Consider the following 72,089-nt stretch of genomic DNA (forward strand, 5'->3'; position numbering starts at 1 on the left):
CCATCTTGTAGTAGGATGAAAAAGTTGAATAAAGAAAGATTCCCAAAGATACCTAACCTCAGTGGCCTATGTAACTTCTGAGGTCTTTTCATTTCTATCATCAGAACCAAAATGAATTTTTCTTGTTACTATGATAACTGGAAGCTTCCAGCTAAGATACATAAACTATCTCTGATATCCATTAGAGACTCTATGCTAAAATATTTTACTAAATTAAATCTGACATATTTAGTTTTTTCTCAGTTTGAATCCTCTTAGTTCTGAAATATGCTAGTTTTATGCATTGAAACAAAGTTAAATACAATTTTAACTTAGTACCTCAAGGACAATTTAAACAGTATAATTCTGTTCAAAGATCAAATATACTGTGACATGGAAAAAATATAGTTGATAACTAGATAGAAAATGTAAGATGGTTGACGTTACAGACTTTCTTTAATTAGTTAAAATTAAGCATTATTACTAACCCCTACTTCATTTTTAGAAAAAAAAATGCAATTATCCTCTTCTTATGTGGCAAGGCTAAATATCTGGATTGCTTACATATTGGAAGTGGTTTATAGATCATTCCCAGAGTAAAAACATAATTTTTAGAAACAATCAAGAGAGCTTAGCCAACTTAAAAAGAACAACGGTAGTAATAAACTGTGTAGCTAAAGTATTTAATGGAAAGATTAAGTATATTAAAAACAATAAACAAAAAAATTAACAAAGTGAATAGTTTTTATGTGAATAAACAGTGAAGAAATTGTAAAATATAGCAATAAATGGATCTCAATATTTAGTCTTAATAAGATTAATTTATCTTATTATAATTCAAAGTGGCATTTATGGTTCATATGACATAAACAATTTTAAAGATCCATTGTACCATATGAGAATAACAATTAATAAAATTGTGTTTGTAAAGTTACTAATATTGCAGGTACTCATAATGCACACACAAAAAAAGCCAGCTAAAGGATATATTAAATGTGTTATGGGGGCTGGAGAGATGGCTTAGCAGTTAAGTGCTTGCCTGTGAAGCCTTAGGACCCTGATTCAAGGCTCAATTTCCCCAGGACCCACGTTAGCCAGATGCACAAGGGGGCAGATGTACAAGGGGGCACATGCATCTGGGGTTCGTTTGCAGTGGCTGGAGGCCCTGGCGCCCATCCTCTCTCTCACTCTCTCTCTCTCTCTCTCTCTCTCTCTCTCTCTCTCTCTCTCTGCCTCTTTCTCTCTCTGTCACTCTCAAATAAATAAATAAAAATGAACCAAAAAAATCTTTAAAAAAATTTAAAAATGTGTTATGGTTTGGCAATAACATTTCACTATGTCTAACTATGATGATATCCATGTTATGTGAATACATATAGATAAACATATTTATTATTGGAATCTATGCTTTCTATAATTTTAAGACTGATAGAAATAAACTTATCAGAAACTTCTCTTTCAGTTTCTCAGGTCTTTTTGTTAATGATAATGATATGTTAATTCCATCATGTTTTAATAAAATTTAGAAATGTATATGCATGATAGGGTTTGAATTGCTTTTCAAAAACCATTCAAAAATGAGCATTTTGATTGTAGAGAAAGAATAAGGGGACAAATAAATCATGAAATTGCAGGATCAGATATATGTTTATTGAAGGCTTATTATTTTCCTCAGACATTTTTCTGCATTAAGATTTAATTTAAAAATGCTAATTAAAAATTTTGTGAGTACTGATTTTCTATACACCTTGAATTCTGACCCTCTTATAAGTGTCTAACTCTTTTAGCTATTATTATAGCTCTTCTTACCCCAAGAGTCTATGAGAGATTTGATATATTCACTTCATGACAGTTAAAATTTTGTTGTAAAATGTTACATAAGGAATTTCATGTTGTAAAAGTTACTAAGGTTTTTAAAGATAATTTTCATTCCATAGTCAACAATATTGAATTGTTTATAATAACATACTTTGGTAGTTTTCCTTTTCGAATATTTAAAAGAAAAAATAAGACATTAGAGTAGGAAAAGAAGAAAACAAGTGGTCCCAAGAGAGCATTCTCAATATTTAAATTGAAGTAACATCTATCTGATACATTTTCTTTGAAGAAAAAATAATCTACATAGCCATAAAAGATAAGCTTTTATTTAGGACAGATTTTCAAATGAATGGAAATCTACATATGGACTCAATACTAAAGAGTCAAAAATGTTTACAGAAGCCAGGCATGGTGGCACACTCCTTTAATCCCAGCACTTGGAGGCAGAGTCAGGAGGATAGCCATGAGTTTGAGGCCACCCTGAGACTCCATAGTGAATTCCAGGTCAGCCTGGGCTAGAGTGAGACCCAACCTCAAAAAAACAAAAAAAAAAAAAAAAAAAAAAAAAAGTTTACAGAAGAAATATAGTTTAAAGCATTGTGAGGTCCTGGATTTGAACCTAAAACTGAAAAACAGTTTAGAATTTTATTATAATTGAGTCTACTACATTTTCTTGTTCTATATTTCATCCCGTAGAAGATTTGCACAGTTGCATGATTAATTCATATTTCACTAGGCTTCTTATGAGGTAAAGAGAGATCAGCAATGATGGCTGATGTGTTCAATTTGCACATTCTGCTATGGCTATGGGGAGAAGAGCAAATTATGTTGCATTTCTTTTTTGTTTGGTCATCAATAATTATTGAATGCATATTGTGTGCTGTTGAAATGTGTGAGTCTAAATGCTGTGTCACATTTAGCCATTTAATGATATTTCATTTCACATATTTTTATTTCACTGACAATACCTAGGGACATTCATGCTTTAATATTCCATATTCATATATATATGTATATATATATATACATGTATATGTAGATATAGATATGGACACAAAATTTCACATTAATAGCTGGAAAGATGCCATAGGCAAAAGTTCAGGGAAAGAAATACAAGTAAAAGTTCACTGTATGGTTTCTTTTGTTAGTGTAACTCAATAGCAGAAGCTACCTTAATAGTTTAGAGAGTTATTCATATGAAAGGTAATATCTCTAGCATCTTGCTTTGACAGCTTTCATGTGAAATTATGTGTTCCTATGCTTTTCTTCAAAGTTAATGTGAATGAAAGGAATTAACTCAGCATGGTGTGCCACAGGAAATAATGCCAAATACATGCAAAGTAGAATTAGTAATCAAAATTAGGCATATGCTAATTATCACAGCATGAATAAATATATCCACATCTTGAAGACAACACTCAAAATAAGTGAGAAAAGTTTATTTCAGAATTCAAGACAAGTGTAATCATTCTAGGACTGTGTGTGCTTACCCTAGCTCAATAAGATGGTCACCTGATTATGCTGATTTCTAAAGCAAATAAGGACAAATACTTTATTGAAAACAAAGTTAAAGGTGACTTTCTTAAATTCTGTTATTCTATGTTAACTCACAAGCTAGCAGTGACACACAAACTCTTGGCATTAAGTGACATAGGTTCCTCAGGAAAACTAACGATCTTTGGGGATCCTCACAGCAGGCAGAACAACTGTGCATTACACATATTTTAATTTTATTTATTTATTTTATCTGATAGAGAGAAAGAGGCAGAGAGCAAAAGAGAGAATGGGTACCCCAGGACCTCCAGCCACTGCAAATGAACCCCAGATGCATGGGCCCCCTGTGCATCTGGTTTTCATGGGACCGGGAGAACCAAACTGGGATCTGTGTGAAGAAAGGCTTGTGTAAACACCCCAAAAGCATATAGGAGGGGCTACTGAAAGGAGGTTTCATTGGTTCATATATGGACAGTATTGTGCACACACAGGCAGACACACACAGGTAAAGAGGGAGACAGAGAATGAGAAAGAGAGAGAAAAAAATATATATGTATATAATACATATGTAAAATATATATTATGTAATGTATATAATTTATTGTATCTTTTGAATTATACCCAAAGCTATCGTCCTACCTCCTACTTCACACCCTACTGTCATTCCAGCAACAGTATTCCTCTTTCTGTATTTCAAGGTAAGGGTGAGAAAAAGATTATTTTATGACTAAAAGTATTTCAAAAGTAACCTCAGTTCATTTGTCAGTAAAATTATAATAAATAAATTTTAGGACTTTGAATTTTGAATAGAAAGAAAAAAGTATGGCTTGGTCAATGAGTGTGAGAAAAGGCAAGTTTCACAGTGAATTCACATTAGAACACACATCCAGCTCTGCCTCCAGTCTTGAGGAAGTGAAAACAGTTCTGCTAATCTGTCATTTGCTCTCATTTCCTTGGCTCTTACTGGATGAGATGAGAGAAAAAGAGATGTGATGGCCAAATAGAATAATAACGACAGAATAGCAGCATCTAAAACTCTGTCTTGCCAGTAGCATTAACCAAATGTAATGGTCCATCAGGTGCCAAATAAAGTTATTTCTGATTGGATGTGTGGGTCATATATGAGGGACAGTCAAGTGACAAAAAGATCCCTTAAGCCATAAGATTTATCAGTGGAGATAGCATGATCAAGACCCACTGAAGGACAGGTGAGATATGAATGTAAAACACAAGGGAAAAATCAGCAAAAGGTATTTTCTCATCACTAATGTTAATGAACCTTTAAACTAATTTCACATTTGTAGTATTCTGGTATGTACACACGAAAGTAACCATGCAAAATGTTACATGACTATTTTGCATTGTGGGTTTGCTTATTCAATCATCATTGCAATTTTATGAACCACTGCATTCAGATAAATGATTCAAGAACATTACAAAAATCAAAGGTTCTTCTCTGAGGAGCAGCTACATTATCATACATTACATTATGCCTTCTAAGATAGTCAAACAAGAAGAAATACGTTTGCTTACATATCTAACAAACAACAATATATGAAATATTGACAAATTTAACACAGATTCTTATAAATGAGTATATTCTTTTCCAATATTTTTAGTATACTATTTTTATTTATTTGAGAGAGAAAGAGGTAAATAGAAAGAATGGGTGCACCAGGGCCTTCAGCCACTGCAAGTGAACTCCAGATAAATGCACCACCTTGTGAATTTGGCATATGTCAGTCCCAGGGAATTGAAGAGGGGACCTTAGGTTTCTCAAGCAAGCACCTTAACCACTAAGTCACCTCTCCAAACATCAAATATATTTTTGTTTCCTTTTACTTACAGATAATTATTCATATGGTTATTCAGAGTAAAGGATAATGTCTATTTTAAAAATGTTACTAAATAAAATATTAGATACAGATACAAAGGACAATTAATGAAGAAAATAATGAAAGGTTAATCAATCTTTCCAATTTTCATTATTATAGATAAATCCAACTTGGTAAAAAAAATCCTAATTTAATTGAATTATTTCTAAAGATTTATTCAGAAGACAGAATAACAATGTGTCTCTGTGAATAAAAACAAATGATCTTGGAAACATTACCAGGAGCTCAGTTATAGAATAGCCAAAATGTGATAAATGTGAAAATTAAAAGATTTTTTGTATGCTATATTGTACATATTTTTGCATCTTGGATTAATTTAATGCTTCAATTTTCTAATTATCTGCAGTATTATTAGCTGCAACAATCAATCTGCTGTTATATATCTTCAGGGTAGGAGCTTAAGGTGCTCGGTGTGGCAAAGCTATCCATTCAACAAGAAAAGCAGACTAAAAAAAAAATATATATATATATATATATTGGAAGACAAATCCAGCTCTACAGAAAATACTTGAAAGAATCCTCCCTGCTGAAGAGAAAGAAAAGCACACATATAAGAACCTGGAAAAAAACAAACTATTCTCACATACTAGTCAATACAAAAGAGCAAAGGTAAAACTGGAACAACTACAAAACAAAACAAAAAAAAATGGCAAAAATAAATACATATCTTTTAATAATAACTCTCCTGTTGTTTTTGTTGTTTTTGAGGTAGGGTCTCAGTCTATCCCAGGCTGACTTGGAATTTACTGTGTAGTCGTGGGGTGGCCTCAAACTCACAGTGATCCCCCTACTTCTGCCTCCCAAGTGCTGGAATTAAAAGCATGTACCACCACGCATGGATTTCAATAACAACTCTTAATATCAGTGGCATCAATGCCCCAACAAAAAGACATAGGTTTGCAGACTGGGTTATAAAGAAGGATCCTTCAATTTATTGCCTCTAAGAAACTAAACCTTTCTACAAAAGATAAATACTATCTTAGGGTGAAAGGTTGGAAAATGGTGTTTCAAGCAAATGTGCCTAGAAAACAAGCAGGGGTCGCTATCCTAATGTCAGACAAGGTAGACTTCAGTCCAACATTAGATATCAAAGATAAGGAAGATCACTTTATATTGATTAAAGGCACACTCCAACAGGAGGACATTACAATCCTAAACATATATGCACCTAACACGGGGGCTCCCAAATTAGTTAAACAAGCACTAAGAAGAACTAAGGCAACATATAACACCAAACACAGTTGTAGTGGGTGACATCAACACTCCACTCTCAGAAACTGACAGGAAGAGATCAAGTTATCCTTATCTGCAGATAACATGATTCTAGACATAAAGGACCTTAAAGACTCCACTAGCAAACTGTTAGAGTTGATAAACACCTATAGCCATGTAGCAGGATACAAAATAAACACACAGAAATCAGTAACCTTCCTATATGCTAACAACAAACACATAGAGGATGAAATCAGAGAAACACTCCTATTCATAATTACATAAACAAAATAAAGTACCTTGGAATAAACCTAACCAAGGAAGTGAAGAATCTCTACAATGAAAGCTTTAAAACACTCAAGTGAGAAATTGCAGAAGACACTAGGAAATGCAAAGACATCCCTTGTTCTTGGATCAGAATAATCAATATTGTGAAAATGGCAAACTTACTGAAAGCAACCTATGCATTTAATGCAATCCCCATCAAAATTCCAATGGCATTCTTCACAGAAACAGAAAAAAAAAATCCACAAATCCAAAATTCATTTGAAAGCAAAAAAAAAAAACAAAAAACTTTGCATATCTAAAACAATTTTGAGTAACAAAAATAGGGCTGGTGGTATCACCATGCCTGACTTTAACCTATATTACAGAGCCATAGTAACAAAATCACCATGGTACTGGCACAAAAACAGACATAAAACAGACATGTAGATCAATGGAGCAGAATAGAGTACCCAGATGTAATTCTGGGTAACTATAGCCACCTGGTCTTTGACAAAAATGCCAAAAATATTCATTGGAGAAAAGACAGCCTCTTCAGCAAATGGTGCTGGGAAAACTGGATATGTTTCTGCAGAAGGATGAAAATAGATACTTATATCTCTCCGTGCATAAAAATTAAGCCCAAATAGATCAAAGTCTTTAATACCAGGCCTGAAACTCTCAAACTGCTAGATAAAATATTAGAGGAAACCCTTTAGCATACTGGTTTTGGCAAAGACTTTCTGCATATAACCCCAGTTGCTCAAGCAATTTAAACCACAGATTAACTGCTAGGACCTCATGAAACTACAAAGCTTTTGTACAACAAAAGACATTGTGAATAGAGCAAAGAGATAACCTACAGAAGAGGAGAAAATCATTGCCAGCTATACATCTGATAGAGGATCAATGCCTAGGATATACAAAGAACCCAGAAAAATGAATAATAAGAAATCAAACAACCCAATAAGAAATAGGCTATGGAGCTAGACAGAGAGTTCTCAAAGAAGAAATACAAAGGGCATATAAACATCTAAAAAATTGTTCTACCTCCCTACTCATCAGGGAAATGCAGATTAAAACTATGTTGAGATTCCATCTCACTCCTGTAAGATTGGCTACCATCATGAATATAAATGACCATAAATGCTAACAAGGATCCAGTATAAGAGGAACCCATCTACACTGTTGGTGGGAATGCCATATGGTCCAACCATTATGGAAATAATTGTGGAGGTTCCTGAGACAGCTAAAAATAGATCTACCATATGACCCAGCTATACCACTCCAAGGCATATATCTTAAGGACTTGTCTCACTACCTTAGAGATACTTGATCAACAATGTCTATTGCCAGTCTATTTACAATAGCTAAGAAATGAAACCAGCCTAGATGTCCCTCAACTGATGAGTGGATAATGAAGATGTGGCACATTTACACAATGGAGTTCTACTCAGCAGTAAAGAAGAATGAAGTACTGAAATTTGTAGGAAAATGGATGGATCTGGAAAGGATTATACTAAGTGAGATAACCCAGGCCCAGAAATCCAAATGTCACATATTCTCTCTCAAATGTTGACCCTAGCTACAAATGACTGCAGTTCTATGTGAGCAGGAAGAAAACTCAATAGCAGAAGACAGTATGCTAGAAAGGAGATATAAAGGGAATAGAAACAGAGGGAGGGGACTTAATAGGATGGTATTGTATATATGTAAGTAGAAGAACAGATTAATGGGAGTGAAAAGGTCTAAGTGAGGTCAGGGGAAGAGACTGAGTAAAGGAAAGGTGGAGGGAGGGCTAATCAGAATCTAAGAGGATATAAATAAGTCCTATGGAAACCTACCTTTTTGTACAATGGAATACTCAGGAGCCCTAGATTGTGACTGGAAAATTTTCAGTGCCAGGGATGGGATACCTTCCAGTGAGTTGTTGGCCAGGGAGGGCCCTGATGACCCCAAAACATTACAGGCCATTGCTGAGGCCCTTGGTTTCCCACCAGGAATTAATGGTAAGACCCTATTGCTGAAGACTCCACATACTTGGGCTGCAAGGCCACTGAGAAATCCTGCTGGAGCTGAGCCGAAAACTTCTTCCATGTAGACCAGTTGACAGAAACCTGGAAAAAATCTATGCTGCATGTAGTTCAATGGGAGAGAGAAATCACCAGGGAAGATACCCAATAGTGGACACTGCAAGCCTTAAATTTGGACATCCAGGCTAAATGAGCCAATGGGTGCAATAATGGCATGTCTATTATGGAGTAAACCAACCACCCTCTAATTTGACCAGAGGCCCACTCCATGGGAGGGGATACATTCATGATACTTAAAACCTGCAACATGGGTAGTCATGAGCCCTAGGGGTGTAATGTCTGTTGCTGTCTGGCTAAATGTATATATTATGCTTATCAAACTGCCCAGTAAGCACTTCTCTTAATGTTCATACCCATATATTAATGCAACTCTCACTTTTGCTTAGAGAACCTTCTCTTTTCAGATGGCAGTGACCTTGGGATGACTCAGAAGGCAACATGGTGCTGAGAAGAAGTAACATAGGAGTGCTTAGCCTGAAACATCTCTATCACACCTTCCATGGCTCAGAGTCCATTGCAGAAGAGGTGGTGGAGATAATGTAAGAGCCAAAGGAAGGGTAGGACTCCTTACAACGTGCTCCTCCAGACAGAAAATGGCCTGGATATCTATGACCTCACAGTGCCTGACACTACCTACACAAGACCATCATAGTAGGAGGAAAAGATGATGACATCAAAATAAAAGAGACTGATTGAGGGGGGCGGGATATGATGGAGAGTGGAGTTTCAAACAGGAAAGTGGGGGGAGGGAGGTAATTACGATGGGATATTCTTTGCAAATATGGTAGTTGTCAATAAAAATTAATAAAGATTTTTTCTCTAGGGAATAAAGTGCCATAGAAATAAAATAGTCAACTACATTCAGAATGTGAATGCATAGAGACATAGTGCATTTAATTCCTCCCACTTAACAAACTATATAAAAATGTTACAGGGATTACTCATACTGAGTGCATGGTGTGCAAAATACTCTTATTAACTTTTGTGAAAATTATCATAAGATTTGTTCAGTGTGCCCATGGAGCAATGGCAGAGCTTAAGTCATCTATTTTTGAAATAAACATATCGACTTTGAAAACGCATGCAAACATCTGTTACTTATAAAAACGGAACTCCTTCCTCCATTATTGTTTGTAGACAAACCTGGCCCTGTCACTTTCATGCATGTGTCCCAAGTGGCTGAGCAGTGTGAAGGACCAGCGTGCCCCAGCTCCACCCTCATCCTCCTGTAGTCTACTGGCTTGAAGGGAAATGAGCCAGAGCTCCAGCCATGTAGCTATTGAACCAGCTTGCTAGTCACCTGAGGGTGACCTACTTGGACTTTAGACCCACGGGGAGCAATAATTATTGGGGGAGACGCTCCTCTCTAAGAGGCCACACAGAGATGAGGGGGCTTTGATTTTTCTCCCTATTTTATATTGTGCCAGTAACCTAATGTAAGGGCTTGATAGATATGCCCTTGACATGGTGTTAGCAGGCCTTGGTTCTGTCGTTTCTCTTCACTGGACGCTTATTATTTTATTCACATTCTAAATTTCTTAATCAGTTGAAGATTTTATTATCCAGAACAATGAAGGGGAGGATTGAATAAAATTCAGCAAGCTCAAGAAATATAAACTTGTAAAAAATATTTAGCTACATATTATATATTTGTTCCTTCCCTTGCTAAAATTTCCATAGTTGTATTAAGTTTAGACAACTTTCAATATAATTAACCATCTTTACAGACACATAAATGGCAGATAGAAAGTCTCCTGGGAGGCAGGAGAAAATGGTTGCTAAATATGTCCACTGTAAAAGATGTCTAGATTTTTAAAGCAGAATATCAAGCGTTCTTTGTTCAAAAAACATAACAAATACACAGAGACATTGCCTCTTTGTCACAACTGACAGCTGCCCCCACAATGCTTGATCCACAATCCCCATGGGGATGACTGGCATCCCCAAGAAGGAGAGTCCTTTGGAGTGGGGCAGGAATGAGGAGTACTGTTTACATACTGAGTGTGTTCATATCTAATAAAACAAAAGGAATGTTGATCACATCAGAGATAGTGTATTAGTTGTTTCCTTCTGGCTGTGAGTAAACACATAAACAGAAGGTACTCATGGAAAGAAGAAGCTTCAGTTTACAGTTAGGGAAGGCAGCGTCCATCATGGTCAGGAAGTCATCCTGGGCCAGTTGGAAGTAGAGCTGTCAACAAGCCTCAAAGCCCATCCCCAGAAAACTACTTCCTCCAGCACCACCTTTTAAGATACCAAAACCCTCCCAAAAGCAACAAACAGCTGGGTATCAAGTGTTTAAGCTCATGAGTCTGTCTGGGTCATTTCAAATTCAAATACAAGAAGGCATGTTTAGATTGAAAGTTTAAGAGGTAGAATTCTATTTTGGTGTCTCCAAATTAACAATGTAATTTACCATGATATGTAACTTAATAAATCATACTGAGGGCTGGAGAGATGGCTTAGCGGTTAAGTGCTTGCCTGTGAAGCCTAAGCACCCTGGTTCGAGGCTCGATTCCCCAGGACCCACGTTAGACAGATGCACAAGGGGGCGCACGCGTCTGGAGTTCGTTTGCAGTGGCTGGAGGCCCTGGCGCACCCATTCTCTCTGTTTCTCTGCCTCTTCTTCTCTCTGTCTGTCGCTCTCAAATAAATAAATAAAAATAAAAATTTAAAAAAAAATCATACTGACTATAACAAGCTAGAATGAAAATGTCAAAACTATGAATAAAAGCACAAATTACATATATTTACTAAATAAGTGTTATAATATTCAATATAGATTGAATAATAAAATATGATATTCAAATGTAGCTAAAGGCATAAGAGTATATCTGTAGTATGGATGGGCATGATTGAAAAGTGATTTAATAGGGAAAATAAAACTGAACTTAGAGATATTACTGACATACCACTTTTTCCTTCATTTTTATACTCGTTTGTGAAATTATACTGCAAAAAGTTAAAGCCCACTGGAAGAAATAAATTAATAAAGTTAATCAAGTATTATATACTCTGTCTTTGCTAAATATTATTTCTTTCAGATTCATTTTATGTACACAGAAAATAAATTAATATGCTAAATGCAGTAATATAATGCAATTTTGATCTAAAGAAGTCTAAGATAGTATGTAAAAGACATTTGTTGATGAGATACAACTTTTTGGTTCTTCACATTGTATGGGAGAAGGTAGGAAAGTGTTTCATTAGTTATTAGTTACAGTTATAATGCCAAAGAAAAAATTCACTAAATCATTCAGTCTTTTTAGCACTCACTTTTTATTCAGTTCTCCCTGTAATCCACAGATATTTGTTGAACACACAAGTCCCTGCATTAGAACTATATCCACATCTAGACAAAAATTCATAAGAAGAAAACTCACTGGCTTACAATTTGAGCGTAGTCAATGAAGAACAAAAACCAAATCCTCCCACATCACCACATTGTCATCTGTATGATATTATGTTTGAAATTCTAGGGGAAAGTCTAACTTAAAATGGTATTGAGAGGTATATATTGAAATTAAAATAAAAATTAATATGGAATATTCACTTGTGAAATTTAAAATTACAAGATAATTTTACTCTGACAACATGCTAGGAAAAGGTAATTCTCCCTGAAAAATTATTTCCCTCAGTAGTTCATATCATCTTAATTTCTTTATAGAACAGGGCATGCTTAATATGCCATCGCTTTCATGAGAGTGTCATTTAGCTCAAATCATAGTAACAAGGGGGTCATATTAATTTCTGCAATAATTGGATAGGATCCCACATCCCTGATTTTCCCAGATTCTAGAGCCCCATTTCCTCCTTAAAAACTAAGTGCATGGCTTTCTTTTCCATCATGAAACCCAGTCCCTCTTATTTTTGTCCCATCTCATCTCTCTCACTCTCTCTTTCTCTCTCTATAGTATAGAAAGGGCTTCTGTTTTACATGGTTTATGTGATTAAATCCTACTCACATAAATTATCCAGGATATGTTTCCCTTTTCTGTCAGTAAATAATCACTTCTCTAAAGTAATTTTTCCCAGCTAAGATAACACAGTCAACGTTGAAGGAACTTGGTCACAGACCTCTGAGAAAAGTATCCATACAGGGACCAGTGCAGAAGCACAGGGACAGTGGCTCCACCGCTGAGAATGGTTAAGCTCATCTCCACTTGCAACTGCTCCTAACCTCCCAAGAAGAGGAAAGACCAGAAAAGGAAGACTATTTTGCTCCCAGGAGAATGTAACAAACATCTGGTTCTGTGTAAGCTTCCAGCCATAGTAGCCATCAATCCTTTTTTTTTTTTTTTTTTTCGAAGACTGTTTCACAACTATGAATATGTTTTTTAAAGACCAAGTTTATTTTTCTAAATTACTATCTGTTTTAAAAAAAAATTTCCTTTAAGAATGAAAAGTCAATTTTTTATAAATTACTTGATTCAGCCAGGCGTGGTGGCGCACACCTTTAATCACAGCACTCAGGAGACAGAGGTAGGATGATCACCATTAGTTCAAGGCCACCCTGAGACTACATAGTTAGTTCCAGGTCAGCCTGAGCCAGAGTGAGACCCTACCTCAAAAAACAAAGGAAAACAAACAAAAAAATTTACTTGATTCCTTAATTCTAAAACCTTAATTTTAAAATGCACTAAATTTTCTGTATGGCTTGAAAGAGACATTGAAAATTACACCCTGCTACAAATCTCTTAGCACGGTTGTGTGAACAACATGCTGATTAGTAGTCCCTTTTATCCTGCATGGCAAGTGTCTGTCATACCTGCCATTAAATGTGTACAGATTATGCAAGTTACATCAGCTTTTTGAATTTAACATCTTGAATCCTTACAAAACTCCAATAATAACTATTCTATTTTTTTTTTTTTCTCACAGGGAAAAGAAGTTTTCTAAATTTGAAAGCACAACATGGCCTTGTAGAATTCCTGTCCCAGAACACCATCCTTGTAATAACAATTTTATTTTGAGGAAATAATCATTTCATTTGCTCAGCACTGAGAGGAAAGTAAAGACATTGTCTAATTATTAGGATATTTTAAATATTTCTGGAAGTATGAATAGTACTAGCTAGTAATAGAAAGCAAAATGGCAGCCGGGTGTGGTGGCACATGCCTTAAATTCCAGCACTGGGAGGCAGAGGTAGGAGGATCACTGTGAGTTTGAGTCCACCCTGAGACTCCATAGTGTATTCCAGGTCAGCCTGGGCTAGAGTGAGATCCAACCTTGAAAAGCCAAAAAAAAAAAAAAAAAAAAAAAAAAAAAAAAAAAGAAAAGAAAAGAAAAAAGAAAGAAAGAGAATAAAAAGTAAAAAATATTCAGAAGAGCCATAGGGGAGAGACTATCCTGAGAACTGCTCCCCAAAGAATGACTGATGCTCTCACAACTCTTAATTCCCCACTCCATGGTTAATACCAGAAATCTCACTAAGGAGGGCCCTCAGTGGAGTGGAGACAGGAAGGAGGGAAATGATGATACTAACATATGATGTCCACATAAAGTTTCTACTTAATAACAACAACAAAAAAAAAAAAAGAATGAAGTTTGGGGCTAGAGAGATTGTGAAGTGGTTAAGGTGCTTGCCCATAATCACTAATAACCTGGGTTCAATTCCCCATTACCCATGTCACTGGTTCAGTTTGTACAGCTTTCACCACCTATTCTTCCAGATGCCTCTCTTCTGTTCCTAAGAATTGTAGCCCTGACTGCATGCTCCCATCTCAATCTCTGTCTCTGTGTTCTCAGTGATTTGAAATGTTAGTATTTCCCTCTCTTTTTGTGTATTTTCTGTGAAGATGGGCACGTGATAGGGGGAGAGCTTGAGAAAGGTAGAGAAGAACTTGGCTTTGTTTGTAACAGCCTGTGTAACTGGTGGAATGATAAAGTGGAAGCCTGCTTACACACTGGGGTATCTCTAATCTAGCTGTCGTGTGTATAATCCCAAAGTACTGATCACATTTCCCAACTCATCTCATCTTCAGTGACTATGGTCATCCACTGGCTCTTCATTATATATCTCCCTTTAAGTGATGGCCTGGATTCCACTGCCTTTCTCTACTTACATTGGGTGACATTTACAAGCTCTGGTGTTATCAGGGCACCCATTCATGCATGCCTTATCTACTCAATATCATTGTTCCAGAAACATGCACTGACTTGCTCTACATGATAATTTTTCATACTTTATTAATTCCATCCTTCTAAAAATACTCTAACATTAATTTCCTCTTGAAAGCACTACACTTGAACTAATTTTCTTGTGTCTTTATGCTTTGTTTTTGTGACCGATGACTGGTCCTTTCCTGAGTTCCCATGCATAGAAAATTCCACAAAGAAGTTGTCCAATTTGCATAAGAAAATCTCCCCATTGACTTTTCATAGTTATGCTGACCACTCCACCACCTCTGGTTCTTTTCATGGCTGTGGTATACTCATATGGAAAAGTTCAATCTAAATCCTTCTGTAAAATCTATCAAGAGTCTTAGAACTTTGGTAACTCTTTCGTCGTTATTCTTGGTACATGGATAATCCAAAGTTGTTCATTTAGCATGTGGAAAATAGTTACTGAATGCATGCATTTCACAGTGAGTTAATAAATCTAATTAACATGCATTACCTCACATATTAAATTAATTAATTTATAGAGAGACTAATTGAGAGGGGGAGGGTATATGATGGAGGGTGCATGTGGGAAGGGCAAAGTGGAGAAAGGGAGGAAATTATTGTGGTTTATTATCTATAATTATGGAAGTGGTCAACCAAAATGTTTATAAAAAGAAAACATGGTTTTCTTTAAGCTCACTAGCTGCTAATTCCCAGTACCTATTGTTCCTTCTTCAACACTTCAAATTGTTATGTTGCTCAGATACTTCCTAAGCCTCCATTTTTGGTTGACAACATCTTAAGAGATATGGTTCTCTACTAAGCTCTTAAATGCCAATGCTTGGCAATAATTCCTAAGTTAATATCCAATCAAGAGGTCTCTCCTGAATTGAGATTTTCTACTTTTAGCTGACTATGTAATAAAAAATGAAGTTAAATATGAATAAAAGTGATTATATTATGTTTTATTTCAAACTTCATATCACTGCTACTTTTATTTATATTATTATAAATATATTTTATTTATTTATTTATTTTTTAAAGTTTTTATTTATTTATTTGAGAGTGACAGACAGAGAGAAAGGCAGACAGAGAGAGAGAACGGGAGCACCAGGGCTTCCAGCCACCGCAAACGAACTCCAGATGCGTGAGCCCCCTTGTGCATCTGGCTAATGTGGGTCATTAGGCTTCACAGGCAAGCGCTTAACGTCTAAGCCATCTCTCCAGCCCTTATTTATTTTTAAGACAGAGAAAGAGTAGGAAATGTGCATGCCAGAGCCACAAATGGACATGTGTCACTGTGTGCATTTGCACATCAGGATTTATGTGGGTACTGGGGAATCAAACCACAGCCAACAGGCTTGGCAACCATTTGCCTTTAACTACTGACCCAATTCTCCAGTCCTCTACTATTTTACTGATACTGTAGTTTTCTGGATTCATAAGAACAAGAACTCGGGCCAATCATTTATTCTTCATATCCAAACAACTGCTGCATTTTGTTAACTGTAACATGCAAACCACCACTATTATATGGACATTGGTACACGTAGAAGTTAAAAAGAGCCTCTTTCAAATTGCCACATGAGGTTAGCAATCATAACTACTTGGTTCATTACTGTGTGAGTATTTCCTATTGTAAATAGACGGTCGCAGATGTGGAGCCCAAGAAAGGAGAAAAATGGAAAATGTCTATTCCAGGAAGAAAGAGAAAAGCCAAAAGATAAAGGCAAAAAATGGAGGCTTCATACTATAAGCATGTCAAGCACATACTACTTAAGAACATGAGACCAATTTATGCAATAACCAGAAGTTCCTATTGTTTTTTTTTTTTTATCCAAAAATCATGTATAAAGATGTAGAAATAAATCAATCAATACTTTTAGTGTATTTTGATTCTTCTCCATCTTGTGTAAAAACTTTAAGTTTTAGATCACAACAGCATTGCAATTAATTTTTCTTCTCTTAGTCAATGACATCTAATACCATATCAGAAAATTTTCTATAGGTGCAATGTTCACATTATTTGGATAATTATTAAATAAATAATTGCATGTCCATGGGTGTAGGTGTACATGTGTATGTGTGTGGATGTGTGTATCTGAGGAGGTCAAAGGTCAATCAAAATGAGTGTATTCTTTATTGCTCTATTTTTTTTTTTTTTTTGGAGACAGGTTTTCTGAACCAAAATATCATCGATTCAGCTGGAATATGCACCCATAAAGCCTGAGAGATCTTTCTGCCTTTGCTTCCCCAGTGATAGGATCACAGGTGCACATCAGCACACCTGGGTTTTAAATAGGTGCTGGGGATCCAAATTCGGGCCTTCACGATTGAACAACAATTTCTTTGCCAACTGAACCATCTCCCTCACTTGTAAGTCCTACTCCTAATGGATTCTACCAATGAACTAAACGTCTCCTTGTATCCCCAGCCAAACAAACCAGCCAACCTCTGGAGTGAAGGAACACACTAGGAAACTAGCAAATAGAGCTGATTGAGGAACCTGTTCTTTGTTTTTTGTTTCTGTGTCTTTCCTAACATGGTTCGCTTGCAATGTTCACACAGCAACTTGCAGGTGTATAGTCTGCACACTATAGACATTGCCTCTTTCCTCTCATGTTTATTCAGCTTCTGAGTCCAGTCAGTATTCTGTGTTCTCCCTAGAGACTGGCTAGGTTATTGAGCACACAGTAACTCAGGTACCCATGGTAACTGTACTCATCAATCCACAGCACTCTTACGTGGGCAAGTGACATCCAGGTATTCCTCTAGTAAGATATAGCTTCACTAAGAGAAATATATTCCTGCATAATTAAAGTGAATCAAGAAACGTAAATAAGTTACTATAAATATTGATAAATAAAGTCCCTATTTTCAAGCCTTTGACAAAAGATCACATAAGGAAGGCCAAGATTTTCCCTTTTACTAGAAAACCATATCGATTAACACGGGAAGAAATAATTTCAATTCTATACAATCTCTTTAAAAATAGAAGAGATTATTATTTTTATTTTCCAATTCAAAGGGCTGAGGGATATCCACATAGCTAATAATCAATTATTATTATTATTATTTCGTGCTAATAATGATGTAGTTGAATGTGTAGAAAGTATCACTTCCAAGGTGAGTTTTGCTTATAGCAGTTTACTTAACCCAGAGGGCTACATAGCCCCCAAAGATAATTTTAATGTATTCAAGTAAAATTACATATTCCCCATATATGGGAATAGTAAGGTGCATTGTTTATCATATTATTGTCAACACATATTGAAAAGACAACCATCCTCTCTAATATTAACACTTCCATGCTAAGGAAGAAGAAGATAAAAAAGTATTAAACCTGAATTTTCATGTAATACTTCTGTCCAAATCGTATATTTGACATTTGTGTGCATTATTTTCTAAGAAAATGTCACATAACAATATAAAATGTTGGTAAATCTAACTAGAAAGAGGCCATAGAAAGTATCTTATTAAGTACCATGCTTGCTAAATAGTTTATAAAAGTGTAACATGGATTAATTTATTATTCTATAACATAATATACATAAATGAATGTACTCATTTTAACTTCTGGTTTTTAAGACACTGTAAAGCAGGGACATATAGCCATCTATTAAGCTGCAGAAGGATATTATCCCTTTCTGCATTTCAGTATTAGTACTTGATGATGAGAAGGAAAATTTGATTGCAGTGTACTATGTCAATGACTACTGGTCTGGTGTGGAAACTATTTCAACCTGAAAACAAAATCTCTTTTATTAAATTAAAAAGAGTATTTACATCTTTCTTCCTTCAGCAATAGAGGTAGAATTCTGAGATAATAAAAGTGAAAAAAATGTATTAATTATTAAATAATATTTAATAATGAAGTTTAATAATTACTTTGGTTCTCTCTCTTACTATTTCTCTCTGCTTACAGATAAATGAAACTTAAAAATTTAAAGGCTGGACAAGCAGCTCAGTTATTAAACTTGCTTGTTTGCCAAGTCTGATGGTCCAGGTTCAATTCCTCAGTACCCATATAAGCTAGATACACAAGGTGGCACATGCCTGTGGAGCTTGCAGTGGCAAGAGGCCCTAGTGGGCCCATTCATTCCAATTCTCATTTGCATTCTCTCTCTCTCTTCACAAATAAAGCTAAAAATAATTTTAAAAATTGCTGCTTTTGTTTGCAATTATATATTATATAATTTAAATGAGTTATGAATAGGAATAGTCTTATCTATATACTTTATAATATATAAAAATAGAAATTTATTAGCACAAAAAATTAGATTCTATAAAAGAGGTTGCATTTTGAGGATTCCTTCGATATTTGCCTAAGGAAATTTTCTTTGTGATCCTTAGAGAAATATATTTTCAGTGTAGATCCTAGTAAGTATTCTCATGTATATTCATTACCCATTGTTGGTTACCAAATAGTAATCTTTGGCTTCAGAATAATGTATTTTCATAATCTATGTCTTGGGGGGGTGTGGTAGTTTGAATAGATGGCCCCCAATATATTCAGTTTTTTGTTTGTAGTTTGCATCTACAGCCACCTGGCTGGAGGCAATGTCACTGGGTGGATCTTAAGGTGTGGTGGTGAGTTTCAGATTTCAGCCTAAAGATATGCAAACTGTGCCTAGCTGGAGTTCCTGAAGTGTGCTGTGGCATTTGGCTTTTGGCTTGTGCTTCTCTCTATGCTTGGTCCTGTGAAGGCAGGCCAGTTTCTTCTGCCGTTATGGAATTTCACCTGTATCTGTAAGCTTCAATAAATATCCCTTCCTCCGTAACTGTTCCTGGTCTGGAAGTTTATCTCAGTGAACCTGAATCTGTCTGCTATAGGGGGATGTTGAGTCAGGTGCTGCTCATAACCTCATGTGTTCACTATGCAAGTCCCCCACTGATGGCAATTTGGGAACTGGAGCCTTGCTATAGGAGGCGTATTGTTGGGAGTTGGCTTATGAGTGTTAAAGCCAGCCTCTCCTTGCCAATGGTTGGCATACTCTTTTGCTACTGTTGACCACCTGATGTTGGCCAGGAGGTGATGTCCTGTCTCTACTCATGCCATGGTTTCCTGTACCATCATGGAGCTTCCCCTCCAGTCTGTTAGCCAAAATAAACCTTTTCCTCCCATTGGCTGCTTTTGGCTAGGTGCTTTGGGCCAGCAACTCCAAGCAAAATGCAACAATATCTACATATCTATAACCTCAAAAATCAATATACTTTCCTATTTCTTCTCTTCTAAACCTTGTGCTGTTATAAATATTTTTCTAGTAAATACAGTTGAGAGATTACAGAGAATTTTGTAGGAAATGGACAGATAGAAAGGTTGGTCCTGTAAATGGAACAATTGAAAGAAATTATAAGCATTTATGGAAATGATTATTTATTTTTTTTACAGAACTCAGTTGTCACATAGAATCTCATGTTTAAACAAACAATTTGAACAATAGCTTCATCTTCAGTTTAGAACAAAGGAGGCTTAAAGAACATTTCCATGTTTTCATTGAATATCTCCAGGCTGGAAAACCCTTTGATTTCTCCGGACAAGGTTTGATAATGTTTGCTCATACTCTGTATAAAACTGCTGACTTGAGACACACAGCAGTCAAACTCAGCTTTGCATCAAATCATGTTTCTTTTGTGCCTTTTCCTTTCTCTTCAAGATTGATTTCTGAGGTTATGAAAGTGCTTGCTTTATAAAACAGAATTCACTTGTTTCCAGAATAATGCTTTAAATAAAGATCCTATGGAAAATCAATGTGTTGAACAAGGGGCTTCAACAAAATTTTCCGTAGTGTTGCTTATCTGCTGCTGCCAGGATGCATTAGAACTAAAATAAAAATCTCCCATCAAAAACAAACCATCAGCATTTCTAAAAAATACTATATTGGTCAATAATGACTTATTTTTTATAACAACCATATAGTACACTACAAATAAATTACAAAAAAAAAATTTCAAAAGAACTTTTTTGTGTATAATGTCTTAAATATGTTAGAGTGGGTTTCCACCACCATTGGAACATAAGAACTAATAGTTACATGAACCAAGTGATGGAATATTTTAATTGCTGCTCTTGGCCTTATGCAGCATTAATTACTTGGTTTTATTGTGTATATAATGCTCCCCCGAGTATAACACTAGTGGTAGGTAGCAGCTGGTTCCAAATCTCTATTTGTGCCTGGCATCCTGACCCCTGCAGCTACTGGCTGAGATTTGTGGCTACTTAGGAAAGTTTGATCACCAACCAGCTCACATGAAGTATAAACTCACCTCTCTGACTTATGGAGACTCCTGCTGAGGCTACAGCAGGGAGCCAGGCAAAGCAGAGCTGGGAACATCAAATGTCAAAAATAGTACAAAGTAAAATGTGCAGGAAATTGCTGCAATCAAGACTGGAAGCAATACTCCTTACCTGTGAACTAAATTGTAGCACAGCATGTGGTTCCACTTAAAAATACAGGTGATTGTTAGCATCCCTTACAAACAGACATATCTTTGTTTTCTCTTCATGTACTCAGACATGTCCTACATTTTCTATGTGTTAGGATAAGCTCTTGACAAAGCTCATTATCTTTTAGACCTCATTCTTCATACCTGTGCAATGATAATCTCTTAAATTATCTCCAGTAACATTCCTCAGCTCCAAAGAGTGAGAAAGAAGAACCACCCTAAAATGCAATAATTCACAGAGTAGATGTGAAGTAATGCTAAATAATCCCCTTATCTGTCATCAACTGAGTTTATTTTTACTTTTCAGAGAGGGAGAGCTATATATAGAGAGAAAGAGATGGTGTGCCAGGCCCTCAGCCACTGAATTTGAACTCCAGACACTTGCACCACCTAGAGGGCATGTGTGACTTTGAGCTTGTTCACCTTTGTTCATCTGGCTTATGTGGGACTTTTGCTTGTTTGCTTGCTTGTTTTGGTCTTTCAAAGTAGTCTCCCTCCAGCCCAGGCTGACTTGGAATTCACCATGCAGGCTCAGGGTGGCCTCCAACTCATGGCGATTCTCCTCCCTCTGCCTCCCGAGTGCTGAGATTAAAGGTGTGCACTATGCCTGGATTTGTATGCTTTATACAGCAGTGTTTAGGCAGCATTTAGCATACCAATTAGATAATTACTACAACTATATTTTGGGTGAATGAATTGCATACCACCTATCTCAGTGTTGGTAGTTTTGAAAAAATATTTTTTAAAAATAATTTGGACTTTTATTAATATTCTGATTCCTGTGAGGAAGTAATTCACTTTTTTGTAAGAGGATATACATATTAGCCTTTTCATTTTTCTTTTCTTTCTTTTTTTTTTTTTTTTTTTGGTTTTACTCTGTAGACTCATGGTGGCCTTGAACTCATGGCAATCCTCCTACCTTTGCCTCCTAAGTGCTGGGATTAAAGGTATGTGCCACCATGCCCAGCTAGGCTTTTCAATTTTTAAAAGTATTTTTCATATCTAGTACTAACTAGGTATATTTTTACAGTACATTTTATTACCTTGAATGAAGCATTCAATACTTTTACTCCATATCTTACTGAGAAATAAGATTTCACTAAGGTCCAACAATCATATAAATTAAGGTAAAGTAATGCAGGGACCTCACTATTTATTGAATACCATCTAAAATCAGTGGAAAACCTTCATTTGAGGTGTAAACAAAAGTTCAGAGTGTGAGATGAATTTATCCAACAGATATATGAGGTCTACTCATCATTTTACCACTTTTCACTCAACAGTTAAAGATTATTAAAGTTTCTGTGAAATCTTGGGTTTCTGTTTTTTTATTAAAATATAAAAAGTCTGGTAATAAGTACAAGACCCTCACTTTAATTTTTAAAATTAAAATCATTATCTGACTTAAGATGGCATAATTCCAATCTTTAATGAAGGTAAAATAAAAAGGGAAAAATTGTGTGTGTGTGTGTGTGTGTGTGTGTGTGTGTGTGTGTGTATGTTTGTTAAGGAGAGAGAGAGAGAGAAAGAGAGAGAGACATTTTCCTCCAATATATCAAGTTAACATATGCATTTGGCTTTTGAATCTCCTTCTTAATATTTTAAAAACTTCATTCTTTCCTTTACATTCACATGTTACTTTAAACATAAATCTACTGCTCTGATTCTTTTCATTATTCAATGTTGTTTTTTTATTCTTACCATACCCTTAGATAATATGCAACATATTTGCTTAATTTACCTTCCCTGTTATAATATAATACATAGTATATTTCTTTATTTCTGTTTATCAGCCACCTGTATTATTGCATTCAATTTGTCCACAGAAAAAAATGCTTCAGTTTCATATTTATAGTATGACAAGAAACATACTACAATTTGGAAAGTCAGAAGTCCAAATTATTCCTCCCTGTGCCAAAATGAAGTGATGAGAATATCTTCTTTTTCTGAAATGCAGTAGGAAAAAGCCTAGATCCTGTCATTCTCAGCTTCTACACATGACTTCATTCCTGGTCATGGCCCCCTCAGTCTCCAAAATGACAAGGGCATCATCTTGAAATATTTAACTCTAATATATCTGTCATCATCTTCTAAGAAAACTTTTAAAGAAATCTCGTCTACTCATATATGCATGGATCAGTTTTGTACTTGAAGATCTTGAATCACACCTGCAAATCCATTTCCCAGGCCCAGGCAGAGTGGCTCATGTCTTTAACTCCCAGCATTCGAGAGGCACATGTAGGTGGATCACTGTGAATCCAAGGCCAGACAGGGACTATAGAGTGAATTCCAAGTTAGGCTGGGCTAGAGTGAAGCACTAACTCAAGAAAACAAAATTAAATAAATAAAAGTAAATAAAAAATTCCTTTGCCAAGAGAGATAATAAACATAGAGGTTTTAAGAGACAAGTATATGTACATCTTTAAGGCACCATTATCTCTCCTAATATCACATACTATGTAGGTTTCTTCTTTTCTCTTTTGATTTCCTGGGATGTTGTATTTAACCTGACCTGAGTGCTTGTGAGAGCAACTAACCTATGACAAATGCCACTAAAGAAGTGAATTACTCAGTATTCTGTCAACAAATGTTAAATGATCAATTCTTAAAATATTTAAGGAAACAATGATAAATAAAACAAGTTAAAAGGAAACTAAACTTCTTTTACTTGCATTTTGAATACAAACATACAACTTAAGAAGATGCCAATTTTCAAAACAAACTACAGAAGTGTCAAACAAGTAACCACGTCAGACTGAAATGTCCTGAAAAGCGATGTTTAAGCTGAGGAAAACTAACTGAAAACGTTGGTGGTGTCAGATTTAAGCTTTTTCCAGATTTTTTTTTTTTACAGTTACTTTAAAATCCTTAAAGTAGAAATTATATGGAATTATAAGCTTAAATTTATTTTAGCATCAAGAACTAAAACTATAAAATAAAAATCTAAAAATTTATGTTTAGGTTTTATGTGTTGGCTTTAATATATCCTAAATGAAAAGATGGATATTCTTTACTGGTTAATTCCCTGACAGATTCTGGTTTTTATTTTATTTTATTTTATTTTATTTTTTATTTTAAATTTTTCCCAATCTTATGAACTGAGTTCCATCCTAAGTAATATCCAAGCCATTTGTAGCAGTCGGGTTTAAATTGCTGGTACAAACCACCCAACCAAGAGCAACTTGTGGGAAATAAAGAGGTTTATTTTGGCTTAAAGGCTCGAGTGTGAAGCTCCATGATGGCAGGGAAAATGATGACATGAGCAGAGGGTGGACATCACTCCCTGGCCCACATAAGGCTCACAACAGGAACAGGAGAGTGTGCCAAACATGGGCATGGGGAAACTGGCCGTAACACCCATAAGACTGTCCCCAACAATACACTGCCTCCAGGAAGTGTTAATTCCCAAATGTCCATCAACTGGGAACCTAGCATTCAGAACACCTAAGCTTATGGGGGACACCTGAATCAAACCACCACATTCTATCCCTGGCCCCCATAAACTGATAACCATACATGATATAAAATTCAATACATTCATTCAACTTTTAAATTCCCCATAGTTTTTTATCAATTCCAATGGTGTTCATACATACCCATAATCCAAGGTCTTTTAATTTAGCCATCATATAAAAAGATAACCTCAAAAAACCCATAATGGCACAGAATAAACATTCACACTACAAAAGATGGCATTGTGCACAGCCAAGAAATAGTCAAGCATTTCATGATTTAAATAAGGCAGACACTAAATTCTAGAGCTCCAAGTTCAATAACTCTAGCCAGTGACAAGTTTCCAAGTCCAATAACTCTACCCAAAAAAGTCTCTGGAGTTTCAATTCTGCCCCTTGAGCTAGACTATTTATAGTCCTGGAAAACTTCATCCAGGGCTGGGAACTCTCCTTGGCAGCCATCTGGTAGCACCGGCATCTCCACTGGGTCTCCACTGCAACCCATGGTTCATCCTCATGACCCCATGGGGTCTCCATGCTGGCATCCAGCAAACCTGCTTCATATTGCCCATGGCCATTTCCAAAGCACAAGACTGTGTTGAAAATTCAATGACCCTCTCTTTCCTGCATTTATTATGCTACACAATAACAGGTAGGGTGCCAATTTGTTAATCCAGGGGTGAATAGAGCAGACTTTGAAGAACTGGACACTCCTTGAGCCCTCAGTACCCTTCAAAAGAGTCTACATTCTTCCTGCTCTCTAGTGCAAAACAGCTGGCCCAATCTCAATAGTTGCAATCTCTAACATAATTTTCATGTGAACAGGCAGCTGTCTAGGTTCAAAGATTTCATATTTTCTGTGCTCTATACCTCTGCTCACACCAGCCCATTTCTGCACAATGCAACCCTGCACAACTTCTCAGAAAACAGCCATAACAGCAAGCCTCTCAAACTCCTTCTAGCCCAGTCCAAGCAAAGTTCTTTCTCACCCTCATAAACCAAACCTCATAGTCCACAGTTCTTACTGCATTTAGTTCTTTCAACTCTGACCAAAATAGTCCATCAAGCTGTACTTACAGCACTGCAAGGCGTCTGTTAGGCCAAGCTTTGAAATCCTTCCACATTCCTCTTGAAAATCAGCTCCAAAAGGCCAAAGCCACATAGTCAGGTGCCTAGCAGCAACCCCACTTCTGGTACCACCTTACAGGTTTGGATTGCTGGTAGAAATCACCCAACCAAGTGCAACTTGTAGGAAAAAGAGGTTTATTTTGTCTTTACAGGCTCAAGGGGAAGCTCCACAATGGCAGGGTAAACAATGACATGAACACAGGGTGGACATCATCTCCTGGCCCACATAAGGTGGACAACAGGAATATGCGAGTGTGCCAAACAACTGGCAAGGGGACAGTGGCTGTAACACCCATAATCTCGCCCCCAACAATACGCTGCCTCTAGGAGAGGTTAATTCCCATATCTCCATTAGGTGGGAACCTAGCATTCAGAACACCTAAGTTTATGGGGGACACCTGAATCAAGTCACCACATCATGTGTCTTGAGAAAATTGAAAAACTGACTCAAAGCTTACCAAGAAAGACAAAGAATCTAGATTATCCAACACAGTACTAAACTGAAAATGCATAGTAAAAGGCCTAGGAAAAAATGCCTATCCAAAACCAGCTGATGGGAGGAGAGGATTTAATTTGTATTACAATCTTGAAGGGAAGCTTCATGATGGCAGGGAAAGGTGGAAGATCCAAGGCTAAACATCACCTCCTTGCCAACATTGGATAAACAACAACAGTAGGAGGGTGAACAAAGTTGTAGCAAAGGGGTTATGACACCCCTAAACTAACCCACTAAACAGCCTTCAGCAAGGCTTTATGTCCTAAATGGCCATCCATGGGGAACTAAGTGTTCAAAACATGAGTTCATGGGCACACCTTATTCAAAGCACCAAAAGGCCTCAAATAGTTTGGTTAGAAGACGAAAGTTCAATGAGAAAATACTATTGATAAATAAATGGATATCAAAATCAATGAAGCAAAAGAGAAAAAAAAAAAAAGCAGAAGTAGACCCACAAAGCCAACAAACAAATGCCAAGATATGGAAATGTGAGTCTACTCCACAAATAGTGCCAACAATTTTGGATTACTTTTGAAAAACACAAATGAGAAGATGATCACAAACCTTGAATTCTTCATAGTCTGTCACTCAAAACTGTGCATAAATCCACACAGAAAGTATAAAATCATAAAACTTATAAGATATATATGAAGTCTGAATTGGTGATGAAGTTTTCAGATATAACAGAAACTTAACCCATAAAACAAGACAAATTAATAATTTGGACTTAATTAGCATCTCAAGCACCACTCTACAATAGACACTGTGTGTGTGTGTGTGTGTGTGTGTGTGTGTGTGTGTGTGTATGCATGTGCATGCCCACACATGTATGTGTGTAAAGGACTTCAGGGAATGATTTCAGGGCTTGCATGTGCTGGGCAAGCATTCTACTTCTAGGTTAACCCTGCCCAAGAAATATTTTTTGAGAAAGAAGAGAAAACCTTAGATGATAATAATATTTGCAATATTAATTAAATAAATGTACAATTTATAAATCATATATATGCAACATATTTGAAGATTCTCTAAGGAAAACTCAGATAACGCCATGTGTAAAAGAAGATATTAACATCTTGGTCAAGGAACAATGAGTTTTGTATTTGAAACAAGGTGTGGCCAGCCACGAGCACCTATGCCTTTAATCCCAGCACTTGGGAGGCTGAGATAGGAGGATCGCTGTGAGTTCCAGGCCAACCTGAGACTACATGGTGAATTCCAGGTCATTCTGGGCTAGAGTGAGACAATGCCTCAAAAAACCAAAAATAAATAAATAAATAAATACATAGAAAGAGTTGCCACAATACGCTATTACAATAGGTAAAACTGGAAAATCTATAAGAATGTATAGCAACACGAGTTCTCACTGATTGCTGAAAACAAGATGAGACCACCAGTCAGCCTTTCACCAGCCAGCCTGAAGACCGTTCAACAGTGTACTTGTAATGGAAATTGATATCACCTTGTCCTTTGATGGATCATATATCCCTTGATATTTCAGCAAATGAAATTAAAAGTTAGACATTCAAATGTTGTTGTATAAGTTCCATAGTTGCTTTATTCATGATCACCAAAAACTTGGAGCAGCTATCATGCTTTTCAACGGGTAGGTGGATAAATCAACTGTTTCCATAAATGCATAATTGTTGAGCTGTAGAAAAAGAGGAACTATCAACACTGTGTATAAAAGCTTTTGTGAAAACACTGCATGCACTATGATCACAGCTAATACAGCATTCTAAAAAAAGACAAATCTAAAGTAACTGTAAAAGTGTCAGTGGTTATCAAGGGACTGATGGTGGGGGAGCTGATGTGGTTAACCGCTGAGGACATTTTTAAATAAATGAAGCAGAAGAGCATTCTCTCTGATAGGTAATTGTGAATATAAAACACATATTTTCCAAAGTCCATAGAGCTTTAAGGCACAAAGTGTTCAAGTATGAATGTTATGCAAAGTCATTAAGGAGTCAGATAATTCTAGAATGGATTTAAAAATTAAACAGTCTAATTTTATTATTAATATATAAAACAATCTAATAGAAGACATATGTGAAAAAAACATGCTGAGCTAAGTAAGTTTAGGAATGATGTATTTTGTATGACTAAACAGTTAAAGCATACATGAGCATGGACATTCAATGTTAAAGTCATTTCCAGTGGGAGTAGAGGTTAGCCATCTGGAGAATGCTGTTCACATAAGCAGGAATTGAGCAATTAAAGAAATGGACAAGTAGTAATGGACAAGTTTCTCACTGTTGCTGTGGGAGTTCATATATAAACAAGGGGAAGAGGCTGGATCATTCATGAAGTGATGGATTAGAGTTGAAGATGCTATGCTAGTGTGAAAACACACACACACACACAGGAACAGTGTCTGACCAGGAAAGGATGGGGGAGAGAGCTAAAAGCCAGCTACTGTGAACAAATTCAGATATGGAATTCCAGCTCTGATGTCAGAAGAGTGGGCCCTTCTAGTCCTTTATGATTATCACTCACCTGGTCTCATCAGTTATATATCTGCAACTGACTATATTGTACTTGTGTATTTCCACTTATAAAATACACTTTCTTTGAGGCAAGCCCAACACACTGGGCTTTTTATGCCACAGAGCAAGGGAGAGAGAGAGAGAGAGAAAGAGAGAGAGAGAGAGAGAGAGAGAGCTGGCCAGCCAGGGCCTCCAACCACTGTAATGGAAATCCAGACTTGTGTGCCACCTTGTTTGCATGCACAACCTTGCAGGCTTGCATCACGTATCTCTGGCTTATGTGGGACCTGGAGAGTCAAACATGGGTTCAGCCTCAACTGCTAAGCTAACTCTGCAGTCCAAATTACACCTTTTATTATCATTATTTTATTGAGTGGCTTATTAAGTATTATATCATGATAAGTTTGAGAAGTGAATCTTTAGAAACAAATATAGAATTTTTTGAAAATATTTTAAATTATATTTATAGCATTACATTTCCTATATTTTTATCTCCATGGATTTATAGTCAGTGTGAATTATTAGGCTTTAGAAATTTTGCTCTTTTGTTTTATGGACCAAACTCAATTGTATCCAATCAAAACAAATGCTTGAGTAGAGTTTTGTCGTTGTCATAATGAGAATTTTTCTCGAGGGTGGATAGGTCTTGTTTCTTCTGCAGATAATTAGGACTCACTCACTAGCACTAGCTGTCCATGGGGAATGCAAAGCCTGACAATTGTCTCTTTACTGTTCCAATGGTGCTATTACTTCTAGACTCAACGTCAGTATAGAAAAATAAGTAAATAAATAAACTAGAGAACAATCTTAATCCTCCTATTTACATGCACTCAAAATAATTGTTGAAAGAATAGCATTTAACTAAGATTTCATTATAAATATCACTATTTCCATTACAAAGGTTCCAAATACATAGGATATGAAATAATTCTATTCATTTTTATCTTTTTAAAAACAGTAGCAAAGAAAAAAAAAACTTTATGGGTCAACAACTGTCTTAAAGGCCATGCATTACAGTCATTAAAAAGATAAATATTTGTAAGAAGAAATTAAGTATCATTCACCTGATGACATAAGCAAAATAAATGATTTCTTAAAAACACCCAAGACCCTATTAAAACTGATAAAAAGGAAGACACAAGCTTGAAAGGAAAATTCTATTTAATATGTTCTTTTTATAAATAAAAGATGATCTGGTCACACATGTCACAAAATTGCAGTCAAAATTTAGGTTGGAAGCACAGTAAGTGATGTTCATGGAGTAAAATGGTTTATAGTTCTTTAGAGTGCTTATCCGCTCACACAGCCATGCAATGAATGAAAACTAGGTTTGCCTTCATGACCTTCTCTGTCAGATTGTGGATATGTGGAGCAAGGGGTGATTTCTTATTTCCTAGTAGTACAGTTATGAATGATCGCTGAAGTCACCAATAAACAGAAGAATAAGGTAGCAAGCTGATACTGTGCTTGGACCAACTGGAGGGTACTGGTATTATACTTCATTTCATTAATCTACTAATGTAGACTCTACCAGCTTTAAGTATATAGGAAGACTGTTTTATTTTTTATGAATCCAAGATAAATGTTCTCAATCGAATACTGGTGACACAGAAATAAAATATCAATTGTATCAGCACCATATGATAAATTACAAGTAATACCTGTGGCACGATACAATTAAAAAAAATAACAAGTGAAGACAAAAATAAGCAGCACTGTTCTGAATACCTCAGCACCTGAGAAATGAAATGACTGTTGCTTATATAGGAATTATTTTAGCTCTCTGTTTTAAACCAGATGCTACAGAAACTGTGAACAAAGAAATAAACATGGAAATAAACAAGAACTTCCCCTCACAAAAAGCCTATCTTTTCTAACGAAGTTCCAGGAAAAGGATGCCTTTGCCAGACCAACTTTTAGAAAATATTTCTTATATTCAACAAATTATTACCAAAACAAAATCTGTGTCTGTTCTTTTTCTAAGCTCAGTGTGAATTATGTAATCCAAATGTGAAGTCCAGCTGTTCTAGACTGTTGTCGGCTACCACATCCTATTCTGGAAGAGAAGGGTGAGTGGGAAAAAAGTTTTTTTGTTCATGACAACTTATAAGAAAATGTAACTTTTCCCTGCATGTATTTGAAGCCTCTTGTGTGTCTTAAGCCTTTATTCTTTCCCACAGATAACAAATTGTCACTCACCTCTTAGACTTGGGTATTTTCAGAAGAGACTTATTAAAAATATATGATTGAGGGCTGGAGAAATGGCTTAGCAGTTAAGTGTTTACCTGTGAAGCCTAAGGACCCCAGTTCAAGTCTTGATTCTCCAGGACTCACGTTAGCCAGATGCATAAGAGGGTGCATGCATCTGTAGTTCGTTTGCAGTGGCTGGAAGCCCTGGCGCGCCCATTCTCCCTCCCCCTCTATCTGCCTCTTTCTCTCTGTGTCACTCTCAAATAAATGAATAAAACAAAAAATTAAAAAAATATAAAAAATATGATTGAAATATACAATAACCTGTAAGGCCAGAATGAACTTGTCCTGGATTCAGTAGGAAAATAAAATTACCTTTAGCAAAAGGAGAAAATCCACACAAATTTATTTGTAAATGTAAATTGAGTAAATAACTTATTTTAAGGAATAAGTTTTCAATATGTTTCACTTTTTTTAATAAAAAAATATATTGATAAATTTCTTTGAGGACTGAAGCAATGGCTCAGGAGATAAGACACTTGCCTGCAAAACCTAAGGACCCAGGTTTGACTCCCAGTATCCAAGTTTCACAAAGTAGTGCATGAATCTGAAGTTCATTTGCACCGGATAGAGGCCCTGGTGCACCAATTCTCGCTCGTTCTCTCTCTCTCTCTCTGTCCCATTGCAAATATATAAATGTTTAAAAAATTTTAAAGTTATTTGGTAAAACAACATATACTATAGGTTCAAACAAGAGGAGATCAAAACCAGTAAACAAAAAAAAAAAAATTGCAGGCCAGAGCTCCCAGATTATTCATTGTCCGCTCCCAGTTCCCTTGTCCTGGCAACCCTTCTGCAGGCTTGGGGCTCTCTGGACCCTGCTGGTGTGCTGTGTAAGTGGGTGCCTTGCTCTGCCTTCCTGAATGACAGGCCACTGTGACCCCCAACTCTTGGATCCCCTACTGTGGAGGGTGTGCATACAGATTGAGTAAGCCAGAGCTCCTAGTTTGTTCCCCAAACCCTTGTTCCCTGGTCCCAGTACCCCTGCTGCTGACTTAGGGAAGCCTGGTGGTCCCTTCCTGTATATGACAAAGCAAACCTTTTTGCTCTGGCTTCTTGATTGACTGGTCTCTGGGTCTTAAATCCCTATTCCCTTGAGCAAGAGTGTTTATGGGCCACTATAAGAGCTGGCCTTTTGCCCTAGGATCCCAAGATTCATGGCTTGTGGTTCCCCACATCCCGGTTCTCCCGTGCTGAAGAGCGTGCACAAGTAGCCAAAGCTCCGAGTTTCCCATCTCCCATGTCTCAGGTACCTTTGATGTACTTGCAATCTCACAGTCTGTGCATCTGCAGTTAGAACCCCATCCTATGTCAACCAGGTCCACAGTTAGAACAGAGTACTCATTGGCTATCCTACAAGAACAAATACCTGCTTCTTTTTCAATAAAACAAGATTTCTGTGGGTAGACCACAGTGAAAAAATAAAGTGAAAGACAGAAAACTGAGAGATCTCCACCACCAAGGATGCCTAGAACCACAGTGGAAACCTCCCATTAATCATAGAGAAATTTAACAACAGAAATTTAATCCCAAAATGAAAACACAACAAGCTATGTGACCCTGATCAAGAGGTCTGATCACAATGCTTTAAAGCTAAAAATTAACCAAAAGAGACACATCAAGAATTCCAAAAGCTGACATATGATGTATATACAAAGTATGTTCTTAATAAAAAAAAATGAGAATAAAATGTTACTATTGAACACGTACAGTCTTTTATCCCATGTCATTATTCTGTAAACAATGTAATAACATTATTATTTATTCCTAAAAAAGTTCTATTACCTAAGAATTTTAAATAAACTAGAATCCATGTATAAAATAAACTATCATCACTTTTTATGCCAATAGTATGCCACTTTATGTAAGGAAATTGAGCATCCATTGATTTTATAATATGGGGTGGTGGTCCTAAAATGAATCCCTCAGATATCAAAGGACCAATTCCTGCACTAACAAGGTGAAAGCTGGTTTGGTTTTATAATCAATAAAAACAGAATAAAACCCAAATCATAGGACTAGAGAGATGGCTTAGCAATTAAAGCACTTGTCTGTGAAACATAAACAGGTTTAATTCCCCACTACCCAAGCTATCCAGCTGCATAAGGTGACACTTTTGTCTGGAGTTTGTTTGCAAGGAAGAAGCCCCGGTTCATCAATTCTCTCTCTCTAAAAAATAAATAAGACATTTAACAACAACAACAAAAAGTATAGCTGGGTGTGGTAGCACACGCCTTTAATCCCAGCACTAGGGAGGCAGAGAGAGGAGGATCATTGTGAGTTCAAGGCCACCTTGAGAGGTCATAGTGAATTCCAGGTCAGCCTGAGCTAGCGTGAAACACTACCTCAGGAAGAAAAAAAACAAAAAGAAAGAATAGTAGCTGAGACAAAGGGAATAATTTCCTAATTAGAAGAGTCAACTTAAATAGAAATTGATAGTCGACAGATAATCAAAGATAGAGATAACCTAAACAAATCTAACCAATAGCATCATGTATGAAGCAAAAGGTGATAACTTTAGAGGAAATTAAACAGGTCTGGAATAATGATTCTGTTTCTGAAATGCTGTGTCACTTCATATAAAAGAAGTCTGCAATAGTGTCAGTTTTCAGCTTTTGTTATGTTTTCAGCTATTTTACCTCTAACCATGCCCGATACGTCAGGATGTACTCTATTAGTGGTTGCTGAATGACCTAATGTCATAGAATCAATAAAGGATTTTGTTGGCTTGTTTGCTGCATTTTCCCTTGTCCATGCCTAGGGCCCTTTCTTTACATTTCTCCTGGCATATACAATTCAATCACAGGTCCCTTCTATTGACTATTTTATTATTTTGATAATGTTTATCTGTAGTGAACAAAGTCCTTTTTTATTAATTTTATTTTTAATCTTTTTTATTGATAACTTCCATAAGTATAAACAATATACAATGATCATTAGCCCCTCACACCAGTGAATCCCATCTTCTTTCTAGTCAGCCTCTCTTCAATTTTAACGTCATGGACTTATGCAAGCCTTGTGTAGTTCACACCAACCTCTGTGAGGTCCTGAACACCAATGCTACCTTGTGTCTGGAAGACAGCATTGTAAGCACTTCCCTCCTTGCTTTGTCTGTTAAATTCCTTCCACCAGTTCATGCAGTGGCCACTGAGCTTTGGAAGTTGTGATGAAAACGGCTTTCTTAGTGCTGAACATTCCACTGTCACTTCTCAGCCCTTCGGTGAGTTTTGAGTCTCCCGAGTGGTCACCACCGTATGATAAAAGAACGATCTCTAACCAAAAGTGAGAGTAGCATTAATGTACTGGTGTAAACATAAAGTGTGTGGAGGGCAGTTTGACTGGCATAATGTATCAATTTGGCCAGAACACAGTAGTTGTTTCTCCCTCTAGGGCTTTTCACCACCCCACACCCCCACACCAAGCTATAGGCTTTTGAATAGGTTTTCGCAACCAGGCAGTTTTCTGGTAGAATCATTAGACTCTCTTATGGATAGCATCATATTGTTTGTAAATAATGATAATTTGACTTCTTATTTTTCCTATGTGTATCCTTTTTATTTGTGTCTTTTGTCATATTACTATAGAAAAGAATTCAAGTTCAATATTAAATAAAAGTGGGGGAAGTGGATATCCTTCTTTTGTCCCTTATTTTAGTGGAAATCCTTTCAGTTTTTTGCCCAAGTTAGTATAATGTTGACTAGAAGTATGTCATAAATAGTTTTATCATGTTGAGATATGAGTTTTTTTTCCTATTCTCAATTTCTTTAGGACTTTTATAATGAAGGGAAGTCAGATTTTAGCAAATGCACTTTCCACATCTATTATGATCACATGATATTTGACCGTCAGTCCATTTATATGGTGTATTACATTTATCAGTTTGCATATGTTAAACCATCCCTGCTTCTCTTGAATGAAACTGACTTCATCAGGAGAGAGATCACTTTGATGTGTTCCTGTATTCTGTTTGTCAGTATATCGTTGAGATTTTTTAAATATTCTATTTTTATTTATGTATTTGAAAGAGAGAGGAGGAAGCAGATGAGAGACAAAGAATGGGCACACCAGGGCCTCTAGCCACTGCAAACAAACTCCAGACACATGGGCCACCTTATGAGTCTGGCTTTGTGTAGGTCCTGGGGAATGTAACCTGAGTTCTTTTGCTTTGCAGCCAAGTGCCTTAAGTGTGAAGCTATCTCTTAAGACCATGTTGAGAATTTTTTCAACCATGCTCATGAGAGCGATTGGTCTATAAAGTTCATTTGTTTGCTATGTCTTTATCTGGTCTTGGTTTCATTGGGGTAATAATGACTCCATCAGAGGAATTTAACAGTGTTCCTTCCTTTTCTGTTTTATTGAATACTTTGAGAAATAATGGTGTTAGGTTTTTAGTAAAGGTCTGGTAGAATTCTCCTTATTTTTATGGTTTTGTTTTTGCTTTTAATCTGCAAATTACTTTATTGCAGCTCATACATAATGCTTGCCATGGGAAATCAAGGAAAGATCTCAAACTGTCAGAGCAAAGACAATCCACAGATGTCAACACTGAGAACACAGATGTTAGAAACGCTTGCCATTAGTTTCATGGCAGTCATCATAAAAATCTTTCAAGGCACAATTATGAACATCCCTATCGTAGTTTTAAAGGTTCAGCAAAACAATAGAAGATGAAAGAATAATCACATGGAAATGTTAGAATAAGAATATAGTTAATGATCAATTACTTAATAATACATAGGATCTAAAACAAAATTGCAAAAAGTTAGAAATACTGTACTTGAAATGCTCAAATTAGAACAACATATAAGTGTGGAAATTGATATTTGTACATTATTCCTTTGATGCAGCATTTGAGTCACCAAAGACTTTAGAGGAGTAGAGAAAAAAGGCACAGATTAAAAATTTATTGAATGGAAATGCAATTACTGAAAAATTCAAACATTAGCAAATTGAATAAATGACTGTAGTTAAGAGACTATAAGGAATGGACCAGATGAATGTAAAAATTATAACACTACATTAATATCAGCATGTGGGAATTTCTTGGCAAATACTACACCATATAAAATCCACAACACAACTTTGCAACTAAGTATTAAAAGGTAAATGTATTAAGAATATATACCAATTCAGCGGGGAACAGTAGCTCACACCTTTACTCCAAGGACTCGGGAGGCAGAGGCAGGAGGATCACCCTGAGTGTGAGGCCACCCTGAGACTAAATAGTGAATTCCAGGTCAGCCTGTGCTACAGTGAGACCCTACCTCAAAAAAAAAAAAAAAAAGAATATATATCAATTCAAACTACAGAACACCAAGGAACAGTAGTAATGCATATGGAATGAAAGAATAAAGAATTGAAAAGAGGGGCTGGAGAGATGGCTTAGCGGTTAAGCGCTTGCCTGTGAAGCCTAAGGACCCCGATTCGAGGCTCGGTTCCCCAGGTCCCACGTTAGCCAGATGCACGAGGGGGCGCACGCATCTGGAGTTCGTCTGCAGAGGCTGGAAGCCCCGGCATGCCCATTCTCTCTCTCTCTCTATCTGTCTTTCTCTCTGTGTCTGTTGCTCTCAAATAAATAAATAAATAAAATTTAAAAAAAAAAGAATTGAAAAGAGAAAAAAAAGTTATTGGAGATTTCAATATTTCCCATTCAATACTTAATGGCATGGGTATATAGAAAATTCATGTGGATATGAGAGAACTGAAAAAAGAGTAAATGCTCATGCATTTATGTATAGTACAATGAGCCAGAAAAGACGAAGTATACATTCTTTCAAAGTAAACTAAATTCAATGACACATGTAATGGTTTGAATCTGTAAGACACCATCCCTAGCAAAATACACACACACACACACACACACACACACACACACACACACACACAGGGATTCATGGGTTGAATACTTGGGACTCACATTGTCGTGCTATTTTAGAAGGTTGTAGGAAATTCAAGATGTGGTTTTGCTGAGGGAAAATAATTCTAGCGGACATGACTTTGAAGGTTATAACTGATCTTACGTCTCTTATTCAATCTCTACCTGTCCACCATGACATGCAGAGTCTCCTCCTCCACAAAAATCCTTCTACCATAATGCTCTGCCTCAAATCTGACCTGAGACCACAGAGCTCAAAATGAAGCCTGTGATCTCTGGAACCATGAGGTAAACATAGCCTTACTCCCTTCCGTGGTTCCATTAGGTATGATGGTCACAGCTAAACAGAAGTAATTAATACAAAACAAACCACATGCTAGGCCATAAATCCTAATCTTCATAGTTAAGAAAAAGGACTCCATTAATACAATATTTTCTGTGACTACAATAGAATTAAATTATCAATTAGTAATAGAAAGATAGGGGTCTGGAGAAACTGCTCAGCAGTTAAAGTGCTTGTCTACAAAGTATAATAACCCTGGTTTGATATCCCCATACTTAAGTAATGCCACATGCACAGTGGCCCATGCATCTGGAGTCCATTTACAGTAGCTAGAGGCCCAGGAATGTCGATTGTTTCCCTCTCTCTCTCTCCCTCTCTCTCTCTCTCTCTCTCTCTCTCTCTCTCTCTCTCTCTTTCTAGATCTTTCTCTCTACTTACAATTAAATAACTAAAAGTATTTAAAAGGTAATAATAATGGAAGCCAGGTGTGGTGGTGCATGCCTTTAATCCCAGCACTCAGGAGGCAGAGGTAGGAGGATCACTGTGAGTTCAAGGCCACCCTGAGACTGCATGGTGAATTCCAGGTCAGCCTGGGCTAGAGCCAGACCCTACCTCAAAAAACCAAAACTAACTAACTAACTAAATAATAATAATAATAATGGAAAGATAATAGAAATGTTTCTGAATATATGGTTGCAACACATTTTTACATTATCCATGAGTTTAAAATATTTAAAAAATTAAAAACACATTTAAATTGCCATGTACAGTATTTCATCCTTGTTATGTTAGTAACTTTTCTTGTGGAGACAGATCAAATGTCTATTTATAAGAGATTACTTTCCAAGGACTGACTAAAGTAAGGATTCTACCCAAGCACAACCTGGTAAACCAATGAGTCTTTTGGACGCATTAACAGAAACAAGCTTAAGAGCTTACTTGTAGGCGCATGGGTGATAAAATAGTACACCACCACAAAGTCACCATAGAGGACAGCATTGTGGAAGCTGCTTCATGGAGTTCTACTTTTATTTAACCTTCCACATCCTCTAAACTCGAGCCTCTCTCATGATCACATGAAGCTGGGGTTAGCACCAGGAGTGTAATGGCTGGAAGGCCCAGTGAAGGTCCTATGACCCTTCCCTCCATTGCAGAAGGGGCTGTCAGGAACTCCATCACCGTTTCCTAGCTCTCATTGCAATATTTTGCTGATGGTTTCCATGGTTACCTGACCACGTTATCTGTATGCCAGGTGGCGATGGGAAGATCATACTACAGAAGAAGCAGCGACGCTATAACCAGCCCATAATCTCAAGGCTCTACAAACAACGTTGCAGTTGGAGGAATTGTTGAAAGAAGGAAGAGAGGGAGGGAAAGAGGAGAAGAGGAGGAGCCTTGGCCACAAGTGCAGCAACTCTCCTTACGATTTGCTCCCATCATGAAGAATGAATTTTACTAGGGAAAATTCAGTTTTTGTTATTTATTTTGTTTTTTGTTTGTTTGTTTGTTTGTTTGTTCATTTTTTTCAAGGTAGGGTTTCACTATAGCTCAGGCTGACCTGGAATTCACTAGGTAGTTTCAAGGGGGCCTTGATCTCATGGCAATCCTCCTGCCTCTGCCTCCCAAATGCTGGGATTATTAAAGGTGTGAGCCACCATGCCTGGCTTACTATGGAAAATTCTTAAGCAGAAAGTCAAATGTGTCTTTTTGATAAAATCACTAAACATTAAAAAAGATTTTAAAAAGTGGAAGTTTCATATGATCTGAGAGAAACCAGAGTATGGAAAAAATTAAATAAAAATCCCATAGAGGTCCAGGAACATTACAATAATAGAGGTAGAACGACCTAGGGATTTTACACGTGTTTCATGACTTATATATCTGAGGTTACAATGTAGTGGTTGTCATGGATAAACATGATAACTAATTCTGAGGGGGTGGCATAGTTTAGTTCAAATTAAGTGCATATTTGATGGGATACAGGATAATTTTAAGTTTCTTTGCTTGTTTTGACATGAAAAAGTGGACAATTTTTATGTGTCAAGGGGGCACTTGGGATGAGTTAACATTAAAATCTGTGACCCTAAGAATGGTGGAGTGGTTCTTTATTAAAATTTTGACTTAGGGTCTAGAGAGATGGCTTAGCAGTTAAGGTGCTTGCCTGCAAAGCCAAAGGACCTCATTTTGATTCCCCAGGACCCACAAAAGCCAGATGCACAAGGTGGCGCATGCATCTGAAGCTCATCGGCAGTGGCTGGAAGCCATGGCATGGCCATTCTCCTCTCTCTTTCTCCCTCTTTCCTTTTCTCAAATAAATAAATAAAAATAAAACATTTTAAAAAGCTGACTTAGCACGCTGCATTTGCTCCCTGGGATAACTAAAATATCAATTAACTAAAATAAAATAAAATGAGCTGGCTATATTGGTTAAAGGACTGGACTGGCTTTTATAATATGAATAGATCTCATCGCAGCTGTTAAAACCTTGCAGAAAGCACACGACCACCTTCCTAGTAAGAAGCACTGCCTAGGCTTCCGCACATGGCATGTGGAGCAGCAGCCCTTGCTCTTCTGGCCTCCAGTCTGCTGACCGACAAAGGCTGGTTTCAGACTCACAACTACCATAAAATGATCAAATGAGAAATTCCTTATATATAATAACCCCGTTTCTGTGGCTGACATCTTTAGTTGGTTCTGTTTCTTTAGAGAATCCTAAAATGGCAAGATAGGGTTTTCCAAAACACCCAAAACTAAAATGTATCCAACTATGATGTGGTGCGAGGGGCTTGTAATAATGTTAAAACATAATTTGGGATGTGTGAGGTAGGAGGAATGCTGTGAGTTCGAGGCCACCCTGAGACTACATAGTGAATACCAGGTCAGCCTGCGCTAGAGTGATACCCTACCTCACACACACAAAAACAAATAAACAAGAATAAAACAAACAAACAAACAAAAAGCACTCTGAGGTTGTATATCATATAAAATTTTATTCTAATTACATAAATAAAATGATCATTATGTTTGAATGGGCAAGGATACACTTTTTAAAAAATGTTTTAATATATCTTTTATTCATTTATTTGCAAGCAGAGAGATAGATATAGAAGAGACACACAGAAATAGAGAATGTACACACCAGGGCTTCCAGCCACTGGAAATGAACTCCAGATTCATGCTCCACTTTGTGCATTGCATTTGGCTTTATGTGGGTACTGGAAAATCCAACTCTGGTCATTAGGCATTGCAGGCAAGTGCCTTAAGTGCTGAGCCATCTCCTTAGGCCTGAAAACATTTTATTTATTTATTATTCATTTATTTATTTGTATTTACTTATTTGAGAGAGAAATACACAGGCAGATAGAATGAGAGAGAAAAAGAATGAGTGTTCCAGGGCCTCTAGCCACTGCAAATGAATTCCAAATGCATGTGAAACCTTGTGCATCTGGCTTACCTGGGTTCTGGGGAATGAAACCTGGGTCCTTAGGCTTCATAGGCAAGTGCCTTAATCACTAACCCATCTTTACACCCCAAAGGATACAAGTTTTTACATTCCTCACTTGGAATATCAACTGATCCTGCCCTTTCATCAAGTTCAGCTGGGCATTCTGAGCAAGACAGCTTACTGTCTGTATTTTCTTTCATAGTGAAAATTAAGAAATCTTGAGAAGGCATCAAAACATACCTATTCAGAATAAAGCAATGGGAAGAGCAAGTGCTTGATTTTCACTAACTTGCTTTTTAAAAAATTATGCTTGTTAGTACATATGACAATTGAGTCAACTTAAGTAACAATCAGCAATCCAAAGAATAAGGGTATGTACTAGAGAAGAATATAGTAGTGATGGGAATGTATCTGCCAGAATAAATTGTGGATGTATTTGAAGAGATTGAACCAAGGAGATCTTTATTTTTTTTTTAACAAGAAATGTGTAGGAATAGTGAACTACTTATAAACAATTAATCATCCATACTTGACTACAAGGATAAAAACAGTGTTACCAACCCAAGAATAAGCATATAGTTACTGGGCAGGGTTTTTCACTGATGGTTTATGTGTGTGTGTGAGTGTGAGGGGTGTGGAGGGGAGAGGAACAGAGACAAGGAGCATAATGACCTGCCGGTATCTTCTGTATCAGTCGCTATCAGGAATATTTCCCTCAGAACTCTTCCCTTATATACTGGTTTTATTTATTTGGCATTGACGCAAGAACCTATTTAGATTCCGATGATGACATTTCACAATTAGCTCATGAGCGCTGGTCCACGGATCCAGTCTGTCGGGCTGCTGTGATGAAGTGTCAGATGTGGAAGAGCCTGTGCATCACTCTTTTTCAAAGTTCTCCACACTGTGATCCAAGGTCACACTTCATTCCTGGCTTAGTTTCTGGCAACATCTTGCTTCTTTCTTGCCTTACAGCCTGCTGTTTAGTCCTCACATGGTCTATTCTTATATGTCTGTGAAGAGAGAACAGTGATGTTTCTTACAAAAACCTATCCATTAAAGACCCGGCACTATGACCTCACTTTACCTTTATTTTCTCCATAAAAGTGCTATCTCCAAATACAGTGAGATTAGGGGTTAAGCTTCAAGACTTGAATGAGAAGGGGCATAATTCAAGCCACATCAAAAGACACAAAGGATTAAATGGAATCTTTCCTTCTATTGCTCAGAGCCACAATTTATGGTAAAAGTGCTGGAGAATTTCTAAAGGCTATGGATATATGGCTAGCAGACATAACAAATGTCTCCCTGTCATATCCTGAGATTTAAAAAAAATTTTATTACTATTGTTCTTAACAGCCTATTTGTATGGATACCTCATGTGTTGGTAGGTACTCTTTTTCCTCGTCCCTTTCCCCATTCTGCTTGGGACCCTTTTCAGTGGGGTTGCAGGCATTCCCTGTGGGTTTGGGTGTTGTGTTGTGAGAGCAGCAGTTAGTTAATTTGGTGGGGAGGGAACGCCTCTGGGCATGTCTCAACCTTTGGACCTTAGAATCTTTCCAGGCCCTCTTCCACAAAACTCCCTGAACTGTGGTGAGTAAGTTTTAATTCTACTTCAATGATGTGCTCTTAGGATCCTCTGGATCTCTGCTTTGGTAGTTGTTGAATATCCTCAGGGTCTGTCTCCTTCACCCTGGTGCTGATTATCAGAACATCATGAACATCTTTCTTGTCGCCCAAATTCCTCTGTGGATTCAGCTGTGGCTTGGCTAAAGAGCGAGGGATGGTTTATCTTCTCTGGTCTCACTACCTTCTGAAAAAGAAGAACAGATTCTCCAATGGAGAATGATGTCAACATGGTTTAAATGTGATAAGCATTATTAACTTAGGGAGAATTTGATGTATGTAATTCCTATCTTAGCCAAAGACTAGTGAGAGCTTGACACTGGAGAGCTGCAATAATGGATTGAGTAGGATATATATTTTTTTTTTTATCTTAGTGTTCACAAAGGCATGATTTATAAATTTTCCTAGAATGATACTCAGTATGCACTTGTGGGAATGTCATAAGTGTGTTAGAATGTGGGAAGATATAGAAATGGTCGGAAATGTTAGCAGTTAAATTTGATAACCTTTTCATGGAACTTAGTCCAACATGGTGATAATTGTATGTTGACAACCTTCTTAGGAAATAAGAAGTTAAGGAATAGAGAGAGTCTACCCATGCAAATATGGAAGCTGCTCAAACCCTTTACAAACAACTGAAGCATTTATGTTACCAAGCATCAGTGAGATCCTTCATTCTTTGTCCTAATAAAAATCTATTAAAACAGAGAAATTATCATGGATTTTTGGGGTATATTTTAAATTATATATAAAAGGTGTTACTTATAATATTAATAAGGTACACTATAATGTCTTAACACTGTAATTATTAAATCAGTTTGCATATATCTGTCTTTATACTTATACTACTTTATGGTGAAAACTTAAAATTTATTCTAGTTTTTTTGATATGTACAGTATATTATTGTTATCTATATTCACCCTACCATGCATTAGTCCTCTAGAACTTCTAATTCCTGTATAATTACAATTTGATTCTATATTGATTGACACTTTACCATACTACTCTCCCCGTTTTTCTTCCTGGTGTTTGGAAATCACCATTTTATCCACACATACTATGAAAACAAATTAGTTAAGAAAATTGTAAATATTTTATTTTCTTTTATCTCAAGGAGAGAGAGAGAGAGAATGGGCATACCAGGGCTTCTAGCAGCTGCCAGTATGCTTCCGTTGCATGTGCCACCTTCTGCAGCTAGCTTTACATGGGTCATGGGGGCTCAAACCTGGGTTACTAGGCTTTTCAGGAGAGATCCTTAACCACTAAGCAATCTTTCCAGCCCTCAATTTTTAAGCATATTTTTAGTTTTTTTTTTTTTAAATGTTTTATTTATTTATATGAAAGGACAGAGAGAGGCAGATAGAGAGAACAAGAATGGGCACACTAGGGCCTCCAACCACTGCAAATGACTCCAGATGCATTGGACACCCTGTACATCTGGCTTTTTGTGGGGACTGAGAAATGGAACCTGGATCCTTTGGCCTTGCTAGCAAACACCTTAACCACTAAGTCATCCCTCCAGCCTTCGACTTAAAAAAAAATGGATTACTTGTATGAGTGAGGTCATGCAGTATTCAACCATCTGCAGTGTATTTATCATAATGTGTTACAGTATATTTTTAGACATTGTGGTGACGTGAATGTGAAATGTTACTCATAGGCTCTTGTGTTTGAACAGAGGGTGGTGTAGTTTATGAGTATTGTGGAATATCTAGGAGGTGAAAGCTCACTGGTAAAAGCAGGTAGCTATGAATGGGACTTGAGATTTTTGTAGCCCAGTCTCATTTCTGGTTCATTCTCTCCACTTCTCAATGGTGAATTCCAGGTGACCAGCCACCTCTTCCTCCTGTGATCCTGCCTTTCCATTCATGATGGGCATCCCTGTCCTTGAAAAATAAGCCTGTCCTGCTTATTGTCTGGTATTTGGTCAACATAATGAGAAAGTTAACTAATATAGACATCTAGCATATAATTTTATAAATAATGTTCCTCTAATAGATATGTGGCCTCTGAAGACCCTTTAATCCATAGCTACCACTAAAGAGACTTCAAAAAAGCATTCATCCACTGCTCGTCTTTCTTTCTTTTCTTCACATCTCAGTAGGGTTTGTTTGCCTTGAGGAAATGTGCTGAATGTTGACATTATTGCTTTGGATTATGCCCTGTACCAACTATCTGACAGGAAGTAGCTTCAGGATAAAAGGTTGCATTTTGGCTTTTGGTTTGAGAAGACAGAGTCCCACATGGATGGAAAGGCATGCTGACATAGCAGTAGGTTCCATGCGAGAGTAATAGAGAATTTAAGTAGGTGTACTCATTTTAATCATAGCCTGAACTCTTTCTCTCTCTCTCTTTTAATTTAGATGACATAATCTTGTCCACTTTGGCAAATAAATTCAGTTGAGAACAACTGATGTTATCTCTTAAATCCATATATTCAAAGGATCCACTCATGTTATCCTTACTTTTCTTTTGTGAACAAAGAAATTATCATATTCTGACTTGTATGTGAAAAAGACCAGAAGCAGTTTTAAAGTTAAAAGTAAAAAATATATATATATGCCCTTTCAAAGAAAAGTACAAGCAATTGTGTTTCCTGGCATGCACTTGTATCTTTTGTATTACTTAACTCTATGGTGATTATCTCACATAATAATGGAGTAAAGACAATGTTTTCATAACCTAACATGATGTAGTCATGGAGACACCTTGGAGAAATGATGTTGATAAGGTAACAGATAATTTTCAGCAAAATGGCAATATTTTTCTGTCCAAAGGAATGTTTTTTGTTCTAAGTTACTTTTTTTTTTATTACACAACAACTTTGTATGGACATATCATATGTTAGTACCATCATTTCCCTACTCCCAGCCCCCACTCCAGGGAAGGCCATCTTTAGTGGGAATGCTGGTATTCACCATGGAGTTGTAGGTTATGAGTTATGAGAGCCGCAGTCTGTCATTGTGGGGAAGGCTGTGTCTCTGGATATTCCCTCCCATCCCGTGGCTCTTACATTCTTTCTGCCCGTCTTCCACACACTTCCCTGCGTCTTGGTGGGTATGCTTTAATTCTACTTCAGTGTTGAGCTCTCAGCAGTTTCTGGATTTCTGCTTTGGTGTGTTTTTAGTGTCCTCAGTGTCTGTCTTCATCACCCTGGCCCAGGTTATCAGGCTCACCATGGAAGCAGCACTCTTGCTCATCTTTCCAGTTTCTCTGTGGTTTTACCTGGGTGCTTTCTAAAGGGTGGTTCATCTCCTATCAAGAAGTCAGCTATCAAACCAGGAGTGGTGGAGCACTCCTTTAAACTCAGCACTTGGGAGGCAGGGGTAGAAGGATTGCCATGATCTCAAGAGCACCCTGAGACTACATAGTGAATTCCAGATCAGCCTGGGCTAGAGTGAAACCCTACCTCGGAGGTGGGTGGGTGGGGGGGAGTCAGCTACATATTTTTGTCTTGTCCATATGTTATGGTTGTTCTCAGTTCTTACTGCTCTTTGAAAAACAAAAACAGATTCTTCAACAGAGAGTGAGATCAGGATAGGTTAAAGGGTATAAGCAGTGTTCATTCAGAGAGCTTAATGGGTGTAGCCTCGCTTTTGGATCAAGGCTAGTAGGATCCTCTCATTGAAGCCCATTTTCTTGGTCTCCATAGGAATCTGACTTGGTTTCTAGTTCCAGTTATGGGTTCTTTTCCACTGAAAGGATCTCATAGCCAATAAAAGAGCCATTGATTACCCACCTAGGCTGTATGCTGGTATTACACAGGTGTTTATGTCTTGTCAGGTTGGTTGTTTTCATACAGCAGTGTCTGCTGGTTGCTCACAACATTCTTGACCATTTTCCTCTAGTGTTTCAGGACTATTCAGGCTAACCATCTGCTAAATGCCTTCCTTTAATATTCTGCTGGATATTTCAGAGTTCTGCATTGACAGTGTATAGTGTCTTCAGCAATAGGGTCTTACCCTATACCCCAAGTCAGTAATCAAGTGATTTGACAGAAGCCTGTCTTGTTTTGGGGACCTAGTAGGTCTCTCTGATCAACAACTCAGTGTGGATTGTAACCAATTTCTGATACTAGGAGTTGTAAGCCAGAGTCAGATATTTTAGGGTTAGGCTACATCCTACCCTCTCTGGGGCCCTTCTTACAAGATAATCTTTCCAGGCTTCTATTGAGAGTTGTATCTTTTGTTCTGCTATCCAGGAGGAAGGTTTTTATGGTATCAAGTCATTTGGGATTTGTTTTTGTGTAAATTTCCCCCACCCCCTACCATTCCCCACTCCTAAAACATTCCATCCCTCTTGTCCATCCCCTGAGCTATCTGTCAGGTATGCCTACAACTCAATATGTTCCAGTTTAGGAACTGCAGATGAGAGAGTACATTTTTTACATCATGGAAATGTTATTTTTAAAGGTCACTTTCAACTGTCAGTAAAGTCACTAATTTAATAGAAAGCTTCCTTTTTTTTTAATTATTTATTTATTTATTTATTTGAGAGCGACAGACAGAGAGAGAAAGACAGATAGAGGGAGAGAGAGAGAATGGGAGCTCCAGGGCTTCCAGCCACTGCAAACGAACTCCAGATGCATGCGCCCCCTTGTGCATCTGGCTAACGTGGGACCTGGGGAAGGAGCCTCGAACCGGGGTCCTTAGGCTTCACAGGCAAGCGCTTAACTGCTAAGCCATCTCTCCAGCCCAGAAAGCTTCCTTTTTATTAATATTATTTTTTCAGGAAAGTCAGTTCATTTAGATTTGCTTATGGAAATTAATCTTTTATATTAAATTTTTATTTATATGCAAGGAGAGAGAGAGAGAATGGAATGGTTACACCAGGACCTCTAACCATTGGAAACAAACTCCAGAAGCATGTGCCATTTTGTGCATCAGGCTTTACGAGGGTACTGGGGAATTAAACGTGGGTCCTTAGATTTTGCAGGCAAGTTCCTTAGTCACTAAGCCATTGCTCCAGCCCCATCATATCTGTTTTTTGTTTTGTTTTGTTTTGTTTTGTTTTTTGGTTTTTGTTTTTTGAGGTATGGTCTCACTCTGATCCAGGCTGACCTGGAATTAACTATCTAGTCTCAGGATAGCCTTGAACTCATGGCAATCCTCCTGCCTCTGCTTCCCCAGTGCTGGGATTAAAGGCATGCACCACCATGCCCAGCCATATCTATTATTTTTAATCATGGCAAATGAGCTAGATGAATAACTAGCTTCCTGTTGCTGGATTAATTAACTTAATACAATACATAAACAAGGAAATCAAATCACATGCAGGGTAATTTCTGTTTTCTTTTCTATGAAAATAAAGGTAAATTTTTATTTCTCAACCTGAAAGAGAATCACGGTAGAACCTTAGTTAATATGAGTTATAAGATAGGACATATATTTTATTGTTGAGGATCTGTGCCTAGTCTATCCCTCACCGATTCCTTATTACAACATTGTAAGTTGCCTAAATATCTCTCTAATTATCCTTTATGTTTATTCTCTAGTTGTTCTGATATCTTCTCTGTTACACCAAGGAACATATACATTTGATGATTGCTAATGATGTCATTTATTTCTTTTCAAGAACTACATGACTACATGCTGTCACTCCAAGACACTCACATTAAGCACAGGTTTGACTGATTCCATGTATTCCTGATGCTATGTATACATTCATGTCGTTAGTAACATTGGTCATTTCAACCCCTTAGGTCAACTGATATTAAGCTACATAGTTTTATACCTGCTTTGCCTGTTCTTATCAAACAAAGGGAGAACATTTTCCAAACTATATGTAAACATGCTAAACACCTTGTGATATTTGTTTGATATTAAAATGGTAAAATTACTAAAATATTTTATTCCTCATCCATTCATTTAGTCCCTTTTTCTTTAAAAGTATAAGAATATTTTCATCTACAATGATTGCCTTTTCCAATTCACTGTCTGAAATTATACTTGCAAATACATTCACAAAACAAAAGGCTCACAGAAACAAAATATTAAAAATTGGACTTTTTGTTCCCTCTTAGTATATTATGTGATGAGAGGGTAATAGGAATTTCTGTCTTTTGTTTTGTTTTGTTTTGTTTAAGGCAAGTTCTCAACAGCAGGTAGACCAGGCCAATTTCAAATTTGGGATCCGTGTGTGTGTGTGTGTGTGTGTGTGTGTGTGTGTGTGTGTGAGATGTGCCTGCATGTGTATGCATACTTACATCTTTATGCACACGTGTGTGCAGGCATACATGTACATGTACATATGTGGAAGGCCCAGATTGAAATTGGCTATCTTCCTTGATATCTCTACAAATTCATCTTTGAGACTGAACCTCTTTCTGAACCTCAAGTTCAGCTAATTCAGATAGATGTCAAAATACCTTTAAGCTTTCTTATTTGTCCATCCTCCACCCTGCTGTGCTGAGACTACTGGCATGCACCACTAAGGGCATGAGTGTGAAATCACCTTAGCTTACCATATCCTAAACTTTACAGCATCCACTACAGCCAGCTATAGTTTCTTTCATCTTCAACCAAAAGTGAAACATCCTTCCATTGGTAAAAGTACCAAAATTGTTAGAAGGCATTATAATAAAGTGAGAAAAACCAGGTTAAGTCCTGGCTGTCGTAGTACACAGTATATTTTTGCTAATTTTGAGGAAATATTTATGGAAATCTAAGTGCATAAGTTCCTTTATTGGAACACCTTTGTTATAATGGATCATGATTAATAGTTTCGACATATAATGTGCTTATTGAAATCTAACTTATGTAGCCAGCATTCACATAAATATTTTCTGAAATCTACTACTTATCATTCTGTAACAAAAGTTTTTGATGTGATCATGATCTTTATTCAACATACACACAGTGAGGTCAGTACTTTAACCATCATCACCCAACCCAAAGAAGATCAGAGAACACTAACTGTCACATGCCCAGCTCGGTATTGTGAGCTTGGCAGGATCAGCTAGCATGTCCTTACAATGAACTCAGCTAAACCATAATGCAGCTCTGCCAGGCTGTGGCTCAGTCTTGCAGCACAGGTTCAGTACCGGTATGGTGTGTGCCCCTCTCATGTTGCTGGATTAGAGTAAACTCGCTGTTGGCAGGGAAGGTGATTAACCACACATTCCAGAGAAAAATTTCAATCAGAAACTTTGACCATTAAAAAACTATACACTGTGGGAAGGGGTGTAAAAAAACAAAACAAGTAATTGTCCTCTAGAAGCAAGCTTCTCAAAGCTGAAAAAGAAAGAAGCAGTTCACCACCATAAAGGATTATGACAGACTTGACTCTGGACAACAAGAGAGGGATGATGAGCATAGCTAAGTGGAAGGCCATCGGAAGATGCTTTTGGCATAAGTTCATAACTCACTGTCGAGCCCTATCAAACGTAATCATCTGCTCACCACCTTTGGCATGTTGCAATTAGCAAAGCGATTCCTCGCAGACCTTTATAACCATACTATGAAGTAGTATTCTCATTTTGCCAAGTGGGAAAATTACAGCTAGAGAATTTGAATTAGATGTATAGTCCCAGAGAATCTAGGCAACCAACCAGAGACACTAGGCAGCCAAATGATGTTTAAAGTTATGTCTTAAAGTTCTGTTTTGAGATTCATGGCATTGAATTTGTTTCGTGTGAGAAAAACAGTTTTGCATGCATCTGCTCTAGTTACCTTCATGTTTCTGGGACACAGCACCCAGCCAAAAGCAGCTGATGGTGGGGAAAGTATACTTTGGCAAGAAGTCTTGAGAGACTTATGAAGGCAGAGCAAAGATGGTTTTATAGCAGGCACTGGGCATCACAGTGTTGCCACAGCAGGTGGAATATAGCAGCCCAAGAGTGAGCTAAGCTCTATTAAGGGGCTTTGGCTATCATAATCTTAAACCCGTACCCAGACACACACTTCCTACAGCGAGGCTCCAGCTTCAAAACTGACAACAGACGGAGACCAAAATATTCAAAACACAAGAGTTTATGGAGGACATTAAATTCAAACCACCACAACATCTATAACAAGTTATACTTGCAAGGAAAAGGAAGGAAGGAAAAATATGTTAGAAAGAAAATAATCAATGTGTGTTGAATGGTAAAATTATGAAATCACTTGCAACTGGGTTTTCTAGGTATAGTCTTCTAAATCCATAAAGGTGTTGCTAGCCTGGAATAAATAAATAAATAAAATTGATCTACAGAAACTATCTTCATTTATACAAAATGTATTGCTTTATTTGGAGTGGTGTGTGTGTGTGTGTGTGTGTGTGTGTGTGTGTGTGTGTGTGTGTGTGTGTTTTCATGTGTATGAGAACAAACAAGAATTCTATGGTCCCCTTTGGGGTGTCAGAGGACGACTTTCTGATGTTGATACTCACCTTTCATTCCTCAAACTAGCAGGTCCATGAGCTTCTGAGAAACTTTCTCTCCCTCCCCTCTAACTGTAAGCATGCTGAGATTCTAGAAGACTGCCACAACTTTCCTTTTATGCTGCGCTGTCTGGGGATTCAAACTCAGGCACTCATGCTTGTGTGACAAGCCCTTTATCCACTGAATCATTTCCTCAGCCAGAGTATTGCTTATTTGACAAACTATATTCAACTGTACTATTCAATGATTCAGTAGTATTTATTTGTACTATTACTACAGTGCTGGCTATCTCTGAAAGAACCTTTTAAATATTTTTTGGTTCATTTTTTATTTATTTGAGAGCAACAGACACAGAGAGAAAGACAGATAGAGGGAGAGGGAGAGGGAGAGAATGGGCGTGCCAGGGCTTCCAGCCTCTGCAAACGAACTCCAGATGCGTGCGCCCCCTTGTGCATCTGGCTAACGTGGGACCTGGGGAACCGAGCCTCGAACCGGGGTCCTTAGGCTTCACAGGCAAGCGCTTAACTGCTAAGCCATCTCTCCAGCCCTGAAAGAACCTTTTAAAAAAATAGTTTTGTTTTATTTTGTGACAATTTTACCCAATTGTAAAATGTATTTTGTTTTTTTTTAATATTTTATTCATATATGTATTTGCAGAGAGAGAGAATAGGTGTGTCAGGCATATGCTATTGCAAATGAACTCTAGACACATGCGCCACCTAATGCATCTGACTCCACATGGCAACTGGGGAGTAGAAATGCAACCGTCACGCTACGTGCATCTGCCCAGCTCCAGTATTTTATACTGCAACTTGAGCAAACTCCTCCCCCATTACCTTCTCCTGTCTTCTCTCTCCATGACCCCACCACCAAACCTATTCTTCCCAACTAGTCAAATCAAGGAGACATTCTCTGCACCCTTTCAAGCACGTGAAATAAGAGACACACCATTTATAGCTTATCTTTTTTGCAAATTTCTTTGTAATGCACTCAGGATAGGTACCTTCCCATAAACATTCATACATCACAGAACAATGGTCTCAGAATTGTCCCATAATGTAGATTTTCACTTCCTTCAGAACCAAAGTCTTTATTAGTTGCTTCCCGAACTATACCATTTAACCAAGGGAAACAAAAAGTACACTTTAGCACAGGTAAAATTTAGCTTAAAAGAAATAAACTTAGGTGGCACACACCTTTAATCCCAGAACCTGGCAGGCAGAGGTAGGAGGATCACCATGAGTTCGAGGCCACCGAGGACTAGAGAGAGACCCTACCTTGAAAAACCAAAAGAAAGAAAGAAAATTAATTGGGTTCTTCACCTCTCTTGCCAGGAATCAAGCAACAATTTTCCTTTAACGTCTCCTCAGCATGACTAGAGCTGTTATTCATGAAGCAGATGATTTTTCACTTGTTCCATTCCACTTCATAATGCGACCCAGATAGCTCTTATTTCTTTTATTTTTAACCTGTCAGAATTATAGTTTGCTATTCTGGGAAATATGAACAACGATTCTAATACACAGTGTAAGTCTATAAATGGTGACTAACAAATTAATTCATTTTTTAAAACTTTTGGTAAGTAGTGTTTAATTTAATACAAGAACATTGAAACTTTAATAAGAATCAAAATTAATTAGCATTGAATTTATCTGTTTCCTTTATAGCAACAATATTCTTTATGACTGCAGGAATATTCAAAGAAACAGTAACTCAGAATTTTTAACATTTTTGTCAAATTAAATCCTATAGTGCTCTTTCTTATAAAATGTGTTGTTGTTTTTTTCTAATATTCTTCCCACTGAAAAAAAAGCTCTATTTCATTTTAACCACGGCCTATTCATTCACTTTTCCATCTCCCTCTTTCATGTCATATGGCCAACCTTGTGTGCTACCTCTTTGGTATAAGGAGTCTTACTATAGAATAAAAAACTAATTTTAAGTAACAATATGAGAATTTTCGGTGGAATGTACAAGTTATATAAATGTTTCTTATTTTTTATTTCTCTCTGCTTAGTAGTAAGCTCATCAATGCTAATATTACCTACTTTTATTCATTTTTTTCAATCACAACCTCAAAATTATTCTACAGAGTTGCTTTTGACAACAACTGCATTTTTTAATATTTTATTTTTATTTATTTATTTGATAGAGAGACAGAGGTACAGAAATAGGCAGAGAGAGAGAGAGAGAGAGAGAGAGAGAGAATGAGAATGGGTGCTCCAGGGCCTCCAGCCACTGCAAACAAACTCCAGATGTATGTGCCCTCTTGAACATCTGGCTTATGTGGGTCCTGGGGAGTCAAACCTGGGTCCTTTGTCTTTGCAGGCAAGCATATTAACCGCTAAGCTATCCCTCCAGTCCAACAACTGCATTTTTATTATAGATTAATTTAGAATAAATATGATTTAGTCTACTCATTGCTTATCCCATGCAGAAATGAAATTAACTTGCTTTTATTATAATTTATTATATTCTTAAGGATTTTTCTTAATTAACTAATAAATAAACTTAACCTATAAATCTAGATTATTCTTGTATAATCATTTTTCTTAATAATACAAATTTTTATTTTGGTGTGAATAGAGTATTTTATCATATTTTATGAGTAGGTGTTTCAATGTTTATAAAATATCTATTACATTTTAATAATTACTATAAAAGCTATCTCACTTTATAGTTTTATTAATTTGTTTATACTGTTGGGTTTTCTCAGTATTTTTTTTTTGTATTCATCATTTTGACGTTCTGTTTCCTTCAAAAGGAATATATTTGATTTCTTGAATAATTGCACTTATTATAACTTGAGAATAAGTTTATTTTACTTTATTTTTCAAGGCTTCATACAGATAAACATTATGCTTTAAGCGTATTCATTACTGCCCCTTTCTCCTGTTTTGCCCCTACACTAGTTCCCATTTTCTCCCTGGAAAGTTATTCATCTACTTTCATGTCATATATACATACAAAATCTTACATATCTATATAAACTCTATGAGCCACAAATGAGAGAATACATGCTACTTGTCTGGTGGGAATATCAACTATTGAGTGAGACTTTTAACTGTCAAAAATATTTGTCAAACCTGTAACTGCAGTTTGAATGACCATAGATTTCAAATGTTCCATGTAATGTTGATTATTGCCATGAAAATTAATGCCCATCCATTCCAAAATGTTTACTTAGCTTCAACTCCTCGACAGCCAGTAGGATAAATACATTATTTGATTCGGGTAGCAATCAAATCTAAACATGGATATGGACAAGATGAAAGTTCATTTGTTTTTCTCATTGTTGTGCTAGGGAAGGATCACAGTCAATGGGTTTTATTAGTCACATACGGGTCAAGACTGACAATGTTCAACTCTCAATTACCTGACTTCAAAACCCTGAAGACTCAATATATTCCAGAGAATCCAGGTGGCTGATGAAGCAAGAAGCAGTAATGCCAACTGGACAGATGGTTCCAGGTTAAAGTACTTACCTTCAAAGCCTAAGGACCTGGGTACAATTCCCTGTGCAGTGACTAGAGGTCTTGGCATATCCATTCTTTCTAGGTATCTATCATCTATCCAGCTACCTATCTACTTACCTAATATTATCTGTCTATCTATCCTTCTCTTTCTCTAGTGAGTAAATAAAATGCATAAAAGAAACAGTACTGCTGGAAGATTCTATGGCATTGGGCTTTGAAATAGAGCACAGAGCTGTTACACACGTACCACTGATGAGACTTCAATCACAGTGTTCCAGTCTGACTGTGAAGAGAATTTAATACCCATGGATCAGAGGAAAATATGAATATGGACAGAATCCACAAGGTTCTGCCCCAAAAGACAAGGAAGACCCTGACAGAAGTGATGTGATGTGAATATGAGAGTAGGTCTCAATCGACCTACTTTTTCTTCCTGTTTCTCTCTTCCTCTCCCATATTGAAATGAGAGACTCTGTGTTTATTTTAGCTGCTAACTCCGGCCGAGGCTCGGCTGAGGGTCAGCAAAACTGTCAGACACGTGGACGGCTGAGCTTTCTCGTGTTATTCCAGCCCCACCTCAGCCCCTTGGTTATCCAGAGGAACTCACACTCTTGAGTCATAATCTGCAGGAGTTGTAAGCACGATAACATGTTGCCTTTCTGCTGATTTGGCTGATGGATTAATTAGCTGTGTGATGCCGTTTTAGTTTCATAAGTTCTATCAAGAGCTTAACACTAAATGAGATATTTCAGTCAGTTCATCCAAGGCTCCCAGAACACTGCAGAAAAGGAGGCAGACGGGATGCCAATGCGGCGTGGTGGGAAGAAGTACATCGACGTGTTTTCGTGATCTTAAAGTGGTCGTTGGTAACCCTGCAAGACCTGCACATTCTGAGTCTATCGACATTTTGCAATGCAGGAGGGGGAGGACAAAGGAATGAGAAACCTTAACAGATGAAGGACTACATGGAAAGAGGAGGATCCTCATTGCAATGGGGATAGGGGTGAGGAGACAAAAGAGGGTAATGGGATAGGAATATCATAAACTACAATATCTTCATGTATTAAAATTAGCAATAAAGTGAGAAAAATAAAGGTCATCATTAAAAATTTTTTTTGTTTATTTTTATTTATTTATTTGAGAGTGACCAACAGAGAGAGAAAGAGAGAGAGAGAGAGAGAGAGAGAGAGAGAGAGAGAGAGAGAGAGAGAGAGAATGGGCACGCCAGGGCCTCCAGCCACTGCAAATGAACTCCAGACATGTGTGCCCCCTTGCGCATCTGGATAATGTGGGTCCTGGGGAATTGAGCCTTGAACAAGGGTCCTTAGGATTCACAGGCAAGCTCTTAACCGCTAAGCCATCTCCATAGCCCTAAAGCACATCAATTTTAATGTCCTCTTTTTCATACATGAATACTTTAGTCTTCAAAGTCAAGTTCATATTAACTCTTCATGGAAATTTATACTGATATTACTCATGCTCACATTAAAAGTAAAATTGTATTTATCTGATTTATATTTGATAGCAACAGAATAAAATAAACTCAAATGCTTCTCCAGCTGAGACAAAGTAAGTTTGAATAAAAAGAAGCGCTTTTTAGAAAATAAGTCATTATTTTTCACATTGTGCCTCAGAGAGTCAATAAAACCCTGAAAGATAAAATTTCAACTGAGCATTATCTTGACACTTAAGTAGTAAAGTTTCAAATGTCACATCATCTCAATATCAATAAGACAAGAGAAAGAACAGTCTCCTTTCTCTGAGTGTGTAGCAGATATCACATGGCACTCACTCACTCACGTTTACAACATGCTTGTGCTTGGTCAAAATGAAAACCCTTTACAGAGGTCTTTGAGGATCACATTTATCTGTCTTGAAACCACTGACTGTGAATATTATTACAGCTTTAAGAAGCCTTCAACAAAATTGAATTGAAATGCTACTCAGCTTATGAAATGAAATCAAGTTTGCAACATTATGAAAGGCTAAAAGATTGAATAATCATAAAATCAAACAGAAATTGTCTCCAAAATGTATGCATAATTAAACAAAATGGAAGACAAGCTAGGATTGCAAACTTTTATTTGTTTTAATGGCTACATTTTGTCAATGCAGGAGCAAAGTCTACCCTACTTTTTCAGTGTTAATACAGTATGGTTTTATTTTTAGTTTCAGTTTTCTCTTCTTCACTGTAGACTGGTTTTCACTTTGCTCACATTTTTATAAGTGAAATAACACAGAACCTTTAATCTGTTTTAATTCACATAATTATTGAGTTTTATTCATATTATATTATAAATTATATGCGTTTCACTCACATAGTATGTATCAATAGTCCACTCTTTGATTGTGCATAGTATTCCACTGTTATGCTTTCATCAGCGTATTCACCAGTTAGACATTCTTACCGTGGAACTTTTGCACACTGAGCTGTCTTGCATGTCTTTTTTATGTAGGAACCTACAAATACAAGGGCAAGGTCATAAATGAGGCCGATAGTGAATATTTTAAGACACTGTCAATAAAATTCTCCATTCTGGCATTGCTATTTTACATTCCTACCAGGAGTGTTTGAAATTTCCAATTATTTTACGTAGTGACTAGCACTTGGTGGTGGTGGTGCGGGGAACATTCTGGCAGGTAGGTAGTGGTTTCTCACTGTGGTTTTACTTTTAGCTCCCTCATTACTCATGACATGCACCACGGCTTCACTTGCATGCTTGCTGTCCTTATATTTTGGATGGATGAGTGCCACTTCTAATACCTTACCCATTTTTAATTTTATAGCAATGTACTTCCTCTTTGATTATGAAGACTTGTTATATTTTGGATATGAGTCCACATGTACTGTTTTGTTTTTTTTTTTTTTTTTTTTTTTTTTTTTTTACAAATTAATACATTTTCTGATACCAAAGTTTTAAGGCAAAAGCCTGGGCTAGAGTGAGACCCTACCTCAAAAAACAAAACAAAACAAAAATAAATAGTAACTGTTATCTCAATTTTACAGTTGCTAACTTACTCTCCTTTGGAGAATCTGCTTCTCTTTTTCATATAGATGCAGATCCTAAGGAGAGAGCTGCCCCAACATACCTCAAAAGGGGCCCCACTGAAACTAAAGAAAATTGGCGAAACAAGCAACGGTGCTGTTTTCCTGATGAACCGGATACCAGCACAAAGGGGAAGGAGTCCAACACAGAGAAAAATCAACTCCTACCAAATCAGACAGCCAGAGCCTCAGAGGCCCCCAACACCTCAGCACTGAAGCAGACCAAAAATGAACCCAACATGGCTCAGGGAAATTTTGATGAAGAAGGGGCAGAAAGAATGTCAGAGCCACATGTTGGGTCAGGATATGCAGAGACATTTATCTTACCCATAACTGTGCACTAACTCCACAATGCATGACCCATATCTCAACAAGGAGGGGCCAATGGGTAGGGGGTAAGTCACGGATGAGCCTAGTAATGGTACCAAACTGCCTGTATTTGCTGAATAGAAAACTAATAAAAGAGAGAGAGAGAGAGAGAGAATGGAGAAAAGTAGGGGAATAAAAAGTATTCAATATTGGAAATTAGGAAAAGAAAGAGATCAAAGGCTCTAGTGACCTGAGAGTCTATGCATTAAGTCCTGAAGTAAGCTTTTAGTCTAAATATGTTAATTGGGCTGTAGGCAAAAGTCTGCCTCATCATTATCTTAGTTGTGGTTCTGCAAAATGGCTTGAAATCTCCATTTTGAAGAGTAATAAGATAATTTATCACGCATTTTTATATGGGTGCTCTTCTACACACTTCTTAGGTGATTCTACCCATTTTAGTTTCTTTTCTTAGCACTTTTGTAAGTTTTCGCTTTATGTACTTTGAAGCTCAGTTGTTTGACCCCTAAACATTTTGAGTTATTCTACTATGTAATGAGAGACTTATCATTTAGCATTACTGAATGGCTTAGGTCAACGCTGGAAATAAATGTTGATTTGAAATCTACTTCTCCGGGGTTTCATGCAGCCCGTCTTTCAGCAGGTGTCTCATCTAAATGTTCCCAGGTGCTTGACATCTTACTGAAAAAAAAAAAAAAAAACCTGACGATTTACACATGAATGGTGAAGTAATAAGTATCATTAGAGAGCAAAGTGCAGACAGAAATCAGATACACTGTATCACCCAGCAGCATGACCTGAGCGCGCGCTCTCTCCACGATCATTTGTTGCCTGGGACTTTCTGTCTTGGAATGCAATGGTAGGAGGAGTTAATTGCAAGGATTGGCTTATGGGTGGCTTCTCTGCTTTCCATGACAGGCTTAGGTTATGTGAGCTTTTCTTTCGTATGTCATCCTTTCCCACGGCCCCAAATGTCCCCCAAATGGTCACTCGGAGAACACAGTTTGCCTGACTGTATGTTCAACCCCAAACCAGTGCAGATCAGTTCGACCCACTGTCTCCTGATCACAGATCTCTCACTGAACGAGCTTGGGTATGAGCAGGGCCTAAGGAAGGCTTTGCTAAAGGGAGAGCACTCCATTGTTGGAAGTGGGGTTGTCCATGCAGGTCAGGGCAGTTCAGGGACCTAGGTTGTAAGGTTCACAGTTAGGAGAGGGAATTGTTCACTGCCCAACCCAAGTGTCATCCTGGGTTCCAAAACCATTACCTATGCTTGCCTGGAAAAGTGCTTGAGTAGTTACTTTAAAATATTTTTGAGTTAAAGTGCATTTCTCATAGAAAACTCATATTTGGATCATTGTTTTTATACAAAAATGAATTTCTCTGCCCTTTAACTCCTGTATTCTAAAATATTTTATGGTCTTGATTTTTTTTAAATATTTTAATTTGTTTTGTATTTCACCCATCTGTTTTTCCCTTCTCCTTTTTCTATCAGGTGTCACATTTTATATCTTTAATTTATATCTTTACTACATCACTTTTACTTACATGCCAGTTGTGTTAGTTAATTTTCTCATTATTAAGATAAAACAACTTAAGGAGTAAAGGGTTAATCTTGACTTACAGTCTTTGGGGAGGTTTGGCAGTGGGAGATGCTATGGCTGTGGTGGAAGGAGTGTGAAGAAGCTGACCTGTGTGTCCCCAGTCAGGAGGTGGAGGCAGAAATGAGTGCTGGTCCTCGGAGAACTTCTCATACTTACTCAGTCCAAGATCTCAGATTTTGGGTTGGTGCCACCCACACTCAGGTTAAGTCTTCTTTACACACATAAACCTCTCTGGAAAAACCATCAAAGATACACAACATCCATATTTCCGTGGTGATTCTTAACAATTTGACAATGAAAATTAATGATATCATTATTTATAGAATACCTGTGGCATACTTGTTGGATTTTTCACCCATTTCTACATTTTGTCTTCCAAAATTCTTATAATAGACTGAATTAAAAATGCTGAAGAGGGCTGGAGAGATGGCTTAGCTGTTGAGCGCTTGCCTATGAAGCCTAAGGACCCAGGTTCGAGGCTTGATTCTCCAGGACCCATGTATGCACAAGGGGACGCACGCGTCTGGAGTTCATTTGCAGTGGCTGGAAGCCCTGGCGCACCCATTCTCACTCACTCTCTCTCTCTCTATCTGCCTCTTTCTCTCTCTGTCACTCTCAAATAAATAAATAAAAATGAACAAAAAAATTTTTAAAAAAATGCTAAAGAATGTTCCACTAGGAAATAGTGTGAAAATAGGATAAACTAGACTATGACAGTTAAGTATTTTTGCATTATAAACTTTGGCCTGTAAGCAAAATGAATGCGTCCTTTTTCTGTTCTGCTCTCAATCTCTCTCCCCCCCCCCCCCCTCTTTTTTAGGCAAAGATGGAAGCTTTTATTCTGGTCAAACATGAGCTGCCAGGACTGACTCTCAAGAGCAGAGCAGTCAGTTTGGGATTACAGATAGTGGGCTATATACAGCACTTCAGTTGGGGGAAGGTGAGGAAGGGAAAAGAACTCCTTTGTTCTTTACATTAACCATTTTAAATAGTTAAGGTGTGAGACCAGCAGTGTCCAGGTGAACTGAGAGATAAGGGGGCAGGACACCTAGACCTGGGGCATTGTTAGGCAAGGAAGGGATAATGGCTGGGTGGTTCCTTGAGGAATGTGGACGACCCACTTCCTTATGTCTATGTCTCTGTGCCCTCCTGCTGTCCTCAGTGACTCCATCTTGTCCTTACCTAACATTCCAGCCTTTTGTTAATGATAAGAAATGAAGGTTAATTTTTTTCATGCTGATCATAAGGGCTATGAGTTTTTATGGGGGTGGGGGGGCTGGATAATGTGGTTGATGAGTGTCTCTTCAGGACAGGTGATGAGGAGGCAGTTCCATGGCGGCTAGAGGTGGCAGAGCCTCTCTCTCTTCTTTGGGCACTCTTGTCCCTCTCTAGATGTGGCCCTCCCACACTCTGATGATAATTTCCTGGGTTGTGGCTGCTTCTGTCAGGGACTCCCTGAGGCTCAGCATGAATCATTGCCTTCCTGTTTGCATATTCTGATGTTTATCCCAGGCACAGGTAACATTTGAGGGATTTTTTTTTTTTTTTTGCTAATACTCCACAAAAGCTATTAACGTTGAAATTTATGAAGTGAAAAATAACTATTTATTTCATTGAATAATGAAATCATAATGCCAATCCAGTTTGAACAAGCCAAGGGAAGTACTCATCTACTGAAGACTTTTCAGTTCTGCATATTTTAAGAACGCATCTTCACCCAATAAAATCTTATGAAAGCAGTGAAATTATTAGAGTAAAGGCAAATGTTAATATAAAAAATGGTGGGGTTGGAAGCACTGAGTGAGGTAGAGAAGAAGTCTTACAATTGGTACAGGCAAGCTGACTACAAGAGAACAGCAAGCTCTGATAAGCATGAGCAGGCACCACACACACACACACACACACAAACACACACACATGCACACACACAGAGCAGGCCTGGGCTGACGTCCAAAGTGTGCCTCCAGGTCATGCTTCCTCTGTCGGTGATCCACCTCCCAAAGACTGGCACTAAGCAGAAAGCTCAATGACAATCACCTGAGGCTATGTAGACAACACATTCAAACCACCATATTTTGTCGAATTTGCCTGCTAAATGACTGGAACCACCAACAGCCTTAGTTCATTTTTAGTAATTTTTAGATTAGCATAGAAAACATATTCCTGGCTCACGCAGAAGTAAAGAGTTAATGAGAACATCCTTCCCCAATAGATGGCTATTTTAAACAACATACAAAAAGCATTAATAAAAACAAGGGGTGTAAAAAATTTGTGTCCCCAAGGCTAGAACCTGCTAGATCAACCATGCATTTTGGGTGATTTCATTCTATTAAAATTATTCTCCTGGAATAATGTTGTTTTTCTTTCTTATGGGTCAATGTCTTCAAGTCTACAATGATGCTGACATGTAAAGAATTTTTGATTATTTTGTAAGATAATAGTCTCCTTTCCATCCTGATTCTTTTGGGATAAAACAGTACCAATAGATGCACAATAAATAAATAAATAAATAAATACTCCTCCAAAGTTAGCCACATTATGTAATTACCTATAGCCTTTTACCAAACATTCAGAGTTCTCTAGTTCTTCTCTGGTAAGATCAGTTATGTGTATATACAACAATGTAGTCATATCTGCTAACATCTGTTTTATAAACACATGTATACAAATTTGGAAACAACCTTTACACACAATGAATATAATATACATGTGTATATTATTAAAAATAAAAATAAAACTTGATTTAGAGTTGTATAGAATAAGAAAAGTAGCATATAATGGGAAAACTGAATTTTTATCCACACTGAGGTAGCATCACTTCTTATATTCTTCCCCTATCTCCAGACACAATTTCCAAAAAGTACCAATACTAATACATTGAAGTTTATTATGAATATAGTAAAGTGGATATGTGTGTGTTTACAAAATAATGAATTTTTTCTATAATTAATCTAATTAATAGAAATCATAGCAAAGTATTTTATCTTGATTCATCTACAATTAGACATCAATGTTTCTTAATTAGATGCATGTCTGAAGCTTATTTTGATCATTTTTCTTTGTTCATTTTAGAAATGTGTGCGCTAAAAATGAGGCTGCCCTGACATTTAGGATTTTTTGTTTGCTTGTGTGTTTCTTCTGCAAAAGCCATATGCTAGATGATTTCATTTTGCAAGTAACATGTGGCTCATGAAAATTGCAGTGACCTTTTTTTATAACCACTAATTTTACCAGCTAGACCCCAGAAACTTCACATACTAAGAAAGCATTTACTTTCTTAGCTTAGAAGAAAGTAGAAAAGCAGATTTAGAATAAAATAGTTTATTTCATTAACTGTAGCAAATCCAATTTCAAATTATCACAAAGCATTCCTCACTAGGGCAAAAAAAAAAAAAAGGAAAAGAATTAAGTACCACATTGTACATTAAAAATATTATTTTAAATTCATAATATGAAATATTTTAAGAGTAATAATGTAATACATAGGAAAAATTGAAAATTACAAAACTATTGATTTTGTCAAAAATCAAGGTTCATACTGAAGTACCCTTACATCTTAAAACCTTGTATTTTATTATATTCTGCACTGAAGGGATCCAAAGAGTAATCTATTTCTTAAGCATCAGCATATAATTTCTATGTTTAGTTTCCTCTGGCTTTTATAACAAACTGTGAAGTTCTGGTGGATTATATTCAAAGGAATTTTCTGTCTCACAGTTCTGGAGGCCAGATATCTGAAATCAAATTGGTCTTGTGAAGGTTGAACTCTCTGCCCAGACTCTAGATGAAAACCATCACTTGCTTCTTTCCATTTCTAGAAGCTTTAGGTATTACCACCTTTGTGACCACTGCACTCCAAAACCTTGTATACATCTTCAGGTGACTTTCTTTATGCAGATGCATTCTCTACTTGTGTCTTTGTTTTTGTGGCCCAGTGATATAGTCCAGGTTGATTACATCTCTATACTATTAATTTAATTACATTGACAGTGACTTTTTCCCATATTGCACACTCAAATGTTCCTGTGCTTCAGGTTAAAACATTGACATGTCTAAGAAGAACCATTATTTGCTGTGTATTAGTGTGGTTAGCCATCAAAATTATGTTATCTAAAATCTAGATTACATCTTAATCCTGAATAATATATATGATATAAATGTATTCACTTTTAGCTATAAAATTCACATTAAAAACTAGGCTTTTGTTCACTTAGAACACTTAGAAGATAGCATTATCATTTTTTTTGGGGGGGGGGAGCTGGAGAGATGGCTCAGCAGTTAAAACACTTACCTGAAATGCCTAACAACCCTTGTTCATTCCCCAGTACCCATCTCTGCTGGCAAAAAATAAATAAATAGATAATAGATAAGTAAATAAACAAAATCATGTATTTAAACATATCTAGTATCTTTTAGTTCATTACATTGTGAACTTAAGACCTCTGCAGAAGCCACATGTATGTTGAATATTCGGAAAAACTGACCGATTAGAACTTCATGATTGTGGAAAGAGAATTACAGATCGGCAGCCAAAATTATCTTGGGCCATATTTAGTCCATTTAAAAGTCATTTATTACTAATGTCCATAGCCGACCTGCCATCTTGGCAATTATTAAGTAAAGCTGTGGGATGTACTAACTTAGCAAAACATTAGCTTTCACCAACTCCAGAGCTAAAGATATCACAGGAAATCCCATGAAAACTATAGAAGAAATGTCTTTTTTCTGATATAATCCACATGCCAGATGTCCCTCTACTGTACTTGGAAATGCACTAATTTATGAATTTCATTCATTATGGACTATGAAATTCATGTAAATTGCCACCATTGCATGGATTGTGTCATTGTAGATAACCTGCGATCATATTCCTGGACCACAGTCATTCCTATTTGGCCAGAAATAAACTACTATTACTCATTCTCCTTGGGAAAAGACAAGAAATCTACATTAAAAGCATTTACCTGATGTGAAATTTTATAGTGTCACATTCTTTACTTAAAATCAGTAGAGGATATTTTTGTATGCATTGGACTTCTTCCCATGTGTTATGACAAGGTGTCCCAGAAAACACATTTATCTTCTCAGGATTCATCTAATATAAAAATAAATGCTCTTTCAAGATGAGAATTGCAATACTGTTTCTTCTCATTCTCCTGAAGTGTTCATTGTTTCTAGACCTCTTTGGTGGACAGAGATAGAAGTGTGTGTGTGTTTGTGTGTGTGTTTATAAAATAATATGAGCTACATTATTATTTCCAACTTGAATTATAGAACCTTTAATTAGATGCCTTCTCTGCTTCATCTAAATTTCCTTTATTCTACCTAAAGGATTCTGGTACTTCAGGAGAACAGGAATGATAATGTTAGAACAGCCCATCTTTACCCTTAGCTTGGTCCCATGGGACACTCGATCTTCTGAATGCCAATACCATTTCTAAAAGTCCTGTGCTCAGTGAAGACATCTTCAAGGGCTCATTTATGCATGCTTTCCCTTTGTCCTCCAGTGTAATCAACTACACAGTCTTGATATCAACTTTATATATAGCCATTGGTTGTGGTTAGATTCCAAGTTCTGATAGAATTATGTTCAACAATTATCCTTTGGTTAGTGTCCCTGTAGTCATATTTATTTTCATATTTATTTCATATTTCATATATATATTCATATATATATTAAATTCATATATAAATTCAAATATATTTCATATTTATTTTTCTCTGTTACATAACTTAAGGACCGTGGTGGCATGATGATAACTGAACCCTATTAGTAATAATTCTTGGTACTGTTTATACCTGATAGTTCTGAAATGAAAGCAAACCCACTTTATTTCCAGAAGTATGAATCATACATTTCAAGCATAATATTGCACCCCTAGTTTCGTGTCCACCTTTTCTTTCCATGATTTTAGTATTTCCACTATTTGGAATTTCTTGTCTCTTTTTCAGCATTTTAATGTCTTGTGCTATTTACTCTCTGTGTTTATAGCATGCAGATTTGAAGAGATTGAAGAATTTTGGGATTTCCACCGCTGTCTTCCAGAATCACACCCAACGACTTGCATTTTTAAAAAATATTTTATTTATTTGAGACAGAAACCAGAGAGAGAAAATGGGTACAACAGGGCGTCCAGCCACTGCAAATAAACTCCAGACTCATGCACTACTTTGTACGTCTGGCTTAAATAGTTCCTGAAGAATGGAACCTGGGTTCTTTGTTTTAGCAGGCAAGCACCTTAACAGATATGCCATCTCTCCACCCCAGGGCTCTCACTTTTAATTCCATAGTAGATTTCTGTGATGCAGACTTATTGATAAGTGTAAATGTATTCCATTATTTTCTCTCAGATACCTCATTCATTTATAGAAATATGTAAACAATGTGTTTATATGTCACTGTAATAATTGTTACAGAAGTTAGTTGTATTTCTAGGAATAATGTTTCCATAAATATTCTTGTTTAACTCTACTAGATTATGTATGAAAGAAGAAAAACACCATTGCCTCTCAAAGTGTGGATTATCAACTGTAAGCAGAGTAAAATTAAAGGGAAACACTAAAAATATGGTATATTAAAGCATGATGACATTTCTCCTGCATGTGATTGAATATTAACTAAAAAGATTTGTATCAATTATTATTTCCATTAAATTTCATAAGCTTATTATACATATTTTTTTCTGTTTACTTCTAGCAGAATTTTATGAAGTAGACCATGCAGTGATAGGGCACCATATTTTTCTAAATATCTAAATGCCTGTGTGAATTAATGTTCTATGTTATTATCTCATTGCTGGTTTTCTTTTCTTGTTATCTTGATGAGTCTTGGTTATCCCCAGAATTGGATGCCATGTGATAAACAAATTCTGTCGTCAAGAATGAGAGTAGCATTGATGAAAGTGGATAAATGTATATACACATTTAGCACACTTTTTGAAGGGCGTAGGCTTTTCTGTTAAGCCAAACAATAGTAGATGCTATGACCAGCCATGTGGTAAGGCTTTCAGTTCATGTAAGGTACCTTTCAGTGAACCAACTTGCTCATCTTCTATCTATCAACCAGCTCCTCTATCTAACAACTGTTGTGACACCCTTAGACTGAACAATGGGCTCAGACTTTGTACTGGAATCCTTGTCTTCAAACACCAAAGATAATCTTCTTTCTCTGAAAGAATACTAGCTCCAAAATAGCTTATTTTCCTTCTTCTCACCAACTGTTCTTCAACTCCAATAACATCAATCACTACTGCTGTAGATAGCTATGTCTATAATTTGTATACTCATGTCAAAATTGTAAATAAATGAGGAAAGACAGATTACCATGATATCTCATATTTTCAAGTCAATGGAATGGAGCAAGTGAGACCAACAGAAGTTCAAATTCACATTATTACCATCAAATTTTACTTCTGTTTATTTTAAACTTTGAGGCTTCAGTTAAAAGGTAAGCCATGAAAATGTTGTAGTTTCCCTTTGAAAGTTCTGTCTCATCTTTGGAAGTTTAATCAATAGCAAGGTGGATATGCACATTGAAGATCACCTTCAGGCTATGTTTTTTGACTTATTCTTTTTAGAATGTCCAACATGACCACTCACTGGTGTCTCATATAGGCTTATTTAGTTTCAATTTCAAAAACCCAGAGAACCAAAAGATCACTGACAATTTTGGAACAAATATTGTAGAGAAGAGTTTTCTGAAGGAGTCAGAAAATGCAGTTTTATTTAATGAGAAATGAGCCATCAGTAGAGGAAACTATAAACCACCTGGTGGTGTATAGGCATCACTGACATTGTTCCAAACCACTATTCTGAACACTAGATCTAATCTTTTCACGGTTTCAGTGGGTGAGGGAAATTATCCTTCTTGCAAAGATGACTGTTTCCATTGTCAAATAATATATGTGATCAAATATTCCTTCATAAAGAACATTCTAAATAATTTCTGACTATGGAAAGTTGGCTGCTTCTCTGCTTTTTAGCACCAAATCTGCCCCCTCCTGTCATTGCTCCTCCTCCATATATATTTAGTACTAACAATTTTATAGTATTTTGCCAGTTTCATATCATCTACGTTTTCTGTCCTTACCAGTTGATTTCCTATTCTGGTATCCTGTAATGAAGGATTAAATTTTAGTAAAACAAGGTAAGTTATAAATGTTACTCATGGCTAAATTAGGAAACATAGTAAGGCAGATGAAAGTTTTCTTTGGCATGTTTTGTTACATTGGCATGGCTAATATTCTTTTACTAAGTATAACTAATTTTAATAATATACAGTCCAGGTACAAAATAAAGCAAATGATGGTATGTTTTGTGTTTCAGGTTTTCCAACAATACACAGAATATCTAAGTAAACAAACACAAAGAAAATGAGGAACTTATTTGTGTCTTTAAAATTTCTTCCAAAATAAAATAGACATGATACTTCCATTGAACAAATAATATAGTGAATCTGAAAGTTTAAAATTAAAATAATAAAATGTCTTTAGTTACATTGAATTCTCACTGTGTGTGTGTGTGTGTGTGTGTGTGTGTGTGTGTGTGTGTGTATGTGTGTGCCTTGAAACCAAACTAGAATGCATTGCCAATTGGTTGAAAATGAATGTAGACGAGTGTGGACAGAGGCCCAGGGCATCTCATCTAAGACGTCACAAGGATGAGGAGATGCCAATGGGAGTAATTCAAGATGAGAATCTTGCATCTTGTAATGTGAAGACAATTCTGTGAAGCCAAATGCAAATTTTTCATGAATTAGTGGGAAAAACAAAGTGTATCAAACCCCTTTGATTTGTGGACTAAGATGAATACTGACAATGGACTCTTTGTAGCATATGTTTATGCGTTTGTAAATGAAAACAGTATATTTAAGAGAATTATAAAGGATGGTGTTCAAAGGTAAGGTCCCATACCCTGAGAAGGAAACATGGTTTTATCTCTAATAGTTCCTAATAATTTCTAATGATCTGGAAAGATGATAAAAATCTGAAAAATAAAGAGCTGCAGCTCAATTCCTTCTTCCTATAATTTGCTAAGTGGAAGAAAAGAAAAAAAAAAAAACAGAGCAAGAAATAATTGACATCTCTGTGGTACCATCCTGCTTTCTTAAAGTTCCTTCAATTAGCAGAAACTAAAAACTGATCTTCACAGTGAATAGATGTGGTCATCCAAGAGACTGCCCATGAATCACAGCAAACAAAAACTGGCAGGATTAAAGATTACCTAATAGCCAAATAAATAAATAAATAAATAGCTCTCATAGCTTCTTAGGTTTTTTTTTTTTTTTATTTTTTTCTCCATTGCATTTGCAGAAGTTCCACTGATGTTGTTTGCAGTGATGCATAGTTACATAAGATTTCAGTGGAAATAAGTAAGAGATAATCACTTGTCATTGTTGCTGAAGCATAAACACTAATGGAGCATGAAGTTTACGTACACTGCTTGCTGATGTATGCTCAGCATGTGGCTAAATTCTTGTCCATCATAAATCCTCATTATTTATTGATTGGGTGCACATAGAAGTAAACAACAGTTGGACTATAAAAATACTTGGCACTATTTGGGGAATTATTTGTAATATTTTATGAGGTAAATAAGTAATTAAAACAAAATGTTTTCCTTACTTTAGTCATTGACAAAGATAACAAATTACCTATTAAGTCTCAAGTTTATTAAACAGTTGTGAATTGCAAGAAAACAAAAAAATGCAACTAACCATTCTTTAAAATGAAATTTAAGAACTGTTAAATGTATTATCAGCTTTTAATGTTGATCTTTACAGCCCTTCCATCATAAAGCCCTTCTCTGGTCTTGATATGATATGGGCCCCACAGACACATGTGTTTCCACATTTGGTGTCCAGCTGGTGGTACTGTTTTCTGAGTCGTGCAACCTGTAAGATGTACAAACTTGCTAAAGGAAGTGGGTCACCAGAACAAGAAATACAAAGCTGAATCCTACTTCCTGCCAGGTCTCTGTTTCCAGTTCTGAGAGACGTGAGGTGAAGAGACCTAGTCATGTGTTCATGTACCCATGATGCTGCCTGCCCCTATGTCAAGCCTACAGAAGTGGACAGTATATCTGCAAACTGAATTGAAGTAAACTTGTCCTTTTTTTGATGCTTTGTCAGGTGTTTTGTCACAGCAATTAAGAACAGTAACTAACGTAAGCATCTACTTCGCAGCCTTATTCAAGAATAAGGCAGGGCTGGAAGGATTGCTTAGTAGTTAAGGCAATTCAGACACCTATAGATGAGTGCAGACAATAGGGATCCAATAACCCAGGAGGAGGAAAAGAAATAAAATTCACATGGTTGGGAGATTCAGAGTATATTGCCTCAGAAGATTCAGGTGGCAAAGTTAAGCACATTTAGCAATGATACTGTGGCTTGAGGGTACTTATGATTACCCAGTAATATTTTGCATTAATAAATCATTTCCCTTTACCTTTCTGGATAAAGTAGAATATAATTATGTAATCAAGCTAATTTTAATCTATTTTCAATTTTAAATCACATTTCCTGTCCTTGTTATTATAGAAATATTCTGTTAATGATTCTGACTTTGTCTGAGCTTGGCTCTGAGATCTTAGGGTAAGAATTATTCTCCATACTTGGTCCTCAGCATGAATAAAGGGTGAATCATGGAACCATTAGTTTAATAACTAACATTCAACTTAAGAAGGGCCAAATTTAATGTTGTAGAATAGAATTTCTTTTAGAGAAAGCAAAGATTAAAATGGGCTGCTTTAGAAGTGATATCAAATGTTGGCATCTCAACAAAACTTGATCCTGCATTCTATGGTTACTTGAGAAAGAATTCTCACTAGGCACTGTACTCATTTCTAGGAATGCTACCAAATATCCAACTGAATTATTCTCCATAACAGTCATTCCAATGAAGAATATACATATGAGAATGGTTTAATGTTAATGTTTTTTCCAAAAATACTTACAGATTAATGGTTGCATTCAAGGATGGTGGTGGTTTAGACAAAGGGTTTGCCTGGTTCGTCAGTGTTCTCCGAGGTCTTATTCTGTGCTTAGTGTTTGATCTCCTTACAGACTTGCCAAAAAACAAGGGAGGGAGCTCATCAATCCTGAGACTATCTCCTAGCACGATGGTAGGTTTTGCTAGACTCCTATATGTAGGTGAAAGAAGGGGTTACATGCATTAATATGGGTATAAGATATCAGATGTGGTGATATTCAATGGCATAAAGTTGATTTCCCTTGGAATGAATTTTAACAAATGAAAGTAGGGGGCCATGTGGTAGATTGCATTCCCTTTCTTGATTATTGCTATGGACTTCCTCAGAGGACATCTATCCATTTGGGTTCTTCTGGGAATTTCAGCATAATTAGCAAACCAAACTGCTGAGTGACCCATTGTACTTTCCTCTAATCACAAGGAAGGATGGAACCTGCATGGTCACATACAATCTCCAGTTAGTTAGTGCTAAGTTTCAGTGTCTTAATTCTTGCCTTAGGTTATGCCTGAGATAAGATGATCCATGTCCACGTGCTCTGTGCTATAGGCCCAAAGGATGTTATTTTGTATTTTTTTATAGCTCATTTCCCTGAAAAATATAAGAACTCTATCACTATTCATAAGATGGGTTCTAATACCTGCTAGCATTTAATAGCATCGTATTTCATCACTCGCCTGTGGAGAGTTGAGATGTGAGGCAATGACACTGAGAGGTAAAGTAGCCAGTGGAAATAGCATGGATATAGGCACAATCATTTAAGATGATGGAAGAATCTTGCAGCATCTGACCTTACTAGAAATTTAGGAAGGAAATAATTGTCAAAGCATGCTTTTGGAGCCAAGTGCCCTATTGCAGTCTCTTTAAGGGACAGCTTCATTGTGGCCCCATAAAACAACTTAAAAGCTTGTTTCTAAGATCATATTGTGATGGAAACAAAATTGTAAATCAGAGTAAAAGTACATACCAGATTTTCCCTATCCAAGTCAGATGTAGGAAAAGAAAATATTAGAACAAATGTATGTGGGATGAAGGATTTGGGTGGGACAAATAAGCCTGTAGATACCAACTTTGCATGGTGAATTTAGAATCCATTTGCAAGTGATCCTGTCACCTGAAATTGCTGTCTGAAAAATATACGTGTTCTCTTGGTGGCAAAACCCAGCAGCTCTCACCATGCAGAGGACAAACATCAATGTCTGTTGTATGTCTGACTGGGACAATACTGTAGAAGACCAGGACAGGAAAGTAAAATCATCAAACTACATGAAAAAGCAAATGTGCACTCCATGCTGGGAAGAATTAGATCACCACCTTGGAAAGAGGCACGAGTTTTGTTTCCTCTGAGGTTCCATTCCTCAACTGAGTCCACTGGGAGACTGTGGGACAACCTTCTCCGAAGCAGTCGAGATGGCAAGGTAAAGAAAAGATCCATATATCCGAAAAGTAGCGCCAGTGTTTCTCTGATATAATTTCAAGCCTTAGGTGATGAACACTGCTGTGGACTTGCACTCCCTAAGGTCACTGAAAAATCACAGAATCCTAGAATGACCAAGCTTGGTGACAAAGGTTAATCATCAGGAAAAAACAAAAAACAAAACAAACAAACAAACAAACAAAAAACGGCAGGGCATGGTGGTGCACGCCTTTAATCCCAGCACTCATGAGGCAGAGGTAGGAGTATTACTGAGTTCAAGGCCACCCTGAGACTCCATAGTGAAGTCCAGGTCATCCTGAGATAGAGTGAGACCCTACCTCAAACAACCTAAAATCCAAAACAAACAAACAAATAAATAAAAACATATTTACTACAACACGTGCAAACTCACCTTGATTGTCAGGGGTTTTAATCCTCAGGAATCTATGACATTAGATAAAGAATAACAGTACCCATAAAAAATTTACAAATCAAGACTTCTGGGGTAACCTGGACTATACTGATAAA

Source organism: Jaculus jaculus, chromosome 11 (assembly GCF_020740685.1).
Source record: "Jaculus jaculus isolate mJacJac1 chromosome 11, mJacJac1.mat.Y.cur, whole genome shotgun sequence".
Lineage (NCBI taxonomy): Eukaryota > Metazoa > Chordata > Mammalia > Rodentia > Dipodidae > Jaculus > Jaculus jaculus.